The 70,737-nt window shown below is 43.5% G+C and overlaps 3 protein-coding genes across 5 annotated transcripts; 2 read left to right on the forward strand and 1 right to left on the reverse strand.

Moving 5' to 3' along the window:
- Positions 1–8,558: 8,558 nt before the first annotated feature.
- DNAJB11 (DnaJ heat shock protein family (Hsp40) member B11) lies at positions 8,559–25,513 on the reverse strand. Of its 2 annotated transcripts, none has more exons than XM_008705211.2 (9): positions 25,338–25,513; positions 22,417–22,573; positions 17,715–17,812; positions 15,819–15,951; positions 12,202–12,344; positions 11,349–11,431; positions 10,627–10,684; positions 9,406–9,517; positions 8,559–9,148 (listed from the first exon to the last, which is right to left on the reverse strand). In XM_008705211.2, the coding sequence occupies exons 1-9, from the start codon at positions 25,496–25,498 to the stop codon at positions 8,840–8,842; spliced, it is 1,254 nt and encodes a 417-aa protein (XP_008703433.1). In that variant the 5' UTR covers positions 25,499–25,513; the 3' UTR covers positions 8,559–8,839. The 2 variants fall into 2 exon arrangements, with proteins under 2 accessions (XP_008703433.1, XP_008703434.1); XM_008705212.2 differs by having other exon boundaries at positions 25,191–25,474.
- A 2,695-nt stretch (positions 25,514–28,208) lies between these two features.
- Positions 28,209–45,504, forward strand: TBCCD1 (TBCC domain containing 1). The gene is made up of 8 exons (XM_040621477.1): positions 28,209–28,275; positions 30,987–31,365; positions 34,512–34,667; positions 38,007–38,373; positions 40,228–40,414; positions 40,555–41,052; positions 42,078–42,227; positions 44,731–45,504. Exons 2-7 carry the CDS (start codon positions 31,030–31,032, stop codon positions 42,205–42,207), a joined length of 1,674 nt encoding a protein of 557 aa, XP_040477411.1. The 5' UTR covers positions 28,209–28,275; positions 30,987–31,029; the 3' UTR covers positions 42,208–42,227; positions 44,731–45,504.
- Positions 45,505–46,258: 754 nt separating this feature from the next.
- CRYGS (crystallin gamma S) lies at positions 46,259–54,069 on the forward strand. 2 transcript variants are annotated; one of them, XM_008705216.2, is made up of 4 exons: positions 46,259–47,512; positions 49,370–49,469; positions 53,021–53,263; positions 53,702–54,069. In XM_008705216.2, the coding sequence occupies exons 3-4, from the start codon at positions 53,093–53,095 to the stop codon at positions 53,972–53,974; spliced, it is 444 nt and encodes a 147-aa protein (XP_008703438.1). In that variant the 5' UTR covers positions 46,259–47,512; positions 49,370–49,469; positions 53,021–53,092; the 3' UTR covers positions 53,975–54,069. The 2 variants fall into 2 exon arrangements, with proteins under 2 accessions (XP_008703438.1, XP_008703437.1); XM_008705215.2 differs by lacking the exon at positions 49,370–49,469 and having other exon boundaries at positions 46,259–47,177; positions 47,448–47,512.
- The last annotated feature ends 16,668 nt before the right edge of the window (positions 54,070–70,737 follow it).

Consider the following 70,737-nt stretch of genomic DNA (forward strand, 5'->3'; position numbering starts at 1 on the left):
AGAAATGAGAGTATGGCTGTCTGGTTGGAAGTATACTGGCCAAGTCAAGAGGTGGAGACGGATGGGCTGTGTGCAGGGAATGGTAAGAACCCTTGTAAATGCGGAGCGCCTCTTCCTAGGGGCAGTGCCACGCTCAGCTGGTCTTTCAGGGGCAGCCTTTTCCCCGAGGCCTTTCTTAGTATTTCCTCCAAACGCCATTCTGCTATCTAGCAGGATGTCCAACCAGTAAACGAAATCTAGCCATGTTATTCGTAGGAACCAGAAAGCAAGGGAGAGGCAGGAATGGGGAGAGGCAGATATAACAAATAATCAAATAGAAACTAGTAATTGAAAAGTATGGTTATAGAAATAAAAATACTTAAGTAAAATAATAGATCAAATACAGACCAAGAGAAAATCCAATCTGGAATCCCCGCTGTCTAACTTGTCTTCCGTCTTTTATAATGCAAATTCTGCGGGGGCATTTGCACAGCAGGCTAATGGTGGAGGAGGAATTCTGACCAGGGTCCATGTCTTGTCCTCTGCCCACTACCCCACACGGCCATGGCCCCCATTTCATTCCATAGCAACGGGTTGCCCCAACGAGAAGCCTGGAGTGGTCCAGAAACAATGCAGGTGTTGGCATGTATAAAATCACCTAGAGTCCTGCCGCGACACAGATAAGGGACAACACGAAAGGAAAAACGTGTTTTCTTTTAAACTTCTGTCTCGTCCTCAACCTTACTACCCTAAAATTGGCATTTATTTAAAATTTCATTTCTGTTAACATATGGATCATGAATGACATGCCAATATACATTTTGCAGTATTCCAGTGTGATTTGCATACAGACTAAAGTTTGCCCCTTGATCAACATGCTTTGATTTTTTGTTTATTGATTGATTGATTTTTGATTTTTCTTTGCCCATGGTTTCTAAAAGTTGGAGGTTTCTCTCTCAAGTTCAATGGGAAAGAGTTCCATAGATAGCTCGTGGGTTCCGTGTGGCCCCAAAGCCTCAGCCTTCTCCCAGGCTGTCCGAAGACTGGTGGGACAGACAACAGGACACCATCTGTAGGAGGGGTGGGGGGCCTTCTGGGGCCAACTGAGCCCACCTCCCTGGAACAGAGCCAGGACTGAAAGGCCTGCCTGGTACTGAAGATTCCTCCCTGGTCAAAGGGAACAACAAAATATTGTCTGTCAGTCAGCTCTGTCTTCCACCTGGTCCTGCTTTGAACTCATTGTCTGAGCCCTATTATGAGAAAGAACTGAAGAGGGGCTGTCCCCAGAAGACCTCAGGAAGTTCAAGCATTTCTGTTTTGATGCCTGTTGACAGCCTGTAACACAGAAGAGCAAAGAGATCTTCCTACCCTGTCCAGAACTCACTGGGGCCCTGGATGCTCCCAGAACAGAGCTGAGAGCAGGAAAGGCTGGTGTCTAGCAGTTGGGGTGCCCCGAAAGAGGGCCAGTGGTGCCTGGGGGCCAGCGGTGCTGGGGGGGGTGTCTTGCAGAAGAGTGTTGCTCTCTCAGAGCCCGTGTCATTGGATCACTGTCAGAAAACAATGTCCACTCACTCCAAATCACTATCAGACGGTATGTTTTGAGAAGTGGACAAACAATATGATATTTAACAAAAGACATGTGGGAGTATCACATTCCTTTAAAAAGGAATAGGAATAGGAAGTGGTTACCCAGGGCAGTTTAAACCAACAGAGAGCATGTCACCAGGACACTGGAGAGAGGGGGGGTGGCTGCATTATCTCTCTGTATAAAATCCAAAACTAACAGTTCAAGGCTGATTTACTTTCTGATGTAATAAAATGTAGGTCGGAAGTCAGTTTGTTATTCATACGTCTTCTGTCCATGGGCTCAGAGACGAGTGCGGGGGAAAGTTACTGACCAGAGAGCCTGAGACAGGGAGGGTGGGGGGCAGAGCCTGACCTCCCTCAGCGACCCCCTTCCTTTGATAGGCCTGACTGCGGTCTCCTCTGTAGGCCATCAAATGCGACGTGAGTTCCACTTCGTGACATGTCAGCCGCCTTCCGTCTCGCCTCAGTCAGGCCCCCCTGAGCCCCACTGCTGAGGGGCAGTGTGACCCCGCAGGGCCTGCGAGCCTCCGTCCCGCCTCGCTCTGCCCCTCTGATGGTGTCAGGAACGCCCCGGAGCCCATGTCCCCACTGGGGTGAAGAGAACAGCCGTACCCCCAGGGAGGCTTTTTTGTGCCGTGAAAGGCAGTGGCAGGGTCTAGCTCTGAGCCACACACAGGAGAGGCACGCAATACCATTTTCAAAGAAGGAGGAGGGACCGGGTGATGGAGGCCATGGTCCAGGAGCGGACTCAGTGTGTCATTAGGCACAGTCTTCCCCAGAAGCTGAATGGTCTTCAGCAAACACTGGCCCAAGGTGCCTCCTTGTGTGCCCATGCCCTTGGGGACTGGCACGCCCCCTCCCTTCCCGGGGAAGCTCTGTGTTGGCGGGGAGTCTGAGCTGAGGCTCAGTGGGGAGGCTGTGGAGGGAACAAGCCTGCACCCCCACCCTCCATGGCTGGGTCTCCTCCTCCAGGGGCTGGCCCCTGACCGTGCCTGCGCCCCAAGGCCTCCAAAGGTCCTCATGTATACAGTAGCTCCTTAATAACTGTAATGAATCAATATTGTTTTCCTCTCCTGTTTCCCTCGGACAAAGCCTGCAATTAGTCCTAATTGTTTTTATACCAAATGAGGTCTGTGAAGTCTTCCGCGATCCAGCTCGCTCTCTCCCTTGCATGTAATTTTGCCCACTCCTTCTCGCCACCAGACACCAGTGGGCTTGTCTCGGGCTTGACGAGAGCACACACAGCCCCTGCTGGGGTCTCACGGGGCGGGGCAGGAGAGCTAAAATGACCTAGAACAAACTGGAAACAATGGCAGCCAGTCAGTCTGAATTTCCAGGCCTGACTCCTTAGTCCTCCGGTGGTACCACAGCCCCATCCCCCCGCGGTAGACAGCGCCCTCCCGTGGAAATGAAGAAACCTTGCGGGTGCTGGGCTCTCCCCTCTGGAGGGTTTTTGTAACAGGTGCCCGCAAGCTCAGACGGCCACCGGGCCTCTAAGACCAACCCGCAAGCCCGGTGCTTGCGTTAGCAATCAGAGCGGGCTGCTGTTCTAAACACAATAACACTGTTCCCAGCAACAGCTACTGTATTTCATTACATGAAATTAAAACCCTTAATATGTGTCTTAAGCAGATGCCTGGATCAAGACTCACAAAACAAATAACCACACAACAAACAAAAAAGAGAATAAAACAAGCGAAAGTGGGAGAACTGCACCAACATACAATCAGAAAAAATATTTTAAAAAGATATTTTTAGAGGACTTTAAGCCCAGCACCACGTAAGAGGCCTATATTCTTGGCATAAACGGATAAAGTTATTGATTAAAAGAAATGGAAAACTGGGAAATGAAAGACAATGACGTTTACAATTTATTCCTTTATCGTCAATGTAATAGACCAGGTGAATATATAACTTTTATGAAAGAAAGTCACTTTCTCCGTTTCCTATATAATCATCCAAAGTGGAATGTAGTTTTCAAGGCATGCCTATCTTTGAACAGGCCCGGGAGGGGCACGCCACTGGCCGGCCCCTGCACACACCCGCCCCGTACTAGTTGACCTTGGCCCTGCTTCCCTGGGCCTCCGTGCACTTTTCTCAGGGACTGCGCCTTCAGGGAGCATTCTCCGGACTCAGCCTGGCTCTAGTCCCTCCGGTCCCTTCAGCCGTCCCTCTGTACCGGCCCACGACATAAATGACATGAGCTGCAGAGGCTTCTGTGCCAGCTGCCCCTTCAGTGCTGGACCTTAGCATGACCGACCATCCTGGTTTGCCTGAGACTAAGGGGTTTCTGGGATGTGGGACTTCCAGTGCCCAGGCAAATAGGGAGGAGTTGGTCACCCCAGTGCTGATGGGAGTCACACCACGTACTTTGGGGCTTGCCTGTCACAGCTGCGGGAGCGAAGGCCCAAGAGACCCGAGGCTTCCTGCTGTGTAAATGCCCTGCCGGTCGGCACTTGTCCAGGTGGGTTCTGGAGACACCTGCTTTTATCTCCTGTAAGGCTCTGGGGGTGTTCTGCTTTTTCCACCGTTTACTACTTAGTACATGTCCCTCCTAGCACCTTCCTCTGTGCGCCGGGAGCTGACTGAGAATGTAGTGCCAGTTCCAGTTGGTTCTCTGCAGAAATCCTTCAGCGATGCTCCTGTTTGTTTTCCAAAGTGAGGGGGGGGGGAGGGGGTTGTCACAAGGCCAGAAAGCCGCACATGTGCAGGTCAATGTATGTTTTACACTATTCGACAGTGGGGAAAGCCAACCTGTTAGGGTTTCAAAAATATGTTTTACCAGAAACGCAAATCGCTTCAAAAACAGTTTAGTCACATTTATTACATAACAGCAATAACTCTTAGTCAGCTCAGGCTGCTGTAACAAATTACCATGACTGACACTTTATCTTTTATTTTTTATTTTGTTATGTTATGTTAGTCACCATACAGTACATCCTTAGTTATGACTGATGTTTTACACAATAAACATGTATTTCTCACAGTTCTAGAGGTTGGGAAGATAAGATCAAGGTGCTGGGGGCCCAGTGTCTGGTGAGGGCTCGCTTTCTGGTTCACAGACAGCTGTCTTCCTGTTGTGTCCTCACATGGTGGAGGGATCCTCTCTCAGGTCTCTTCTTGTAAGGACACTAATCCCATTCATGAGAGTTCCACCTTCATGCCCTAATTACCTCCTAAGGGCCCTCTGAATACACCTCTCAATGCCATCATGCTAGGGATTAGGTCTTCAAGCTATGAAGTTTTGGAGGGGGGCACATTCAGTCCATAGCAATAACTAATATTTAAAGAGTGCTTATGGGGCGCCTGGGTGGCTCAGTGGGTTAAGCGTTTGCCTTCAGCTCAGGTCATGATCTGAGGGGCGTGAGATGAAGCCCTGTGTCAGGCTCCAATCTGAGCATGGAGCCTGCTTAAAATCGTCTCTGCCTCTCCCTCTGCCCCCCCCCTCTAAAAAAATAAAGAGTGCTTGCTACACACCGAGTACTGTGGTAAGTTTCAAATACATCATGTTTGATTGTCAGAATATGAGGTAGGGGAGGAGACTGAAGCTCAGAGAGGTTAAATTCTTTATCAGGGGACACAGAGCTGTAATTGGCAGAGCCAGGATTTGAATCCAGACAGTCTCACTGCACAGTCAACACTTGGACTCAGAACTGCAGACTTGAGGGTGTCTGGGTGGCTCAGAAAGTAAGCATCTGCCTCTGGCTCAGGGCATGATCCCTGGGTCCTGGGAGCGAACCCTGCATCAGGCTCCCCTCTGCTTCTCCCTCTCCCTCTCCCTCTGCCGCTCCCCCTGCTTGTGCTCTCTGTCTCAAATGAATAAATAAAATCTTAAAAAAAAAAAAAAAACAAAACAAACGCAGACTTGGGACTGAGCACGATCACGCTTGAGCAAACTGCTGAGAACCCTGCAGATTCACAGAGTGCCTTCTGGGCAACTGTGGGGCACATCAGTCAGGGGATCGTCTTCCTGGACCTGTGTCCAGATCACTGATGGGGCTCTCAGTTTCTACAGAGAAAGTTAGATCGAATGTATCTGTGTATTCTAGGAATTACCCAGAGTTTGGCCAGATAGTCTGAAATTCCATGATCATTCTGGATTCATATGCGGCCACCAAAATTCCAGGGATAACACGCCCATGGCTAGGAGCCCATAGCTACTTCACAGCTCAGCCAGTTCCTCTTGAAAATGAGCCACAGTGATAAGGTCTCAGCTTGAAACTTCAGATTCACCCAAAGGTTCATGCTTCAAAGGCCACCGAAGAAATAAAAACCTCATCGTGTGGTATTCTGTGGCAGTTTGGGTTTGTATCCCCTTTGATCAAATTCTCTGCATGCTGGAAATGACTGCCTGGCTTCAAGTGCTGGTCCCACCACTTGTAAGCTGTGAGATGGGACTTAATTTCCTCATCCGTACACCGAGGGTAACAGTCTCCCTTCCACATAAATGAGCTCATCTGTATAAAGTACTTGAACAGAACCTGGCCCATAGTAAGCACTCAATAAATATTTTTTATTCAGTAAGAGGACAACTTTTCACTGTTCCTCACTTGACAACTCTGTAATACATAGAACCTTCCGGCTTGAAGAGAACATACATATGACTGCTACAACCTTCAGAGCTGGGAACCCTCTCCGCAATGTCCCTGGACAGATGCTTACCTTCAGTCTACTTGGTAGGGAGCTGGCTGTGTCAGGGACCAGCACTCCAATTGTGGATGGCACTAACTTCTGGGAAAACAGTATGATCATAGTGCAAAAAGCTTGGGCTCTAGAGCCTGCTTTTAAGATCTCCCCATCATCTCCACCACCACCATTCTGTCCTAATGGTTCATAACGAGAAAAATCTACAGACCTTTGATACAAATCTTTCCATATTACAGTGTGCTTCAGATAAAGCTGAAAGTGAACTGACGCTCAAACGATCAAAGAATATTCATTTTTAACTTCTCAAATCATGGTCATCTGGACCATGAATTAACAGCAGTGACAAAGCCCCATTAATACTCTTACTTGTAGCAAGAACATTATCTCTATGGGGTTACTAGCCAGGACTGGTACCTCAAGCTGTTAGTATGTGACTGACTCTTGCAAAAAATCTTAGAAAGAGGGGGACGAGCAAGTGCAGAGAACAATCAAGAGTTCTCTTGGGCTAAGAAATGTACGGGAAATGCTGATTATTTCTACAAAATGTTCAACTAGGTAGGTAACTCAGCACATAATGAACATCAAATGTACAAAAAGTCCCCTGAACTCAAATATGGATTTACATGGTTTCATTTGAATTCCAAAATAGATTCCCAGCATTTCAAATAAGCCTTTTAGTTTTGTTCTTTTCCTTCACAAGGGAACACACAGTTGTACTCAAGTCCAAATAGTATCTGACTGAGGTTGCAAGTGTGCTGCTGTTTTTCATCTTGTTCTTAACTGTTCTAAATCGACGACGTTTTCATTTTTTCCCCCTATTCCACTCATTTTTGTAAATCGGGGGTGAAACGCAACAAAATGGCAAACAGTAGCACTGGCTGCCTGAACAAAGGTGGGAATGCTGCTGGAAGCCCACGGATGACGGGAGGGCAGCTCCACACACCCTGTGACGGAAATCGTCCACCACTGTCGAGTGGCTCACTAGCTGAGGCAGGTAGCCCAAAAGTACACAAAGAGTGGTGTGACGGGCCTACAGAAGAGCGCGGGAGGTTCGAAAGTCAGATAGACTCAAGTCACGTGCTCTCTGGCTCAGGGGCCACTAGGGGAGCCAAAAGTAATCTGCAGGTCTGCCTCACATTCATTTTCTAGAGCGAGTGGTAATGCTAGTTCCTAACACAAATCAAAGGCTTTTTAATCGTGAGGACAACTGGATTGTATATGTGAATAGTGCTTTCTAAACAGCAAAGTATCCATATCAGCTTATTCTCATATCAGAGGAAATAAACTTTCTCGGGGACTGTTAGATCTTTGTGTAACCTTGACTCATGTACCCCAATCTCTAATCTACTCAGTTTCTTCAAGCTCTTTTCTAGAAGATACTATGTGTGTTTAATTGGGCATAGGGACTGGATCATTACCACCTTTTCCAGGTTTGTGTCCATCTTGCCTGATGGGAGGACAACCCAACTAGTTCACAGGAAGTCAGGGGGACACTGGGCGCACCGAGGGAAAGTGACCAGATGGAGACGGAAGGACAACAGGGTAGCTAAACCAACAAGAAACAGGAGTCAAGAAAAAAATAGCAACAAAATGTATTTAAAAACAGACTTCTCCAGTTGGCATTTTGAATGAAATAGCCAACAATGAACTCCAACCCTTTATGTTGTGTTTCTTTTGCTCCTGGAGTCCTCTTGCGGCTTTAATTCTTGAAACTCAGGCAGCAGCACCAGACATTAAATCCCCAAAGGGAGAGGTATTATTAAACCTTCTGCTGGCCATTCTTTTCTGAACACAAATGGACAAATTCTTAAGCCCTCTTATTCATCTCATGATGATCATTAGGAGAAAAAAATTAAGCCAAACTTGCATATTGAAAATAAGAACAAAAACACACACAAAAAAAACCCCTGTAGATAATAAATATCGCTGATTCACTTATTTTAAACAAAGTCCAATTTTATTCACTCTTAATATCCTTGCAGTCCATTGTATACCTTCTGCACTGACCTAAAGGAAGAGGGAACAAGTGATTCCATCAACAAAAATGTGATTTCTCTAGAGTTTAAAGAGCAGGTTCCATTGCGAGGCTCACAAAAGGCCATGTGACAATCGTGGATCCCAATTAAACAAAGAACTACCCATGTTCGAGTTCAGTGCGTGGGGGTCACCTCCACCCCCCACAGGCACATGCATGTCCAAGATGGCCCCTGGTCTCTTTCTGTCTCTCAGGCACCAGATCACACACCTCCCACAAAACCCTATCAAATGAGAAATGAGAAGAGGCCATCAAAATGGAAATAAAGCTCTTCAGTTGTCTTCCATTCCTTCTTCTTTGTCCTCTTTTCAGTTTTGACCTCTTTCACCGTTCTCCTTCTTCTTCCTATTTAGGACGCACCAACTGGGCCCTTGCCTCAAGCAGCCATGGCTGACGCCACCCCTCTCAGCCTCTAGCCCTTCTAATGTATACCTCATCCTTCCCTTTATGGTTTGGTCCAGCTAATTTGTTTTATGTGATTCCATTTCACACTCACACCCACACACCCTTGGTTCCAAAGCCCAGCTCACACAGCCTTTTATAAAATAGTGACAGAAGAATTTTGAATATCTCCTTTACAGAAAGTCAAATTCATTTCCTGGTCCTGTGTTTGATGTCTGATGTCCCTGGAGGGTTTTGTTTGTATTGCCCGTCCTCTTTAACCGCTGTTCTCATACTCACATACCACAGACACATAGGCACGCACGCTAATTCTCTCTCTCTCTCATTCGACTGCTCACCTTCTCTTGCTTCCTCTGTTAACTGTTCTTTTGGAAAATCCACATCGAAAGTGATTATCAAAGAGCCCTTGATGTTGTTGTTGTCAAAGTTGGGGAGCCCTTCTCCTTTTTTCCATAGCTTGGCTCCTGGTCTGGTGATCTTATCCCGGGAGATATGTACCTAGAAAGCAAAAGGGTATGGAACTGAACTAGGACTAGGACTGATACTCTTTGAAATTCTAGTGAGCACTGGTGTCCAGAGCTCCTGTCACAGCTCAGCACAGCAGCAAGGATGAAGGGACAAGGGAAACACCATTAGGACATTGCAAGCCAAAGAAGTACGTTTTCAAAAGAAAAAGAAAAACCAAACATGTAATCTCCAAATCACCCGCGTGAAGGCTTTAAAAGGGCAGGAGGCAGGAAAATGGGTCTGTTTACCTTGTGGCCGTCCAAGTGAGGAATATCCATATCAAAGCCCACCAGAGACTCGACTAGTGAGATTGTCACATTTGTATATAAATCATCTCCTCTCCTTTCGAATATTGGGTGTCTAAAAACAGAACAAGGTAAAAATCATTAACTTCCATCTTCCTTTGGAAAGTGTTCAAAAGGGTTTTAGAAAAATCTTGCAAAAGGATGACTACCACTCCTTCAAACCATTAGCATTTATTAGATACTCCTTTCTGTGTAGTACTAATTGAAACTATGAAATTGTGTAAGATTTATTAAATCCTATGCTTAAGAAGCTAATAAATCAGGAGAAGGCAAAGCACATAAGTAAAACTATGAGTAATTAAGTTATAGAAAAGAGAAAGACAACTTCTGGCAGTGAGGGCTGGGTGATGGGCATCGGGAATGCGTTTGGGAAGGTCTCCAGAGCTGGGCTCAAGGCCAGGTCAGCTCTAGAGATGCAGGTAAGGTGGAAATGGGGGAGGCGGGGGTTGGGGTATGAGGGAATTCTGGCAAAGACCAAGACCCGAGAAGGTACCAGGTTTAATAGCATGTGTTCCAGTTTCTCTGGGAAGATGTGAGAAACATCAAGTAGGTAAGGAAAGCTGGGGAGAGTCCTAGAGGAAAGCAGAAGGGGAAAGTCCTAGGCAGTGAGGGCTCATTTCTCCATATTTATGTAAGAAACTTGTTCCAAGGAATCCTTAGAAGCAGAGGTATCACTGCTTTCCAAGGTGGTAACGAGAGAAATAATAAACCAGAAGCCCGAGTCCCGGGGAAAATTCTTGTAAAAGCAGCACTTCATGCTGAAGAGAAGCTGTATATTATGTAATAGAAGGTTCTTTCTATGTAAAGTCTTCCATCCCTGAAGGGTGCCATGCTTCCTCAGTCGAAATCTCAGGTCTCCTTGAGTCCCATTCGTGTTTGCCTCTCTTTTACAACTCCTTACTTGTCTTGTCGATGCTTTCCTTCCAACACCTTTTGGATTTGTAGATCCCGAGTAAATATGTTAACAGCTCAATCCTCAGCCCCAATCCCAAATTTTCGGTATTGATGCAGAGTTACAAATGATCATTTAGGGTATGAAGGGCACAAAAGGGCACAAAAGACGGAAAAGTTTAGCAGTGTCCTGGTGGCTATCCATCTGTCTCTAACCCAACTCATCTGAAAAGCGGGGGCTAATGAGAAGGCCTCCAGCATCCGATCACTTACTTGACAACTTTGATTCGGAACCGCAGGTCCCCTGGCTCTCCATCCACGTGAGGCTCACCTAGTCAGAAGACATGATGGCATGTGGTACGTCATACAAGACGCACACCGCAAATCTATCTGCAGTTCACGAGAATTTTTTAAAGCCACTACCTTAGGTGTGGCCTATCAAGTCTACCTGTGAGAGCAGTGTCTCTAACTGGTTATATCAAGTTTCAGACTATTAGTGAAGATCACCTGTGTCTCAGGCACAGCAATAAATAACTTGACCTGTTGCCTAAACAAAGAAAGATTCATTGATTTCTTGACCCTAAAGTCTTAAAGCTTCTTTTCTTTCAGAAACCTTAAAGGTGAGGTCTGAGAGCATCTTATTAATGCCAACCAGAGCTACATATCTTCTCTCATTGCTGAGTTAAAATTAATCCATTAGGGTCTGAATAACCTAAATTTTGATATAACTTAGTCTACTAGATAAAGAGTTACTACGTTGTAACTTTTGGCCGTGATATTCTAAAGATAAACTGTAGTGCTACGGTTTAAGGAGAACATCCACGAAGGCCATGAAAGGCTCTCTGTGCCCTAAAACTGATCGAAGAGTGTTGGAAATGATACACGCATTTACTTGGTGGCCGTTAGGATATGGTGTGAGGTGGGGGTGGCCGGTATTCACAAGCACACAGAGAACAGAGAATTATGACAGTAAAACATCAGTATCAGTATTTCACCTTCTCCAATAAAGGGGTACTCCATGCCATCTCTCACCCCGGGTTCTATTTCTACCTCCAGTGTTCGTTCTTCATTCACTAGTCTGAGACAAAGAGAATTTAGAAAGAAAAAAATGAAAATACAAACTAAACCCCACATACACATAACTGATTTTTTCTGTTCTATCAGAGTTTTTCTTAAAAGACTATTCCGTATCTCTAGTTGACACAGCCATCTGAGATCTATTTACATCTCCTACATGCCAAAAGCCAGGGCAAAACTACTATATATTATATAAACTTGTAACTGTTGCCTCCAAAGAAGCCTGCAGTAGACTGATTACTCTGAGCTGAGTGATCAATAACAGAGAAAACTACTCACACTTATGTAAATTTGCACCTGGAAGGACAGGAATCAGAAGCAAAGTTTATCTCATCTTTTTCCTGATCCCACAAATAACTGATCTAGTTTTGACATATATATAATGTACAGTTCAATTAAATAGTTACGTTGATAACATAATCAGCAAATAGTACTTCTCTAATCTGAAATGTTAGCTGGATATGTATGACTGCTCTGCTATTCCAAGCAGGAAAAATGAAACATTAACACTTGCTAAGTATATTCAGAAATAAAGGGCACAGCTTACTAGTTCAGAAACACAGAAGGAGATATTTAGAAGAAATACTTCTGGGAAAAATAAAAAGGTACATGTCTTTGCTCTATCCTTTGGTGGAATGTGAAAGAGAGAGAGAGAGAGAGGAGGGTGTGAGGAGATGGGGGGGAAATCTCGGTATGGACCATTAGCACTTTATTAGACAAGTGAGAGGATGCAAGTGTCTCTTGGTAGAACAGAGAAGGTGCTCCACTTACTTGACATTAGGGCACTCGTCACAGACCACCTCCTGGGTCATCTGGAAGCGCCCTGGGCCCAGCTGGGTAGTCCTCATCTCTTGCCGGCAGTTGCATTTTCGTTTGCCCGGAGCCTGCCTTGCCACGGGTTTGTTCCTAACTACCTAAGAAGTACATAGACAACATTAGCTTTTCTGTAAAAGAGCCTTTGGTTTCCTTAACTGATGAGGGCTGCACTCGTGCTGGAGCTGGAACGTTCCTTTCTCTGGCAAGCTATCCCCCAGGGAGACCTAATGCTGACAGAAGCCTTTGTACAGGAATGAAGCAAACGGATACTTAAATGACTCAACATCTGAAGCTGGAGAAGAGAGAGGCGATTAAGAAAGAAGAGAACCGAAAAATAACGTGTATATCAGCATTTCTAAGGCACAACCAAACACCACTGAGTTAAAGCAGTTCACAGAACTGCTATCTTTTAAGAAATCTGAGCTGTGCAAAGCACAACCCCTGGAGAACAACCACAGCCTTGAAAAGCTGGTATTAGCTGCTGCCATATCATCAGCTATGATAAATCTAATGAAAACACTTCCTGGTTTCAGGCAACTCCATCTAGGACTGTTTCCCACTGCGATCTTGATTCAGATACTTAACAGGTGAGGGACACAACGATCAGCTCTCTGTAGCTGTGTGCAATGATCCCTCAAGGTTTGTGGGAACCAATACACATGAAGAAATGTATTCCTGGCTTTGCCTGTTTCATCAGTCAAACATCTAATCACAAGGCACGGGTTCATGCCGCAGGATGACACAAACGCTTGAGAGAAAAGCCCCTGACAGCCTACAAACACATGAAAGCCTAGGCCAACGGAATAAATGACAACAACAGTAATTAGAGTAGACACTCTATACCACTTACTCCGTGCCGAGCAATGCTCTGATCTTTTACATATATGAACTTGTTTGAGCCTTGCAACAACCTCATGAAGTAGATGCTGGTATGGTCTCCATTTTACAGGGGAAGTAATGAAGGCACAGAAAGGTTCAGGAACATGACCAAGGTCACGTAACCAATACACAGCAGAGTCAGCATTCGAAATCAGGCAGTCTAGCTCCAAAGTCTGTGTTTTTAACTACTATGCTCTCTCAAGGTCATTTTTCCTTGAAAAAGAATTTTCCATGGGGCCATTTAAATGGCAAGGTCACTGACATCCTTTACAACAACTGGATTTTTGTTTAGGGACACACTAACTGCGAAGAGTGATGTACACAGTGTATTAGTGATGACTGCAGACAACAGCTCCGGAGGGAACATGGGAGCTCATTAGGCTCACCTCCTTCTCCCACCTCAGCAACCTATCTTGCTCTTGAAGAAGAAACGGCCCAAATACTTTCAGTGCCCTTTCCCCCACCCTTCAGTCTGAACCACAGTATTAGAAGCCAGTGCATCCTCTGTAACCATCCAGTCCTCTTCTTTCAACTATTAACAGCAAAAGCACAGCTAAAGAAAATGTTTCTTGTCAAACTGGTACATATGCATGGACTACTGGCTATCTCTTCCAAAATCCTCAAAAAACTAAAAGAAAACATGGATTCCAGGAAATAATAAACACACAACTAGTTAGAAAACTTGAGAGATGGAATGCGGTTTTGAACTGGCATGCGTACTGGCGGCTATACCTCGGCAGCTAGCAGGGCCGCTGCGGACACCCTAGAGAAGAGTATTTGAAGTTCTGCTTCCATCTCTCTCCTAAACTGCCTTGGGACAAGCACTGTTTGGCCCCCCTCCTCCAAAACAACAGACCCCAGACACTAAACAAAACCAAAAAAACCTCCAAGAATACAAATAGAACACAGTTAAAACCACTACTCAAAGGCTTGCCCCAAGACGCTTTCCCAGGGAAAGAGAGTTGCTGATACCCATAGAGGAAATACAAGCCCAAAGGCCAAAGAAACATCTAGACACCCGAGGAGTCCAACTATACGTCCCCCACTCCCCAGAAAAGACAACAAACTGAACAAAACATATATTTTAAGCAAATGTATTAGAGAAGACAACCGAGAATTTAAAATAAGCATGGTAATATTTAAGGAGATAAGGGAAGACATTAGCAATAAGATAAGAAATAATGTAAGGATCCAGGAGAGATATTATGTATAAAAACATGAATTGAAATAAAAACCAGACAATGGGGTATTATTTAGGATGGACACAGCTGAAGAATATAGTGAGCCGAAAGTCCAAAATAAGGCACTCTCCTAGAAGGAAGCAGGGAAGGCTGAAGAACTAGAATTGTTTTTGTTTTGTTTTGTTTAACATTTAAAAGAAAGTTAAGATCAGATAGAAGGAGAAATGCCAACAAAGAGGATTATATATTCGAAAAAATAACAGAGATAAATTTTCCAGAACTAGAAAGAGATGAATAACCTCAAATGAAAAGATCCCAAAATTTTAGTAGAAAATACAGGTGACTTGATTTCCGATTTTAGGGTAGAAAAGAATTTCTTAAGACACAAAAACTAACCCTAAAAGAAAAGACTGATAAATTTGGCCACCTTAAAATTAATGACTTCTGTTCATTTTAAATAAATCTTCAATATAATGAAAACAAAGTTACAAGCTGATTGGCTATATTTAGCCAACAAATGTTAATAGTAAGAATAAGCTATTCTTAGAAATCACTAAGAAAAGGGCAAAAAAATATGGGCAAAATATGGACAGACATTTCACAAGAGAGTAAACAAATATGGCCACTAAATATATGAAAGTGTGTATCCTAATTTTGAACTGAGAAAATGCAAATCAAGACCACAATGAGATAAATTCTGCCCACTTGATAGGCAAAAATGGAGAAGTCTAACAATTCAGTTTGAGAGAGGGGGCAGATCCACAGGAGCTCTCACAAACTGGCGGTGGAAGTGCTGGCAGTATTCAACTGAGAAAAAAATATGGAGTTACCTTGTACGAATGAACATTGGTTCATATTACCCAGCAATTCCACTCTCCCGTATATGCACCCAAGAGAAATTTTTGCTCACATGTACTTGGATATATGTACAAGAATGTTCGTAAAAGCACTGTTAGCAAGTGAAACAAAACCCGGAAATAACCTACATGCCTGATACAATGTTGTCATGATAAAATTCTGTTCAGCAGAATTACAGCGACAGCAAGAGGCACCAATCTTGGTAACGTAATAGTGAGTGAAAAAAGCCAGTCCCAGAAGATAAGGTATGGTATGATAGCATTTTTACAAAGTCAAAAACAATAAAAACACAACATTATTCAGGTATTCATACAGATATAATACAACAAACAAACAAGAGTGACAAGGGAACAATAAAGACAAAACGCAGGATAGTAGCTAGCTAGCTCTGAAGGGAGGCAGAGGAATAGAAGAGGGAAGCAGCATGTAGTAGATACAAGTGGTGGTCTTCTTGTCGTTCGTTCTTGGGCTGGGCGATGAGTTCATGAAACAATAACTGTGCATCATGAACTGAGGATTATGACGAAGACAACTCAGTACATCTGGTCACTCTCCCGACCCCCAAAAGAGAGAAGGTACTCAGAAATTTGTTGTGTTTAGTCAAAAGAACAAGTTCTGGGAGTTAATATAAATAGCCGCATTGTTTGAACTTACTTCCACAAAATTTCCTGCATATACTTCTTCCAAAGTGACTTCTAGATCTACGATAATATCACTGCCTCTTGGAATATTTCTGTCTTGCTGACGAGGGGTTCCTCCAAACATGAAACCAAAATCTCCAAAAAAGCTGTGGATAAGTGTAAAATCATCAGGAAAAGAAAGCAGAGTTCACGTCTTCAATGATTTAGTTTTCTTCACATGGATACGATATTGTGTCCTACCAACATATTGTATAAAACCTGACATTTTTAATACATCAAAGTCATACATCATACACAATTTTTAATTTATACAATATCAACTATATTGCCCCCACCACAAAAAAATTTTTCCTTTTAATAAATATCGTCCAGACATATAGCACAGTGCATAGAGTGTGCTGATGAATTCAAAGTTGGGCTTTGTCAATGAAATAGTAATCTGTTTTAATATCAAGGAATATCAGGATATAATGGACTTATGGAGAAAGGGCAGAGTATATAGAAGCTCAGGCAATGCTGACTCTAATGGTAATTTTGAACATTTGTAGTGTTCACTTTGTATATTTAGAAACAAGTTTTAAAGAAGCTACTGTTCTGTATAAAACTCTTGGGTACATAATTAAATAGGCTAAAAAAGCATCAGCCTTAGTAGAATTCTGGGCCTTAAGGAAGTTCTATTCTCTACAAAACCAAAATCAATTTTTGTCAATAACAAAAGCAACACTTTGAATTAATACAAACAATGACTTTCAAATGTGCAGGTATTCAATCTTAACGTTAATTTTTGATGTTAAGAAGCCTCAGATGTTAGCATAGTGATGACAACTAGGTAACTCCCTCCCACCCCACTAACTAACCAAACTTGGCGAATAGATTCCCTGAATCTTAAACAAAAACAAAGAGGGAAGATTTGCCGGGGTGGAGGTGGAGGTGGAGGGGAGGGGGTGGCTGGTGCAGATGGGAGCTTTCTCTTTCTGGTATCACTTCTAATAGCCAAGGGGAACAGGACACTTTCCTAGTAGGCTACAACAATCAAATCAATCCTGGGGAAAAGAAGGATTTCCTAATCATATTACTCATACATCTCCACAAGTCCTGAGAAATCTACTGTCACCCCCAAATACTAAATGGGGGAAACTACTGTATGCAACAGGGACTTAATTCTTTTGGGAAAGGGTTCACAAAACACTTTAAGAATCTGAAGAAAGCCATAAACCCTCTCCCCATAGGAAAGTATACTCAAACATTTTTTTGTTTACAACTTGATTTGAAACCCCAGATGATCTTCTATAGCTCATCCGGGCATACAGAAATTCACTAAGAGGGGTTCAAAGAGCGTGAGGGAAAGCGTGTATTATTCCAGCCATTTAGCACTCCCAGAATGTCATGTGCAACAGGAGATAAAGGGCCGCTACCCTAATTCCTTCCACCAATGCCGATTACCATAACTGTCCCTCTCTTGTTGATATATGAAAAAGAGGCAGTTCTCTTGTTGATAGAATGAAAAAGAGGCAGAGGGAGTAGGAATTTCTCTCTCTCTCTCTGTTTAGAATAATTTTGTGCAATAACAGTTTGCAGATTCTAAGACAGAAAAGAGACAACATATAGTGGTTTTCCAACATATAGGGAAACAGCATATAGGGACCCCCCAACATTGTCAGGGTCAATTTGGTTGACACAGTAAGCTGGATGGACAGCACTTTCAGTGCTACCTGTCTTTTTTGGAGCTTTACGAAAATAGAAGAGTGCATTCCCACGGGGAGGAGGATGATTGACCTTTTGGTCAAGAATCGGTTGAGTTTTATTCTCATCAAAAGCTCCTGACCAAGGGAGCAAGGATAAATCTTTCATAATCATCCAATGATCCATTCTCAGACACTAACACTTTGCAGATGGGCAAGTTACTTACTGTGAAAAAATGTCTCCATGGGAGCTCTGATGACCATCTTTTAATCCCTCTTCACCATAAGTATCATATTGTTTCCGTTTCTCGCTATCTGACAGAACCTGGGGACAAAAGCCCGTGGAGGAAAAGATCATGAGTTGGTAATATGCGATGAAGGTACATTCATATTTATGCCTTTTTTTAGAACTCTGATACTGTGTCTAAGATTTTTGTGGAATGCAGTTCTCATCATGTATGGTATTAAGACACGTACGTATTTTCTTCAGCAGACTACATTCTTTGACGCACTGTCCATTTTGGAGCTTCCACAGTGCTCAATTCATGTCTTTACCAAAATTGGCCCAGTCACATAAAAATGCCATGAGATTCGCAATGTGGCCGTGAAGGGGAGGGCAGCAACAGGAAAGACAGGAGATGAATTCCTCAGGTTCCTTCCCATGCAGTTTGGTTCTTGTGCTCGTGTTGTTCACCTGTACGCTACAGTAGCTCTCTGAACCATAGATTAGGATAGGACTGTGACAGATTGTCATTAGTGACAAAAGCAATAAAATGGGACAGCCTTCAAATCCGTTCAGGCCTACACGTCCACACCATATAGGTGCCTCCCCTCATACACATTAGGAGACTGACAGGTCAAGGGAATCCAATGATAGGCCCTTCAGAAAGGTCTATACTGCTATATCTTCATATTCCCTTTTCCATTTGGGGGGTATGTAGAAATCCTTTTGCAGAAGAATGCTGTCTGCCATATAAGTTTAAGTTTGTAACCTTCTGAGTCTGAATTAGAGAGAGTAAAACAAACAAACAAACAAAAACCACTGCTCTATGAAGACTGCTCAAGGACTATTTCACAGCTTGAAAAGATTGGGCCCATTCCATTTATAATACTGAAGAATATAAAAACAAAATAAGCTTCCATACTCTTTAAAATCTGCTTTCAACATGCCAAAAAAAGTGAAAGTTTCCCATCTATTTAGAGAAATCTGAAGTATACCCACACATATAGTTTTGACAACTAAATAATTTTATACCTTTGTTATTTTAAATCTCCTATTTGGACAGCAGATTGAAGGGGAAGGTTATTTCAAACCCACACTTGCACTGGCTCAGGAAAAGAGAGGCTGGAAGGAGATGGGGCCTTGTTGACTCAGCAAAAGAAAGGGAAGACCTGCCTGGCATATATAAACAGGATACACTTTTGGCTCCAGGCTGAATGATGTGTAAGAAGCCACTGCAAAAATTTTCTTTTTCTAAATTTATCTTAAATGTTATAAGAAATTGAGTGTATGAGAGACAGCAATTCTTTTTTTTTTTTTTTAAAGATTTTATTTATTTGTCAGAGAGAGAGAGAACGAGAGTGCACAAGCAAGGGGAATGGTAGGCAGAGGTAGAAGCAGGCTCCTTGCTCGATCCCAGGACCCTAGGATCATGCCCTGAGCCAAAGGCAGATGTTTAACTGACTGAGCCAACCAGGCGTCCTGAGAGAGAGAGAGCATTCTTAAAAGCAGAGACAAATGGGTTAGTTCAAAAGTGGCTAAAGTACTTGACTAAAGGCACTATGATAGTTCACGTGAAAAAAATATTTTGGTAAATATCCTTAAAAAAAATTAGCTACTTCAGGTAAGTAGAAATGGGCAGAGTTAACTTAAAAAAAAAAAACAACACCCAAAACTATTATCATGTGATCTGGACTTCCAATATGTTTACTTTCAAGTCTCCTGTGGTCTTGTCTTGACAAAGAAATGGACCCCACATTTGGGTCTATAAGAAACACCACTCCAAAACCCCCAAACAGGGACACCTGTGTGGCTCAATCAGTTAAGCGTCTGCGTTTCGGCTCAGGTCACAACCCAGGGTCCTGGGATTGAGTTCCGCACCAGGCTCCTTGCTCAGCGGGGAGCCTGCTTCTCCCTCTGCCTGCTGCTCCCCCTACTTGTGCTTTTCCTCTCTGACAAATAAGTAAATAAAATCTTTAAAACACACACACACACACACACACACACACACAACCCCCAAAGACTATTTTAAAGCCTCTTTATGGAGAGCAGAGGATCCTGGAATAACCCCCCCAAAACTATCCTTAAAGTTATCTGTTACAATTCACTTCCTCCTCAATTTTTTTTTGTTTTGTTTTTTGTGTGTGTCCTTTTTTTTTTTGTCCAAGGAATGTGATTTTATCCCATGGTCTTGGAAACTATTTTATTTTCAAAGGAAAATAAAGGTTCTTGGATGACTGTCCAATCAACCCTGAGTCTCAACTAATTAAAATGCAGCAGTAATCCTAGTTCAGTAGAGAAGACGGATCTGTATTCACAAAAGACTCTTCTACTTAACTGGGATTTTGATTTGTGAACACTAATTTATTTAAGGACCAAAGGCAATGAAGTGAGTGATACAAAGAAAAAAGAAAATTTGAACTAGTGACTAGAAAGGTTCTTAGAGTTAAATAAACTGCAATCTCATGAATGATTTATGTAGAGCTTGCTTAGGTCACAGCTAAAGAACATGGCAGACTCTTTAAATTTTTTTTCTTTTTTTTTTTTTTTTTAGAGACACACAGAGAGAATGAGTGAACATGAGAATGGTGGCTGAGCGGCTGAGGGCGAGGGAGAGAGAGAATCCCAAGCAGGCTCCACACTCAGCATGAAGCCCGATGCAGGGCTCGATCCCATGACCCTGAGATCATAACCTGAGCTGAAATCAAGAGCTGGATGCTCAACAAACTAAGCCACCCAGGCGCCCCAACATGGTAGACGCTTTAAAGAACATGACAAATTCTTAGCAACAGTTCCCTAAAAAACATTTTGGACTATAGGGTTCTTAGCAAAAAAATGGGAATATTTATGGGAAAAATAATGCAAAATATGGAAATAATATTATCAACAAGAACCAAAATGTTACATATAATTCAAGAGAGTCCACCAACGCTCTCAAATTTATTTGTGGGCCCTAGGTTAGGAATTTCGGTCCTATAGGATCCCTGAAGGTGTCAATAGAAGAAAGTGGGACCCATTAGCTCTAGATTTCTCCTGGGTATAAATCACTGCTTTAGTTCAGTGGATTCTTTAATCTAGGCTTTGGGATCCCTTCCTTTGGGGTTTTTCCCACTACTAAAATATTTTTCAGATTTGGTTCCAGCCTTCTCACTATCCAGGGATTTAACTTGAATTCAGAAGTTTAGCTCCATAACTTTCAGAGTTAAATTATTTTTTCCTGTGTCCTTTTAGAAAATGGGAATCACTAGAGTGATTATCACTAGAGTGATAATGCTGCAGTGTGTAACTGAAATCTGCTAAAAAAGCAGAACTTAAATGTTCTCACCATAAAAAGAAACAAATAAGTGAGATGCTGGATGTGTTAGTTATTTACATGGGCAGAGTCCTTTCACAATGTATACATATATCAAATCATCATGATGGACACTTTAAACATCTTATAATTTTGTCAATTATACCTCAATAAGGCTGAAACTCCTCCCCGACCAGGATCTCTTATTCTATTTCTAGAGGAAAAGTGAATTGCAACATATGAAAAATAGCTACCTCTTAATTTAATAGATGAAAGATTATTAGAACTTATTTATAAAACTTTTTCACCATAATGTTAAAAGAGTCTCTGTACAAGTTTTCCAAATAGTAAGTAATTTATTAAGCATTCAAAGAATATTCCTCGGTGTAATTAAAACTGAAAAAAAAAGAAAAGAAAATGGGAATAAGAATATGCCCAGCTCTACTATATTTCATGGTATCCTAGTGCAGATTAAATGAGATGATACTGATGAAAAAGTATCTTCATCTCCTGATTAGAGGCTGCAAATTACAAACTGTAGTTGTGTTTTGTTTGATCTGCACAAAAAAGAAATTTTTAAATTGAATTCGTTACCAACATTTTCCAATCAAAAGAATTACATAAAAATCTGGATTTCCACTTCTCTTGAAAAACTACATGATCTGGCAACACTGTGTTTCCATTTGCACATGGCAAAAACTGGCTGGGGTTGAGTAATAGCTGTCCCCTTGAAAATGGGCAAGAAGGCTTCAGTTTGTCACAGTCCTCCTCAATCCCTGTTGATTCCCAACATGGAGGTAGAATATTCACTGTCATGTTCTCTTATAACTGCCCTGCATGTTATGTGTCTGGTCCATGCGGGCATGTGGATTTGTAATCCTCACTTAGATTTTGTTTCTATTTCTGGCTCTAGCTCCCACACTGATTGAATGATGAGCCATCTACTCATTAATCTATCAATATTTCTTTCTTTCTTTTTTTCATCTTTTTCACCTTACTCTCCTTAATCAAACAAAAACTAATATGAAAAAATTAGGAAATAGCATATACTAATGTTAATTTTCAATACAGCACCCAGCACTACTTTTAATCTATTGCCTATTTTTAAAAAGAAGTGACCTGGGGCGCATGGGTGGCTCAGTCGTTAAGCGTCTGCCTTCGGCTCAGGGTGTGATCCCGCAGTTCTGGGATCGAGCCCCCCGTCAGGCTCTTCCACTGGGAGCCTGCTTCTTCCTCTCCCACTCCCCCTGCCTGTGTTCCCTCTCTCGCTGGCTGTCTCTCTCTCTGTCAAATAAATAAATAAAATCTTAAAAAAAAAAAAAAAAGTGACCTGAAAGAAGGGAGTGTTACTTTGTGTTACACTGTCTTTTCTCTATCTGTAGGTTTTATTCATACTTCATCCTTTTTCCTGACTCACCTCATAAGCAGCACCTAGATCCTGGAATTTCTCCTGAGCTCGAGGATCATCAGGGTTCCGGTCAGGATGAAGCTGTAGGGCTAGTTTCCTGTAGGCCTTTTTAATGTCTTTTATAGAGGCACTGCGAGGCACCCCTAAGATCTTATAGAAATCTCGCCTGGGGAATAGGGAGGGAGAGAGGGTACTTCATTAAAGAGTTATACATCACATTTTTAAAAGTGAAATTTGTTCCTTTATATTTAGGTTTGTGTATGATCAAAAAGGTAGGAAAATGAAAGTATACATGTGACACACAAAAAAGAATGACTAAAAAGAGAACACATCAGAATTTGTCATGAGTCATATATTTAAGTAGTCACAATGAGAGGCTATGCACTTTTCGAACTTTGTTAGAATTATTCAAAACATCTGTGGTAGACTTCTCTTAGAACTATCTTCAGGCAGAAAACTATTTTATTTATGGTCACACATTATTTTCAACCAATAACCGTATGATCAAATTAACTCTCTCTTTTTTCCTTCCCTCGATTAGTGACTTCCAATGACTTCTGGCTGTTTCTAAAGGTCAAATAAAAACCAAAGGATGATTTTCTTTATTCAAAAAGATTACATCACACAAATGTTCGAATAGTAGCTTTGTTTGGAATGTTAAACATGAAGCGACCGAAATTAACTTTAGAGGTTAACATAGAGGTTAAGCCAAAATCCAGTAAGAACCCTGAAGAAAGAATAACATCCGTTTGGATGTATGAGTTGTGGTGTTTTTTTGCTAAAAGTTAGAGAAAGTATCAATCCTGCATTGCTAGTGGTTATACTGGTTTGTCTTGGTCAAGTCTTAATTATAGCCAGCTGCTGAAGCCCATATGCAGAAGCCTAAAAATCTCAGCAGCTACAAATACACATATGGCATGAGCTGGGAGATAAGGTACAGATTCACTGACCTCCTTGCAAGGGACTATGTTGGAACCAAATTAATTATAAAAGGACTCGTTGCAAGAAGGGCCAATGGATGGAACAGACTATAATAAACTTTCAGGGCAGAGACTGTACAGCCCATAGAAGACACCAAAAAGTAATCGTTGAATGAAATGAATAAATAAGCATGCTCACAAAAACCTACTCCTATTGCCAGCGTCACTTTAGCCATCAAAAATTATTCTGAAAATGCATTTCTCAACACAGGGGATGGGAAAGTTGTTCACAGTGGACGTGCTAGTGTAGTAGTGATGGTGATTTTAAAATGCAGTGGGGATAAAATGCATTGGGGTCCCAGGTGATACAAGACAGAACATTCAAAAAATTATTTCAAGAGCTCTTAGTCTCATTTTGGAAAGTCATTTAATCATTTCAGGTATAAGTTTGTAAAAGTATCACCTCCAAGGGATTTCACAAGAATTAATTAGATGCTTTATCCTCCCCCCAAAAATCTGCAAACACCCCTGAGATCTCGAGACAAGGGCTAAATAAATCAAAAGGTTCACTAAAATTAATAACAAAAGAGCTGTTTAAAGAATGAGGCTTACTTAGAATATGCTTAATATAAAAATGGCTAAGTAACAGCCCAGAAAAATCAGGGAAAAGATGACTGGCATAGTTCAGCATCAATATTACAGTTCCCCAAAGACTTCTTTATAAAAAGGCTTGTGTTTAAAGCTACAGAATTAACAATATTCATAATGACATTTTGTTTAAACATCTTTGGATATGTGTTGCTTTAAGTGAAGTACTAACAAAAACATACTAAGAAAAACAATAAAGCATTACCTAGAAGAAATTAATTTTTTTTAGTAATTTAAAATGTTTCACAAGGAAAAAAATGACAAAGTTCAAGCATATATGTACAGGGAAAAAAACTTTTAAGAAATAACAAGCACTTTAAAGTTTAAAGCTTTGCTAAGCAGCATCTCCTCCAGTTACAGAAACTTACAAACTGTTAGAAGCTAAGACTACAATTTCCCCACATTCTAAAATATGAGCCTGGCATATCATATCCTGTGGTCACCAGACTTTAGGATCACAGATCTAAAGGCTGGAAGGATCCTTAAGAGTTCAGGTGGCCCTACTCCCTTCATACAGGGGGCACCTTATTATCTTCACGTTACAGATGAGAATTTAGGTGGCTTTTTCGGAGGCACAGAATTTGTAAGTGGGGTGGGGATGGGTGGTGTTGAATGCTAGTTCACTACCTGTTGGCGAAATGCTCTTCGCGTTCATAAGATCATAAAGCTTCTCAAGAATATACCATGGAGAGAGACAGTGAAGCATGATGAGGCTTAGGCTGAATTACCTCAAGAAGCTGAGAAGTACAAGAACTCTCCAAAGAGTCTGCCTTGCTCCCTCAATCCAATTTCTTTCAGTCCCAGCATGGCTTCCCTACCTTTTCTCACTTCCTCACCCAGCCTCCCATCATAACCCACCCACTTTAATGTCAACCCCCCCCCCCCAGTGGCTTGTTGCAGGCTCAACATTGTATGGTCTTCTTCTGCAGCTCAGCAGCAACCCCACCCCCACGGGGTGTCTGGCACTGCATCCAAATCCCACTCCTTTGGGCAAATCTAGCTCTAAGGGCCTCTGGACCTAAGCCCCTCTCACTCATGCCACCCACTGCTCTCCTCTCCACCCCGCCAGCCTGGCCCACACGACCCATTCTTCTGCCCCTACCGCCTCACCTCAGCAACTCCCCTCTCCACTCACTCAGTCTGGCAATGCTCCCTCATCCCCAGCCAAGACTGACAGACTCACGGGCCCCGTGCCCGTGGGTGCCTGTTCCTCACCCGGCGATCACGGCCCCAAGGAGGTACAGCAGCAACAGGCAGAAGGTGCCCAGGTTCTGCGGGGCCATGGTTTCTCGGTGCCGGCCTCTGTGCCGGTCCCTAGCCCACACGCTCCTCACAGCCTCCGCCGCCGCCGCGTCGGCTCACCAGCCCACCCGGCGCTGAGAGGCCGCCTCACACCGGGGTCTCCTCCTTGGTCCGGAGCGACAGCTAGCTCGCCCCCTCCTCTGCCAGTCCACTTCCCGGGAGTCCCGAGTCCCCGTGAGAGAAGCCCCCAGCAGGCGAGAGCCAATCGCTGGTCGGGACATCACACGCGGCCGGCGCCTCGCAGCCAATCAGCGCAGTACACTTCACCTCCGAGGCGGTGCGGGCGGCCAGTTAGGCCTCCGAATTGCAGCCGCAGCTCCGGACCAATTAGAGGAGGAAACGTCAGACAGTCGCGCCGCCGCAGGAATCCGCTCAGCCCCGGTAGCCGCGAGTCGTAGAAAATTACGTAAAAAGGCGGTGGGCGCGAACCGGTGCCAAGAGAGGGCACCCGAGGTACATGAATTCCCTCCCGCCCTCCACCTCGGACTCTCCACCAATCACAAGGCTCCTCCTCCAGCACTGACCAATTACGGGAGGGAGGGTTTATCTTGTTACAAGTCTGGGAATTTCATTCATGTTGAGCTTTACGCTGGATGCGGGAGCGGAGGGACACGGGAGAAATGGGCGGAGACAATTACACGACGGCGACCGGAGGGCGGACGCATTGCTTAAGGGATCTTATTTTACCCTCTTGGAACAAGGCCGGAAGAAAATTGCCTCAGTTTCACCAAGAGGCCGTGGAGGCAGACAGATTAGATTCGGATTCAGCTTCCATCACTTAACGTTGAGAACATCCCCCTTCCCTTGCCCTCCAGTCTAGCCTTAGCTTTCTTTACAAACCCGAGGCAGAACATTTTACTGGCAGTGTTGTGAAATTTTAATGGGAGAAAAGCTGTAAACCGTCTAGCACAGCGTCTGACACAGTAAACACACAGTGAATAACTATTATCACACTTAGGAGAACTCTTTGATTCCCCGCACCTACTGTTCATGACAAAATTCTAGGTGTCTTCCTTCATTCCGCCCCCGTATTCCCGATCCACATCTTTGCATTTAAAATATATCTTGAATCTGTCCATTACTGTACATCTCCAGTACCTCTCTAGGCCAAGTCACACCATCACTTACCTAGCAAGATCTCCTAAGTGGTCTCCCTGCCTCCACTCTTAATATTTTACTATCTCTTGTTAACTCCTGACCCCCAGCCCCATGATTTTTTGCAAACAAGTCAGAGCATGTCATTCCCCTGCTCAAAACCCCGAATGGCTTTTCATTGCACTTAAAATAAAACCCCAACTCTTTAGACTAGCTTACAGAACTCTGTGTGTCTTAATAAAGCTGGAAAAAAAAAATCTTAAAGCCTAGTATGATCTGTGCCCTCACCTAATATACTCCTTACCATGTTCCAGCAAAACTGGTTTTCTTTTTCTTTTTTTAATACATCAAACTTGTACCTCCCTAAGGCCTTTGTTCTAGCTGTTCTCTCTGCCTCAAGCACTCATCCCTTAGTTTCTAAACATGGGTGACTCATTTTTACACTCAGATCAGTTGAAATGTCACTACTTCAGAGAAGACTTCCCTGACCAATGAAAAATAGCCCCTGCTGAGTCCCTTATTCTTACACCATCCTATTTTGTTTCCATCCCTACCCCCTACACTCACACAACTGTATGCCAGTTTCAAGAGAGCATGAATCTAAACTGTTCTGTTCACGCCTGAAGAGAACAGCATCTTAGAACGGAGCCGGGCATAGAGTAAAAGTTGTTTCAACTGTGATCTTCCTATGCTGGCTTCTTATACTTAAGTCCTCAGATCGAATTCCACATTGACTCCCTCCTCCCCCCTCCAAATTTATAGCATTTATTAAATTCTGAAACTGTCCAGTTTTTTCCTTAATATGTATTATCCATTCTCCCTACTAAAATATGCACTCCAGGAAGGCAGAGATCAATTTTGTTCACTGCTGTGATCCTAGTGCCTAGCACTGTGACAGACACAGTTGTGCTCAATAGTAATTGCTGTTGCAGAAAACAAAGGCATAGAGGTGACAGAATCTGTCCAAGGTCACTGAACTATTTGGTGGTGCAGCTTGAATTCTCACCCAGCTCTCTTTGAATCCAAGGTCCCTATCTGCTCTTGGCTTATACAGAGGTAAGGGAAAGACAAGGTTACTGCTTTCAGGAAGATGCCTACTGGAGGAAAGAGGCCACATAAAAGAGGAACTAAATTGCACTTTATGGTCTTATTTACCTTTGTAACTCCCACACCTTATACAAGCCATAAACGAACTAAGAAAACAGGAAATGGCTAAAAATCGTTAAGTGGAGGCTTCGAGGAAGGAGTGGTCTTCTGCAAGGTGGAATCCAAAAAAGCTTCAAGAAAGCGGTAACGTGGCGGGAAAGCTAATAAAGCTAGCCTGCGGGTTCTTTTGTTAAGGAGCTAATAACCCCGGGGGCTCTCGCTTCAGACCGCCTGGGTTTTTATGCTGGCAGCTCTCTTGCTGTGACCTTAGGAGTGTGTTACTTCTACCTCTCTACGTCCTAGTTTAGTTGTCGGTAAAACAACCGCACTTAACTTAAAGGGCTCTTGGGAAGACTGAGATAATGCACATAAAGGTGCTTTACACAGGGCCGGCCCGCGATGAACACTATAAATGTAAACTGTCATTGTCATTACATTACTGATTAAAGCGTGCTGACCTTACCAGCAGCTATTGGCTGACCATAGATGTGTAGAGCAATAGAAAACGTCCTACTTCTCTGATTTGAAAGGCACGCCGGGTCTGGCTCCAGGTCTCAGCACCGAGGACCCTTGGCCTCAGCCACGTATTTCTCAGCCCGCGGGAGAAGCGGGAGGCCGCTCTAGCAACGTGGGCCTCCAGTTCTCGGTGGTGCGAGGCCTGGCGCTTGCGCAGTGGGTGAGGCGGGCGAGGGGCGGGCCGCGCGAGCGGGGCGCGGCGGCGCGCGGAGGGTGCGGCGGAGCGGCCCTGCCTTCGCAGGTAACCGCGCGCGGGCCGGCGCCAGGGAGGGTCGGCGGGCTGGGGAGGCTGCCCTTTGGATCGCCAGGTCTCGGGTCCGCTACGGAGCCTGCCGGCTGGGGCTTACCGGTTCCCAGAGCCCGGCCTGGGAGCTCATGCGGCCCGGACTAAGACAGCGTCGGAAGTGGCGGCAAAGCCCTCGGAGGAGGGCTGTGGGTCTCACGCCCATCTCCCTGCCTGAAAAACCCCCAACCCAGCTCTCTCAGGGGCTGCTTTTGAGAGGGAAAAAGGCCTTGTTTGTTTAGGAATTTAGCCTTCTCGAGTCTGAGTTCATTCCCCAGGATCTGGCTTTCGATTGCACACTTCAGGAATTCAGGATCTCACAGAGCAGCCTCTTTCTATCTTGGGGCGAACTAAGATCTTCCTCTCATAACTTTCATCTCTTGTCCTCAGAGCAGCGCTAAGCCATTCCCGTATACGAAGACAGTTGCCCTTTACCCTCTCACACCTTTCTTTTGGGTTTCATGCTCCCACGTTCCTTTACCTGGCCCTTATGGGGCCTCACATCTAAGGCCCCTCGTTCTGGTAATCCTTTTCTGGATCCACTCCCATTTTCCAGAGATTTTCCCAAAACCATGTTCCAAAAGTACATTTGTAAGTAACACAGTTCTCAAGTCAGACAGACTTGAATTCTAATCCAGGGTCGTGCCAATCTAAGTATGTGACTTTGGGTAAGTCCCTTAACTTCTCCAAGCCTCAGTGTGCTCATCTGGAAATGGGGACAATCATATTATCTCTAGGTGGTTGAGAGGACGAAAGGAGGTGAAGAATGAAAATTATTTAGTGTGCTATCTGGAACACAGTAAGCACCCAGTTGATGTCAGTTATTTTTGAACAGATAATTACCCCCAAAAGCATGACAGTCTTGGAATCAAATGGAAAGTATAATAATAGCAATAAATAAATAAATAAAAATAGCATTTTCCATCGGTCATATAAGAAAGGTTTTTTAAGTGATGTTACTTAATGCTGAGGAGTGCTCAATGGTCAAATGGTACTTGATGGTACCCTGGTCAAGTGGTAGTACAGTTTGATACAGTCATCTTGGAAAGTGATGGAAATACATGTCGGGAGCTTTAGAAATGTCATTTACTTCATTTCACCAATGCATATCTGAAAATTTTCTCAGAAATAATCATAGTGCAGAAAACATGCAGAAACATGGTAATTATAGCACTATTTATAATTGTGAAACATTTAAACTTTTTGTTTTATTATTTTAATTGAAGTATGGTTGATATACATTATATTAGTTTCAGTTGTATACCATAGTGATTTAACAATTATATACATTACAAAATACCACAGGGGCGCCTGGATGGCTGAGTTGGTTAAGCCTGGGACTCAGTCTCAGCTCAGGTCTTGATCTCAGTTGTGAGTTCAGGCTTGGTGTTAGGCTACACACTTAGTGTGGAGCTTACTTAAATAGAACAAAACAAAACGAAAAAACACACGCAATAAGTGTAGTTGCCATCTGTTACCACACAAAGTTATTATAATATTATTGACTATATTCCCCGTGCTGTACTTTTCTTCCCTGTGACTTACTTATTTTATAACTGGAATTTTATACTTCTTAATCCCCTTCAACCTTCACCTACATTTAAATTTTCTACAGTGGAAAAATTTAACATATACAAAAGTAGAATAGGTAAATAAACCACCGTGTGCTCATCACCTCACTTCAACAATAATTAGTATTTTGCCTATGTTGTTTTTGTGAAAAATTTTAAACCTACTTAATGTCCAAAAATAGGAGAACAGGTGAATAAACTAGGGCACCTTTATTTAGAGTGCAATGAAGCTTTTAAAATAACAGAATTGTATATATGCTGTTATCACAAGTTTGAAAATGCAAAAGCTAACATCCAATCTGTGTAGAAAAAGAGATGGAAAGGAAGTACAATTGACTAGTAACTAGTTTCCCTTTGATGGTGGGACAGTGGATGATTTCCTCCCCTTCTATTTTTAGATATGGTATAAGTATTCCATAAAAATTATGTATTGTTGTTATAACAAAGAAACAACAAGCGAAATCTGAAAGCATTGCACCTGAACTAAGCACAAGAAGATGCCAGCGCAGGCTCACTGTTACAGAGACTAAGGGTGATCTATTTCCGCAGCCCACGCTTGTGTGAGCATTCGTCCGCCACATCATGTTAGTGCTTCCTAGTGAACTCTACGTCCGCTAACATGTCTGAATCTTTAACCCCCATCCTCTATGTGTAAGTGATTTGACTCTGACATTTTCTTCCCCTTATTTAGACTAGCATCACCCTCAGGGTAGGCAGAGATTTCCTGTGAAGAGATGACTCTCTCATTTCTTCTTTTCTTCCTTTCCTGAGCAGGATTCCAACTCATACTTCATGCATTTATACACTCTCCTTAAAACAACCACTTGGAACAATTCAAGTAAGATAATTTTGTTTTATCACAAAATTTTTCTTGTTCAAATCCATTATAGTGACATCTGACCAAAAATTTATTCTGCACTTGGTTGATAAACTAGATCTGCTTTTTAAACTGACATGGTACATCTTAAAACAGTGAAGGGAGGGGGTCACCTTAAAGAAAACGTATAAATGGAAAAAACAAACAAAACAACAACAAAAAGAACATGTATAAATGAGTTTTGTTTCAAATCAATGTGTGAAAAAACTTTTGTTTACTAGGTATGCCAAGAAGCCTTATCACACAGATGTCCTTCGAGATAATATGGATAAGTCCGGAGTTCTCCTCTGGGTGAAAGCAGAACCCTTTATAGTGGGTGCCTTGCAGGTGCCCCCTCCGTCCAAGTTCAGTCTTCACTATCTCAGGAAGATATCCACGTATGTGCGAACCCGGGCCACAGAAGGAGCTTACCCACGCCTGTACTGGTCTACATGGAGGCACATTGCATGTGGGAAGCTGCAGTTGGCTAAGGATCTGGCGTGGCTTTACTTTGAAATATTTGATAGCCTTGCAGTAAAGACACCAGAGGAGCGCCTGGAATGGTCTGAGATTCTGTCCAACTGCATGTCTGAGGATGAAGTTGAAAAGCAAAGAAATCAGGTATGGATTTATATGTATGTATATGTGTATTTAACTCTTTTTATAATAAACAGAAAATAAGCTATCTTTACTTTTTGTACTAGCTGTACAGTGTGTGGTTTTAGGTAAATGACTATTGTGATCCCAAAGTGCCATTTTTTTTTAACCATTCCAGTTGCAGTATTTAATGAATTACCCCTTACTTAGCAATCCCTATTCACCTACTTCCAAAGCAATAATGTTACAAGAACGCTGTAACCCTGACTTTGAAAATATTTTAAGGTGAGTGCGTGGTGATGAATCATTGATATATTACAGTCAGCGAACCTCACTATTTTTAAGTGAGCATCTTCCATGTGCTGGGATTCAAAGATGCTTGGAACAGCATCTCTGCCCTCATGGAGCTCATGGACTAGTAGGGGAAGTTGGTGTGTAAAAAAAGTGCTATTTGATAGTGTGGAATGTATAATAGTAAAAGCGTGCATAAAGTACAGAAATAAGGAGGAGGGGCGCCTGGGTGGCACAGCGGTTAAGCATCTGCCTTCGGCTCAGGGCGTGATCCCGGCGTTCTGGGATCGAGTCCCACATCAGGCTCCTCCGCTATGAGCCTGCTTCTTCCTCTCCCACTCCCCCTGCTTGTGTTCCCTCTCTCGCTGGCTGTCTCTATCTCTGTCAAATAAATAAATAAAATCTTTAAAAAAAAAAAAAAAAAAGAAATAAGGAGGAGAACGGTTAGTTCTGGTGATCAGGAAAGACTTCACAGAGAAAGTATATTAATCAGAGTAAGCTCGTTATAGTAACAAGCAATCCTGCCATTTCAGTGGCTTAGCACAGTAACATTCACGCAGCAGTGTAACAACAAGGCATCTGGTTGGATGAGTCTCTAGACTGCTGTTGTCCAAGCAGTGACTCTCAGGGATCTAGTCGTCTTCTATCTTTTGGAGCCACAATGTTATTAGCTTTGCTGCAGTTAAAAACAAACCAAAATGAAATTCCAATGGTCTACAGTAACAAAGGTTTGTTTCTTGCTTATTTTACGTGCAGCCTGCACTTTAGCTAGGGCTAAAGGTTATGGCTTGGCTCTATGTGTGTACTCATTTGGGGACCCAGGCTGAAGAAACATATTCTGTATAGGTCATGCCTACTCCATGACAGAAGAGAAGAGCAGCTGAGCAGGAGAAAACTCATGATGCCTCTTAAAACGTTTGCTCTGATGGGACATAGACTATAATTAGTTCAATTCCATTGGCTGAAGTTTTGTTATATGTCCGTGTCTAAAATCAGGACGATGGGGAGGTAAACTACCTCGCAGGAGGTAGGGAAATCCCATGGCCATGGATCAGGCTGTATTCCTAGAGGATGTGGAAGTGAGTAATTGTGGGTATAATACAGTTTGCCCCAGCCATGCCCACTAGGGCCTCAGAGTCCTTCACTTCCATTTTTTGCTGGAGCCTTTTTGGGAGACTTGAAAGTGACATATGTCAATCCACTTACATTCCATTGACTGCAACCCAGTTATACCATGTTTAACTTCACGGGAGGCTGAGAAATGCCATCTAAAAGTGTGCCCAGGAAAACAAGAAAAGGTATTTATTTAGTATCTAGCCACGCTCTGCCGCATGGGGTAATATCTAAACAAGGTTTGGAAATTGAAAAGTTTGGCAAGAGAGGAAGGACATTATTGTTACTCATTAATTAAACATTGAGTGCCTACTGTGTGTGAGGTACAGTAGTGGGTGCTGGATACAGAGATGAGTAAAACCTTCAAGAAGCTCCAGAGTTTTTGAGTGCTTATTATGTGCTAGATTCTATGCTAGTTACTAGGAATATAAAAATGAAAAAGATGAGGATCTTATAGTTTCACGAAGAGAAAGGTAGATGAATAATGATAATATAATAAATTGTTAAATGGAAGTATGTATAAAATCAAGGAATTTTGCTGAGTAAAAAAAAGCCAATTCCAGAAGGTTATGTATTGTATGATTCCATTTATATAACATTCTTGAAATGACAAAATTATAGAGATAGAGAACAAATACGTGATTGTCAGGAATTAAGGAAGGGGTGAGGGTGGGAGGGAAGTAAGAAGTAGGTGTGGCTATAAGAGGGCAACATGAGAGATCCTTGTGTGGATGGAAATGTTCTATAACTTGGCTGCATCAGTGTCAACCCCCTGATTGTGCTACTGTATTATAGCTTTGCAAGATGGGAAACTGGCTTCAGTGTACACGGGATCTCTCCATTAGTTCTTACAACTGCATCTGAATTTACAGTTATCTCAAAAAATTTAATTAAGAAAGTAAGCATTAAAAAATTATGTAGGCTCATGGGGTTCTGATTGCTGGTTGATTAAATAGGTTTAGGTGGTCCTGAGAATCTGTATTTTTCAATTCCTTACTTATAGCAATTTTGAGTCAGGTTGGGAAGCGTGGTGAATAGAGCTGTAGTAGCAGATGTATGACGTTTTTGTGTCTCTGTCTGGGTATGGAAACGGGTACATGAGGATAATCAGGAGCTTCAAACCGTACCCTTCTTCAAATAAGAAACGACTTATAAACATCTATCAGACCAGTAGTATTTTTTTAAGTCAAACACTCTTTTAAGAACTTGACGAAAACCTGAGTCCTCCTACCCCCCAAAATGTACATACACCAAAGACTTACATACAATTTCAGGTGTTGCATTGATACCCTAAACTTTATTGATAAGTCTGTGAGCCTTATGTTAGACTAAACTGCATATTTTTGAAATTTCCATCTTCTTTTCTTCCATTTATTTATGCAAATGACTAAAGTTTGTCTTTTTTTTAACTGCGATTTTAAACTTCTGAAATACTATACTTTTAAAAAGTACGTACTTCATCCTCTCCTCTCATCGATTTTGGGGAGAGAATGCCTATGCCATAGGTGCTACATAGCTTTCCGAGAAGGTGAGTGACTCTAGTTTAATTAGTTTTATAAACTCCTGTATCTGGGTAGCAGAAACATACATATCAGATGCTAGCAAGTTTCCTTTTTTCTTTTCTTTCTTTTTTTTTTTTTTTTTTTTTTTTTTTTTTTAGGATTGGCAAACTGTTGTGAATTTATTTTACTGTATCTAATTAGTTGTAGACGAGGGACTGATGTGGTTTAGGACATGTGTTCATCATTTCTTTTCTTTTTGGCCAGCTTTCAGTGGACACCCTACAGTTCCTGCTCTTCTTATATGTACAGCAGTTAAACAAGGTCTCCCTGAGGACATCTTTGATTGGAGAAGAGTGGCCTAGTCCCAGAAATAGATCTCAGTCTCCTGACTTGACTGAAAAATCCAGTTGCCATAATAAGGTACTGTTTAAATTTTGGCCTCCTTCTTTGAAAGGGACAATTTATGAGGGAGATGATTTGCCTTCATTAAAAATTGTGCTGGGATTACTTATATAAGCCAGTCATTTGCTGGCGTGTTTTGTTTTGTTTTGCTTTTTCGTTTCTTTTCCTTATTATAAAACAAAATAAATATTTGCAGCTAGTCCAAATAGAGAAGTAATTTCCATTCATTTCTTCAATGACACAACAATCACATGATTTGGGGGCAAATTATTCACTGTACTCTCATTAGCATTCTCATTTTTGCCAATGTTAATGAATTTGAATCTACTTATTTGACTCAGTTAGGATACATGAGAAGATGTAGTGTCTGCAAAGTCTGTTGAAATTTATTGAAAAAGTTTCGAGAAGAATATCTTCTCATGTGTTTAAGTGCTGTGCTTTGGTATACCGGAGCTCAGCATGCTTATGTCATATTATATGATGCAACAACCTAGAGGTTAAACTTAACTGCCTCACATTGTGAGTTCTAGAAATTGTGTTATTTCTTCTTTCTGTTTTTATAAAGAAAACGGAAACGTTTTACCTGTTTATGTAAAAGTATTCCAAAAAGCTTTAAGTAAAGCATAGATCTAGTGTTACTGCCGTGTGCAGGTTCTGTAAAAATGGTCTGAGGCAAACAGCGACAGCAAAATCTTCTCTGATATTTGGCACTTTTATAATCTCCTTTTTCAAGTAAACCTGTCCACCCTTATGTTCCATGGTACGATTCCCTCCTGGTTTTGCTTCTCATTTTTCCTTCTCACTCTTCTTCATGAGCCTCCGCACTGGTCCGTACAGGCCGCTACTCCCCCAGGATTCTGTCTGCGGCAATGTTGTCTTCTTGCTGGACGTATTCTTTAAACATAATTCTTCTCTTCCCATGACTTCACATTTCTCAATGACTCCTGAGTTTGTCTCCATCCTAGAGTTCCCTCCTCATGTAGATGCCCTATCTATACCTTAAATTCAGAATGTCCAAGTCCAGATGTATTAGGCCAATCATTGTCTGTCCTCTCCGTGTTGAATGGGCACCATGTCAAGATGGTGTTTGGAATTAAGGTAGTCTGCATTCAAATTGACTCTGCCACATATTATTATGATTTTAGGCAAGTCAGTTTACTTTCCTAGGCCTTTGCTTCTGTTTTGTGAATGGGGATGATAATGCCTATTTCTGAGTGGCTGTGAAATTTCAGTAATACATCAGCATGAGACTTGTTGCGTGGTAACCATCAGTATATGGTGACTCTTAGTTTGTGCTACAGCATGACCTCTCCCAACAACTGATTAGACCAGAGATGGACACTTGACTAGAGTAACCCATTCATAGATATGTATTTGAAATTGGTCTGATTTGGATTGATCACCTGGCCCAATCAGTGCCACCAGGAACTGAAGAAATTACCAGTTTGTGCTGGGTGCTTGAGCTGGACGCTCAGGTAGCACTGGTACGAGAATAGCCACCATGTTCACGAGTGACCTGGAGTTATGAGGGATTAGAAACCCTGAGGTAATCAGAGAAAAAGAATAGAATGGAACAGACATGGAGAGACACTGGCGTCTGAGAGAGAACCAGGCTCCTGATGGCCTTCCAGTTCCAGTTCTGATGAGGCCTACCTGTACTTCAGTTTGGGAGATGACTGTGCGTCACTACGGTAAAATCTCCCTTTATCTGAATTGACTTATATTCCCAAAGCCAGAGGAAGTTACCACCAGCTACCCATGCTCGTTCTCTCAGCACCCATACCTACTTTTTTGTCAAGTCTTGCTTATTCTGCCTCCAAAATAACTCTGATTTAAAAATCTGTCCCTCTTTGGGTGGCTGGCTTGGTTGGTAGAGCACGCAACTCTTGATCTCAGGGTTGTGAGTTGAAGCGCCCCACATTAGAGATTACTTAAAAATAAGATCTTTAAAAATAAGGTCTGTCTCTTTTCTTCCTCTTATATAGGCCATACTGACATTGGTGGGGGGCTTGATTTCTATAATTAGGTCCTACCTGGTCACCCTGCTTTTAGTCTACACTCCACCTACTACACTGGACTTTCTAAATGCAGAAGGATTGTATCTGTTTCCTGTCAAAACTCCCATCAGTAATTATCGTTGTCACTGTTGTTTTCACCTTGCGGTCCATGGAGCCGCCTCAGGACCTACTATGGGTGAGGGGATGCAGTAAGAGAGATGAAGAGCGACAGCTCTGCTTCGACATGTTCTATGGTATCCAAATGAGTGTTTACTAAAAAGAAAAAAGGTATAGCTATTTAGAAAATAGTTTTAAAGTCCCCGGCACATGAAATAAAGCCCAGATGCTTTAGTGTTTCATGCAGGCCTTTCATGATTGGTCCCTACCTGCCAGTTTTCTGAACACGGCAGGTAATTTTACTGCTGTGGATCTTTGCATATGCTATTCCCTAGGCCTAGAATGCCTTTTTTCCTTGTCTGTTTGCATAACTACCAACATGAATCAAGAATTTGTTCTAATAGCACTCCATGATGGTATTTTTTCCCCAAGAGGGGTTCCTTATTCCTCTCAGGCTCATAGCATGTCTTTACAGATCTCTGCTGTAGTTCTTATCTCATTGTGTAATAGTTGCTTGCTTGTATTGTCTTATCACTACATAGGCTTTGAGTTTCTTGAGGACAAGAACTGTGTCCTATTCAATTTGCATAATTCATCACTTAACACTGTTCATACTGCATAAGAGATATTCAAGAAATATCTCTCGAATGAGTGAGCCAAGTCATTGAGACATCTGCCAACTCAAAGCTTATTCCAAAAGTGATAACTTCTCTTAAATCTAGCTACTGTAAGGTCAGTTGCATTGTTTCATCCAGTGGAATTTGAAACTCCTCCTGTAATATGAGAAGGTAACTAGAGAAACCCAGTGTTTCATGGAATGAATGTCCAAGGTGGCTATTTTTATGTTAGATCTGAAACTTTGAGTATTTACTAGTTGTGGGATCTTGGGCAAGTTTCTTAACCTTTCTGTATCTCCAATTCCTCATTTGTAAAATGGGCATGGTAACGGCATCTTATGCAAGATGGTTGCTAGGATTAAATATGGTAAAGTTTATACAACGCTTTGTGGTTGGCATGCACTAAGGGTTAGCTGTAGTATTACTTTTGAATTAGCTAAGGAAGGGAGAGAATCTGTTTATGCCTATCACATAATATTAAAAAATCTTTATAAGGTTTATAGTGTGGCCTTAAATGCTTTTTTAGGAGGTGAGGCAAAATAGAAATACAAAAAAATTAAAATATAAAATTTTCAGGTCTTGTAAAATCTGTTCTGTTAAGAGTGCTTCATTTTGATATTTTTTAGAACTGGAATGATTACAGTCACCAAGCCTTTGTCTGTGATCATCTGTCAGATCTCCTTGAGCTGCTTTTAGATCCAGAACAACTCACTGCATCATTTCATTCGACCCACAGTAGCCTAGTCTCTCGCGAAGCTGTTGTGGCCCTCAGCTTTCTTATTGAGGGTACAGTGAGTAGAGCCAGGAAGATATATCCCCTTCATGAACTCGCTCTGTGGCAACCACTGCATGCAGACAGCGGCTTCTCAAGGATCTCTAAGACCTTTTCTTTCTACAAGCTGGAAGCCTGGTTGAGAGCCTGTTTGACTGGGAATCCATTTGGTACATCTGCTTGCCTCAAGTCTGGAAAGAAATTGGCTTGGGCTCACCAAGGTATTTTTTCAGTATTTTAATCTATAGTAAATTGAATGACAACTTAAGGAACCTAGTGTTTTCTGGTGCATTAGTAATCACACATCTTCTGTAGAAGACCTAAAAATATTGCCACTATAAGAGAGAAGAAGGGAACTGCTCTCTTTCGTCTATGACTTTTTCCATCAAGGCAGCAATAGTCTGAGAGAGTCGATTTCAGAGTCCAGGTCGTTCTGGTCGCAGTTAATGGATCTCCACGTTCAGTCAACCGTCTCTTTGCTCTGCTTTTCTCTATCTGACTCTTTCTCCCTCACCCTCTCACGTGCTCATGTGTTGAGGGCCTTCCTGTTTTCTCTGCACCACAGCCAAATTTGGCCATTCCACAGTGACAACCTCAGAGAGTTGGTGTAAAGATGGGGTCCTTTTTAGGTACATAGACACAAACAGATTAGACTTTTCTGGATTGGAAATGTCAAGTTACAGTAGAGAAAATCTGTCCTTGGTTGTATCAGATACCTATTCCTGACTGTCCAGCGATGGCTAACAGGATAGTTTCAGGGGCTGTATGACTTCTGGGGCCCAGGTATAAGTTTAAAGAGAAGTAGATGCCTACATTGAGACAAATGCCAGGCAAAATTAATGAAAAAAACAAACAAACCTAGACTATACTTCCACAATCTCTGAATTTCAAGGATAAAGAAAAAATAGGTTCTGTGTAATTAAAAAATCAGTTTTGTGTCAAACTTCTATAATTTGACATATTTTTATAATTTGACGATCATGAAAAATGATTCAGCAATGTCTACAGAATCTCAAGCAAAAAGATTGTGATCCAAGAATTCTAAATCCAGCCAAGCTATTGCTCTAGTAAGAGGTCACAGACTTCCAGGTATCTAAGGGTCCCATAAATATAGAGGATATGCTACATAATTCTTGATGGTGCTTAAAGAGTATAGGCTTAAGCAAGCTTTTAAATGTCATTACAGTAGTCACTAGTAGGTAAAAGGGGATATCTAAACTCTTAGGATTATATCAAAATGTCAGCAGAGGTGGATAATAGGATCACAAAAAATTCTATCTTCTTTTACCACTCGTATTTAAAAATTGTCTCCAATAACCATGTATTACTTACTTAATAAAAGGAAACATTAAGAATTGTTTTTTTTAAAAAAAGTAATAATATACTTATGTGACCTCCTCATATTTGGCCAGTATTCTTTACAGGGGTGTCCTACTGGCTCTCAGAGAGGTGCCGTTTGAGAAGCTAGTCCCATCACGGTGAGACTGTATTAGGAGGGCAACCCCTGCACAGAGTTTTTGAGTGTCAGTTTGCGCAAGGGACTGTGCGTGAAAGGAAGATGTGCTCTCAGTTACTAGCGATGCAGGGATTAAAGGCATGAATCCAAGTAGAATTCATGGAACAATGTGGTAAGTAGCTTAGGAAGGGTTTGAAATTAGTATTACGGCAATTTAAAGAGATTATTTAAGGATTGGGATGATAAATTAAGGCAATTTGGGAAAGATACTTGAGTTATTTGAGTTGGGCCAGCTCTGTCCCTAGCCATATGGCCTTAGGCACATTACCTGAAAGATACACAGGGAAAAAAATCTTAGATCTGTAGGCAATCTTGAATGGACTAGAGGTTTTAAAAAATTTTTATGACAAAAAATTATGAAATATTGCAAACATACAGAAAAACACAAGGAACAGTATAGCAAACACTTCTTTACCCAATGCCCAGATCTAATGTTTTCCCAAACCTTACACGTATCTAATTTTAGACACTTATACACGTAGACATATGTAACCTCATATGGTTGGTTGTTTTTCTTTGATTTGAAACGATCTCATTTATTTATGTTTTTCTTAAATAGTTGAAGGGACGACCAAAAGAGCTAAGATTGCTTGTAATACGCACGTGGCCCCTAGGATGCATCGCATGGTGGTGATGAGCCAGGTTTACAAGCAGACCTTGGCCAAGAGCTCAGATACTCTGGTGGGGGCACATGTAAAGATTCATCGTTGCAACGAATCTTTTATATATCTGCTCTCTCCCTTACGGTAAGCACAATTCTGATATTTTGATCTTTTCTGTGGACTCGGATTGATCCTTTTTTGCCATCAGAGAATGATTTTGTAGTCAAATATTCTTTTATCTTACTCTCATTCAGCGGAATTTACCTCATTTCTTCATTTTTCAGATCTGTGACCATTGAGAAATGCAGGAATAGCACCTTTGTCTTGGGCCCTGTACAGACTGCTCTTCACGTCCACAGCTGTGATAATGTTAAAGTCATTGCTGTTTGCCATCGTTTGTCCATCTCTTCTACAACAGGCTGCGTCTTTCACGTTCTGACGCCTACACGCCCACTTATTCTCTCTGGAAACCGGGCAGTAACTTTTGCCCCTTTCCATACCCATTACCCAATGCTGGAGGATCACATGGCCCGGACCGGCCTCGCTACGGTGCCTAACTATTGGGATAAGCCAATGATTGTGTGCAGAGAGAACTGCAACGCAAGTGTCTTCCGACTCTTACCACCTTGTGAATTCTATGTATTTATTATCCCCTTTGAAATGGAAGGGGACACTACAGAGATACCTGGGGGCCTTCCATCTGCATATCAGAAGGCACTGGGTCAAAGAGAACAGAAGATACAGATCTGGCAGAAAACTGTGAAGGAGGCTCGTTTGACAAAGTGAGTGTTTTCTAGAGAATTTGTCTTATGTACAACTCTATGGGAAAACAAATTAATCTGTACATGTTTACAGCTGTACTAAAGTAATAAAAAAGATATAACGTGTCTTTTGTTAAGGTCAGTATTCCAGGCTGTTTGGTTGGGGGATGGGAGCAAGTAGGTGCTCAAGAATTAGACTCCCTACTTTCCAGAAGCTTTAAGTTGATAGAGAAACAACTTGTATGCATGAAAGATTATATATAGAACATGCCACATGATCTAATACTTAAATGAATTGGTTTTAGTTTTTAGCTCTCTAAATTGTATTGGTGGTTCTCACCCTCGGTTGTACACCAGTCATCCAAGGAGCTTGTTGGAAATACAAATTTCCTGACTCCACCATATCACAGACAAACTCTCCAAGGGTGGATTCCTAATGCTGCTCCGTAGACTAGTGCTAGTTTTTGTCCAGGTTTTCCCTAATCCATGGTAAAATGTGAAAAATAAGTACAGTAGTACAGTGTTTTAAAACAAAGCTAAATTTAGTCCACTTAAAATAAAGTTTTTCCTGAAATTATATCCTTCCTAAACTTGGGGTGCTAAAATATCTTATTTTTAAATTACGTGTTTGTGGTAGTAGATGATTGTGGTTTATTATGTTTGCCACAAGATTTTATTTCAAGGGTACTGGTCTTTGAACTCTAGAAGCCAGGGACACGCTATATGGTTAATAGAGCTTCAGAAAACATCAGTGTGGGTAGTCAGGGAAGATTTATGGGGGAAGTAGAATTTGTGTTGGATCTGGAGGAATTAGCAGTGTTTGGATAGGAGCTGAGGACTGGGCAGAATACTTTTGTATCTGACCAATCGGGGTGATGGTGGGCTCCAATGTACAGAACTGAACAGAGCAGTTATTTGGAGGGAATAAATGGATAACTAGAAATAATTTAATGTCTATCCCATTAAAGTACTTTATAATCACCTGGAGTAAAATGAACATGAATTTAGTGTTCTTACATTTTTTCTGCTCTTGATGGCACTTTTAGGGATCAAAGGAAGCAGTTCCAGGTACTTGTGGAGAATAAGTTTTATGAGTGGTTGATTAATACGGGACATCGCCAACAGCTGGACAGTCTTGTGCCCCCTGCCGCAGGCTCCAAACAAGCAGCGGGATAGACTCGCACATGGAGACACTGGTGGGCATTTATAACATAGACCGCTTCCAAGAAATTATCTTGGCAAAACCTTACAGACATGCAGAAAAGCTGTGCAGAATATTATGTTACTGGCCACTGCCTCTTTTTCTCTGCCAAACCCACTTGTATGTATAGGCTTTACATACCTATTTTTACCACACTTTACAGAGAAGACCAGCCAAACTGTTCCATAGGTGGAGTCTATGGAATAATGGGCAAATATAATGGCAAAGTTTTGTCTTTTTTCTTCTTGCCTAGTACAGGTTTCTACTGTCCAAAGATTCTACTTTCCCCATACATAGCTTTCAGTTGTATTTCCGCTTTCTAACACATCTCTCATCTTTCCCATCACCCACACACGAATCCATTAAGTTAACTGATCTTTGTTAATTGCCCATATGACTATTCATAAATTACCAGAATTAATCCAAATGAATTTGGATTTGAATACTGATTTGAATACTGAACTCCGGAAGATCACAGATCCAATAGAAGAGAACATGGATACAGACAGATTTTCTAGAAGTCATTTAATCCAAATATAAAATATTATTTTTTTAAAAATAGAAATTACTTTTCTATTTTGAAGTCTTTTTAAAGACTAATAATAGAAACACAAAGGATATCAAATAGTTCACAGAAAAATACTTACATACACAAAGATAACTTTACAATTAAAGAAATGTAAGATACTATTTTTCCTCTGTCAGATTAGCAAGGATCAAAAGCTGGTAGACAACACTGGTAAGGCATTTTATTTACCACTGGGGAAAGTGTATACATTTGTACAACATCTTTGGAGGATAGTTTGACAAAATACAAATTGTAAATGCACACGGTTCTTTGACTTAGCAATTTCACTTAGCATGTATCTTATAGATACACTCATGTAGGTAAAAATCTCTTTAAAAAATATGTTCATTGCAGCATTGTTTGAAATAGGTGTAGACTAGAAACAATCCCAGTGCTTCCCAGTAGAGGGCTGATGCCTAATGCATTGGTTCACCCATGTTAAAGAATGCATCTTTAAAAAAAGAATGTGGTCTGTCTATAGGTGCTGATACTGAATCTCTAAGCTGAGGGTTTGGAAGGGTGAAGGCAGAAGAGGCGGAGTAAAATATTGCCTTGTGTGTTTGAAAAAAGAGGGATAGTTATCACACATAGTTATATGCTTATTATATGCCTTAAAAACTTCTGAAAGAAAATAAAGAAATTATTTTTATTTTTATTTTTTTAAGATTTTATATATTTATTTATTTGAAACAGAGTGAGAGCAAGAGAGAGAGCACACAAGCCAGGGGAGCAGGAGAGGGAGAAGTGGACTCCCCACCGAGTAGGGAGCCCGACATGGGGCTCGATGCCAGGACCCTGGGATCATGACCTGAGCCAAAGGCAGACACTTAGCCAACTGAACCACCCAGGCGCCCTGGACATAAAGAAATTATTGAAAGTGTTTGTCTTTGAGGAATGAGATTAGATGTCTAGGGTGATTGAAAACTTATTCTTAATTTTTGTTGATATAGAATTCACATACCATGAAATTCACCTTTTTAAAGTAAAGGATTCAGTGGCTTTTGTTAATACAGTCACAGTACAACCTTCACTACTAACTAATCCAGAACATTTTCATCACCCTAAAAACAAACCCCATACACACGGACAGTCACCCCTTATTCCTCCACCCCCTCTTTCTCCAGTCCCTGGCAACCACTAATCTACTTTTTGTCCCTTGATTTGTCAACTCTGGACATTTCCTATAAATGGAATCATTGGACATGTGGCCTTTGTGCCTGGCTTCTTTCACTTAACGTCATGGTCTTAGTGTCATCTCTGTTGTAGCATGTGTCAGTATGCCATTCCTTTTTATGGCTGGATAATATTCCATTATATGAATATACCACACTTTGTTCATCAGTTGATCTGAGATTTGAATTGTTTCCCCTTTTCAGTTGTTTTTACTTTTATTGTGAATAATATTGCTATGTACTTTAGTGTACAAGTTTTTTTGTAGACATATATTTTCAATTCTCTGGGTATATACCTAGGAGTAGAATTGTAAGGTTATAGGTTTAACTTTTTGAGGAAATGCTGAACTGTTTCCCAAAATTGCAAAAACTTTATTGTTTATACATTGTTTGCATTTTCAAATGTGTATTCCTTTTTACAAAAAGGAATTTTATAATACTTATTTAATAAATGCTGAGATTAAGAATCAGGAATCTGATGAAGATTATCCAAAGGAAGTGGGAACTATGAGAAGGTGAAATTTTAGTTGGGGCTAATCCTGATAGCCTGCCACTTTTTCATGCCTTTTCTTCTATTATGAACTAATGTGACCCTCAGAAAAAAGGAATAGAATTAACCTTAAATCTTATGTATTTAATATTCTAAACTCTCACCTGACCTTGATTTATATGATTTTGTAAATACAAGTTTTTTCTTATTATTTGCATGAAAGCAATAGAAAATTAAGTTATTGATATTTTTCTCTTGTTATCTACAGGGCCCTGGAAGCAGGAGGATGCATGCAAGATGGTACACATCTTGAAACTAAATGGGGAACATGCTCTTGCTGCTTAAGAAGCAATGCGGCTTTTTCCTTCTTATTTAAGACCGTTCCTTGATTTCCATTCCATGCTGATGTATTACTGCTTAGGTCGAATTTTAGATGAACTTCTGACTATCATATAAACATATTGTTTATAGAAAATCAGAAAGCTCATCTTTGTGTTGCCAAAATGAAGAAGTTGAGGAAGACGGTTTCATTGTAGGTTAATATTAAAGTGACTGAATGTAGATTTACAAGTAAATTTCACATTTTAATTTCTATGATGAAAGGATCTCATCCTTCCTAGAGTTGAATAAGAGTTTCATAGTTCTTTGAAACTATTTAAAAGGAAATTGCTACTCCTTTTAAAAAATAATTGGAATGAAAATATAGTTTGTTGGTGTATAAATATAACAGAAATAGTTTTATACAAAGATATCTTAGTCCTTAAAACTGTGAAGCAATGAAATTGTGTTAAAATCTTTATTTTTCATTTTCTGCTTCAAATTTTCAATAAGCGAACTCTAAACGGTAATTTTCTCCTTTTGATAAAAAGATAAAGCTTACTTTTAATTTTAGAAAAGGTTTTATGAGGGAGGAAAGAATTTTTCCTCTATCCTTCTAGGTTCTTTTGGCTTTAGTCTATTAATTAAATGGACATAAGACAGATTAACAGGAAGAAAACAATTTTAATTACATATCTATGGGAGACTCATAAGAATATGAGTCCCAGGAACAAGTCAGGCAGTTGGTTTATATGCCACCCTGAGCTAAGGAAGGGGGTATGGGCCTTGGGCTTCGAGGGGAGGAAGGTAATTCACAGGATGTTAGGAAGAGCAGATGTGTGGCAGTTAGATGTTTGCCTTGTCATACAGATGGGCCATTCAGATTAAAAGTTCCCTCTGGTAATAGCTCTTCTGGGCCAGGCCCCCTATCTGAATTATTTTAGGTAAGTTAAGTTTTTCTTGAATCTGCGGGGTCTTCGTCACCTTTAGCTCAAAATAGTCCACATGCTACAGTAGCACGTTTTGGGGTCATGTTTTCTCCCTCTCAGTTACCAATGTCACTTTGTGATGTTATCAAAATAAAGTTTACATTTGATTGGGAAAGCTGTATTCTTTAAGATAAAGGAAAAAGAATTATTAAATTATTAAATAATTATTAAATTATTAAATGAATCCACTGATAAACATTGTTTTCTATGCTCACTGGTCAGTGAATTAGTAATTATATCAAAAAAGGGCTTGATCTCAAGTGAAAAATTAACTCTCAGAATGGGTGTTAATTCTTACTGAGGTTTTCATAGTTTTTATTTTAAGATGAAATTCAAGAGAGAATTCAATAAAGAAACACTGGAATAACTGAAGTGTGTTCTGGAAATTGCTGTTGGTTAATGAAATTAATGGTATTACTTACTTTCTTTCCAGTTTACCAAATTTAAAAAGCTAAGCACATAACTTACTAATTTGTTTCTCAGTAATCTTCCTATCAAGGCACATTTACCGTTTTCTGAATTGACTATAATGTATCTTGGCGGCATCCCATTTATTGGAGAGCTTAATTAATGAAACCATGAGGAAGATGGACTTTTAGAAAGAATATACTTGACCAAGAAAAAGAAAATGGAGAAGGATTGATTTGTTGTTTCTTTGAATTTACATAAAATGTAATCTCATTCCAAAAGTCAGAGGTGTAATAGGTGCCAAGAAGTGTCCTCTGAACAGGTTCCCATAGGATATCATGGCAGAAAAATGCCACCAAGCAGGCGGCACGTTGGGCTTAGCTCAACCTTGGCAGGACCGTAATTCTCACGGTAGCTTTCTGTCTCTCAGGCTACGTTCTGTATAGCCCTTTCTTGTGGATTGTGTGTCCTGCATGTGTGTCCTGAAAAATTTTCAAACTTAAAGAACAGTTTCAAGAATCCGAATCCCCACACACCCCTTGTCTAGATTTACCGCTTGCTACCATGTCGTCACATTCACTTTACCGCTCTGGACAGTAGAAGTATTTTCGCTCAACAATTTGAGTGTAGGTTGCAGACATCTTAAAACTTTACTCCGAAAGACATTAGCATGTATTTCCTAAAAAATAACGACATTCTCCTATGTAGTCAGAGTATAAATTACTAAATTGATTAAATTCAGGAAATTTCACAATGGCACCATATACAGTCTGGATTAAAATTTTTGCTAATCCTCCCGAAAATGTCCTTTGTAGTGACATTTTCCAAACATAAGATCATGCATTGTGTTTAGTAGTCATTAAATTTTGTTGCTTTGGAAATGTCACTTCTGTTCAGAATTAGAGGGTGGTCTTCTGACTCTCCAGCAAGCTCTATTGAAGTAAAAAGAAGACCGGGGGGATTTCAAGGTGGCGGCTTGCTAGAAAACCAAATTGCCCAGGTAAGGGGACTTTTTTGTTTTTAACTTTGAAAACTTTGGCTGGGTTTTGGTGCCTTGACTCAGCAAAGTCTATAATGCAGCAAGGCTTGGTAAGCATTAGAAGGGGTACTGAAGCTTTCCTTTATTTCATAATCCCAATTGTTTTTCTAGAAACCATCAATAGCCTCTAAATGACTGACTCAATTTTTGGATCCTATTCTCATGACTAAGCAAATGTTTGATTTGAAACCAGCCCAGTATAAATGTCTCTGTGCCTCTAACTCTCTGTAGCCATTCTGGATTCCAGCACTGGGGAAACCAACCTATGCACCAAGATGTCTAAATCCGGAACCAAGGTAAGAAAGCGGCCATACTGATTTGTAGCCTACCACTTTCTTGTCCTTCGTACCTTTCCTTTCCCGTTTTTCCTTTCTTTTGGAATGTTTCTTCTTTTCCAACGTACCTAAAGATACATTGAAAGAAATGTGGAGAAAAGCTTTTGCTTCTTTGCCTGGAGGTGAGTATGATAGTGGTTTGCAGGCTGGGATTGGGAGAGAAGATTAAGAAATGCTCATTATATTTTCTACTCTAACAGAATTCTCCAAAAGTTTATTTTTCTCCAAATTTAATTTTCTCCAAATAAATTCTCCAAAAGGGTTTATCTTTGTGTGGGGGGGCGATGTTTAATACTGTGCAGGTATACAACGTGTAAATATCATCATGATTTCTGCCTTCCAGCAACCAATATTCTATGAATTTTCCCAGGAGTAGAACTTGCTGATAAAAGGAGTACATGGAGTAGAAAACTTTTAGTATTTAGTTAAAAACTCTGCTCTGTGCAGGGCACCTGGCTGGTTCAGTCAGTAGAGCATGTGACTCTTGATCTTAGGGTTTTAAGTTTGAGCCCCATGTTAGGTGTAGAGATTACTTAAAGATAAATTCTTTTTTTTTTTTTTTAAGATTTTATTTATTCACTTGACAGAGAGAGAGACAGCCAGCGAGAGAGTGAACACAAGCAGGGGGAGTGGGAGAGGAAGAAGCAGGCTCCCAGCAGAGTAGGGAGCCCGATACGGGGCTCGATCCCAGGACCCTGGGATCACACCCTGAGCCAAAGGCAGACGCTTAACGACTGAGCCACTCACGCACCCCTTAAAGATAAATTCTTTTTTTTTTTAAAGATTTTATTTATTTATTCGACAGAGATAGAGACAGCCAGTGAGAGAGGGAACACAGCAGGGGGAGTGGGAGAGGAAGAAGCAGGCTCATAGCGGAGGAGCCTGATGTGGGGCTCGATCCCAGAACGCCAGGATCACGCCCTGAGCCGAAGGCAGACGCTTAACCGCTGTGCCACCCAGGTGCCCCCTAAAGATAAATTCTTAAAAAAAAAAAAAAATCTGCTCTGTGAAAGTTAGCCTCAACCAGTAATGGTCTAAAAGACCATCAAATGAATTAAATCCTACATATCCACTTCATTCAAGCAGTTACTGTTACCCATTTCCTGAAATAAGGTGCTTACTTACATTAGGAAAATTGCCTCTAAAGTATTTGATTCACAGTTAGACTGGAAATTGATTCTTAGGCAGGGCTTTAGGAATGAGGGCAACTACCTTCATTCTCTATTTGAGCTCTTCCACTGACCAGGGAGTGTAGGCAAAGCCATCTGTGCCTGATTTCCGCCCCGCCCCCCAACTCTTTACTTTGAAAAGTCTTGAACCCATTGAACCTTAAAAGAATAAGAAAGAAATGTTGAACGAATGCTTGTATATCACTCACTTCTATTCTCCAGTTGTCAGCCTTTTGCTATATTGGGTCTCTGTCTCTCTCTCTGTACATTTGACAATAAATAGACTTAATTATTTTGCCATTTTTAAGCATGTATCTCCAAAAATAAACATACTAGCGTTATCTTGTCCCCAAAATTTACGACAAATATGATACATAATATTCAGACTATAATTGAATTTCCCCCAGTTGCATCTCCAAATGTGCCTCACGGCTGGCTTTTCCCCTGATACAGGATCCAGTCAAGCATCACGCACTGCATTTGGTTGCCGTGTTTCTTTAACCATTTTCTCCTTTAGCGTCTTTTATATGGAACAGTCACCCTACCTTTTTGTTGTTGTTTGAGTCATTAACATTTTTCAAAGTCCAGACCAAGTGTCTTGTAGGAAGTCCTGAAATCTGCATTTGTCTGTTTGTTTCCTCATGTTTAGATTCAGACCAACCATCTTTGGCCAGAAAGTTACATAGGCAACATCAAGTACTTCCCATCATATCATGTCAGGAGGCACCTGTTAACTTGTTCCAGAACTGGTTAGTGCCTGTTTTTTTTTTTTCCACTTGGAAAATAAAACTAATAATCATACTCATCATCTTAAAGATTACAGGAGACAAATGAGACAGTGTCTTTAGTGCTCTGAGGTTCTTGAAAGTAGGCCGTGCAAATCCCACTGAAAGGAATTGTAAGTCCTTAGAGGAATATCCATAGGCCTCGAGGGAAGTCTGTTACAGAAACCTTTTAGGGGCGCCCGGGGGGCTCAGTCGATTAAGTGTCTGCCTTCGACTCAGGTCATGATTCCAGGGTCCTGGGATTGAGCCTTGTGCCAGACTCCCTGCTCAGCGGGGAGTCTCCTTGTCCCTTTCCCTCTGCCCCCCTGCTTGTGTGCTCTTTCTCTTTTCCTTTTTCTTAAATAAATAAAAAATAAAATCTTGAAAAAGAACCCTCTCAGACGAAAATACCCCTGCTGCTGCCATAGATTTCCACAGTAGTAATAGTGTGCTCTCTTATTTCTTGTAGATGCGCTGTTTACGTGGCTAGCTAATTTGCATGCTAGGCCAAAAGAGCAAGTTAATCTCTTTCTCTATTGCTTCTCCCTGTCCCTCTATCTTACTAGCAATTTAATCAGAGTTATGGGCTTGGCGAAAACAATGCATTTTACTAAAATTGTTTGTGTTACCTCTGGAATACTCAGCGTTTTTATTTCTGCTATATTGGATTAGTAGGCTATTTTTCAAAAACTAAATGAAAATGAGAGGAATTTTGTAACAATTTTAGGGAAATCTCCAGCACTATTTCTTAGTCTTCTCTAAAAATTTTTTTGCCCAAGATTCTCAGCTCACCATAGATTAGATTTCATGGTTCTTCTGCAAATGGAAATTGAGTAGAAGTACAACATCCTCTGGGCTCTGAGATTTGGAAGGTCTCCTGCTGAAAGGAAAGCTTGGTTCTGGAGCTCAGTAATGCTCCATAGCAATACTGTACTTCGTTTCAGCCTTGGGGTGGTTGGCTAGTCTGACAGAAGGGTGGACAGCAAGGTGACCTTATAGAACATGGTGTATATTTCCACTTCTGAAATATAGATGTTAGCCAGGCAAATGTGCAGAGGGCACTAAGTGTGAGAAACATTCAAGTAAAAAAGGTATTAACTTTATTTCCTATAACAGATCCCTTGCAAAGCCTCTTTTTTGGTGACTAGTTGTCCAAAAACCAAAGGTAAACTGAATTAAAGTTACATTAAGGAGTTTAGAATCTATTAATTCTTAGTGAAGTTACCTTAGTTTTCCTTACGATCTTTCCACAGGCCTTGGGGAAAGCTGCTCAGACTCCATTGTTCCATTACTAAGAGAGTAAATGGTGTTTGTTGAACAGAGCTAGCTGTGCAGGCGGGAAGACAGCAAAGGGAGATAAGATAAAATGAATCACAGGTCACTAACCAGGAGTTTTGCTCGGCAGTCCATTCACTTGCCTGCAACAAACTGGTAACTAGCTATTGACCTTGGGCAAGTCATGTAACTTCTTTATCTGTAAACCGTAGCAAAGGTTTATTGGCAATTGTGAACCAGATTAAACTAAGCGCTTTATTGGCATTATCCCTCCTCAGAACAACCCTCTGCCCTGGATATTGTCATCCAGTCTTACAAAGGAAGAGCCTGAGCTTTAGCGAGAGGTTCAGTGGCCTAGCCAAGGTCCCAGAGCTAGTAACTAGTGGTCTGCAATTTCGTCTTCATCTATAACCTGGGACCCCATGTATCTCTCAGTCTGCTGTGCTGAAGTGGGAAATGGAGCTGGAAGAGAAATTTGGGAGGGGAAGAAAGGAAATGAAGGAGATGATGTAGGGGTGGGAAGGGGTAAGGAAGCTCGTAGGGAACAGGAAACAGGAGAGGGGAGAGAGACAGGAAGGGGAGATTAAGGTGGAAGGAAATCACCATCAGTAGGCTATAATCTAGAAAGCTACCCCTGGGGTAGAAAACATTGAGGTTTTGTGGCCTTCTGTGAGTCATTCTTGGTTTCTGCCTCTCCATCATTCCTTACGTCTGAGCAGTCACCAAATCCTCCATTCCTTTCGACTGTGTGTTCCCTCCGTGTCATTCAGCTAGCAGTTGCCGTTTGCTGGCCCGCACCAGCTCTCACCGCACCCACAGCAACCATCTGCTTCCATGCACAGACCAGCCCACCGCACCGCGCATGGCGTCACCAAAGGGATTCTAGCACGGCGTCCGTGGCAGGCTGCCGGCTTTATTTCCCAGCACTTCACCATATACTCTGTATGCACCAGGCTCGAGGAACTGCTTGTCGCTAGAGTGGGCCATGTTCGTTTATTCCTTTACGCCTTTGAACAGGCAATCCTTTTCCATTTGCCTCCGGAAACCCCCGTTATCCTTCAGTCTTCACCTCAGAGATCCTCTCAAGACTACCTGGCCCTACTTTCCTATGAACATAGTGCTTGACATGGTTTTTCTTCTTTTAAACCGATAATGCAAATTAGCCACAAGGTGGCGGCATAACGCTAGGGAATTAACTGCCTGACTCCCTGACACTTGTGCTTTCAACGATAAACTAGCATTTATCTTGGATTGTAGAGTTCTAGAACGAGAAGGGGCAAACTCTACAGTCCATTTGGGCTGGTGGTTTTCAGAAACTGCGTTACGAATCCCCAGGAGTGCCTGGGAACTCTATCTCCTGTTGCAAACGGGAACGTTTTATTTTTACAGCCAGGGCTTCAATCTAGTCTAGTCCTTCATCTGACAAGTGGGAAGCAGGAGTCCACCGAGGCAGCTTGCCTGAAGCAGTGAGTCTGACCTTAGAGATGCAGCTCCAGAGCCCAGGTTTATCATTTCCCGGTTCTCAGGGCTGTATGCTGCCATGCCAATCAGAGGTCTCAAGTTTACCCCAAAGATTGTGGGAGAAACTTGGTGAGAGTTTGAGGCAAAGAACACTCATGACTTGTCATTTTGTTACTTTGTAACTACTCTGTTGGCAATACAATAAAAATACAGAGCATGAGATATTGTCATGTGTATGCTCTATATCCATCTAAAATAAGCTCTCTAAAGCTAAGGTCTGCTTTATTTTTCTCTATGTATCTTCCATATCACCTAGAGTGAACGTCTGCATTTGGAACTCACTCATCTTCAACCAACATTTATTGAGGGTTTGTCCAGTGCTGGATACAGGGGTCCATAGCTTAAATAAGGTTGGGCCTTTGCTGCTGGAACAAGTCTAGAAGGAGTCTGATGGGAGAGAGATATATAAGTGGATAATTTGTTTTCTTATGCGTTAAGTACCGTGAGTTATGGGATCAGAAAGGAGGAAGCCATGAACTTGGGTCTGGCTTATCTTAGTGGCACTCTTTTGTTTTGCTTCGTTTTAAGCCTTCAGAAAGTTCTCATTCCTGTTGTTGACAACTAAAGTTGTCTGCCAGAAGAAGGTGGGTGTTGTGAGGTGAGGTAGAACTCTATACTTCCTCCTCAGAATTGAAGAGGAAGGAATTTCCAAAGTGGGGAATATGTCCTTGGTCTTTATTTTTTCATGAATAACGCCGCCCAACTCCCCAGTTCTTGTCTTTGTTCGCCCCACGCTTCAGATCACTTTCTATGAGGACAAGCACTTTCAAGGCCGCCACTATGAGTGTGACTGCGACTGCGCAGATTTCCACATGTACCTGAGTCGCTGCAACTCCATTCGAGTGGAAGGAGGCACCTGGGCCGTGTACGAAAGGCCCAACTTCGCGGGCTACATGTACATCCTACCTCGGGGCGAGTACCCCGAGTACCAGCACTGGATGGGCCTCAACGACCGCCTCAGCTCCTGCCGAGCTGTTCACCTGGTGAGTCCAGGGCCCCTCCGATCCCGCTCCTTCACTCGCTCGCTCGCCTGCTCCAGCTCTCTCTGTCTCTTTCCCCTACTTCCCCCCTCCTTTTTCTTCTTACTTTTATGTGAAAGCATTTTCTTAACATTTTCCTACCCTTTAATGGGGTGTTTTCTTCTGTCAGCTGCTGAGGCTTACATAAAACCTAAGGTCAGTTCATCACAAGACTGAATACACAAATTATTTCCAGAGCACTCTCTCTACCTCCTGAGTACTTTAAGGCATTAAGTTTTTCTTACCGAAAGTCGGCTGTTTCAGTCAGTACACAGTGGGGATGGGAGATCAGATCGCCTAGCTTTCAAGGTGGTGGGTTCTGAACCACACCATTCTCAGAGTTCTTGACCTGTTGGTGGTTTTCATAATCATCGTGGTTTATTTCCTCCTGTGTTTTTCCAGTCTAGCGGAGGCCAGTATAAGATTCAGATCTTTGAGAAAGGAGATTTTAACGGTCAGATGTACGAAACCACTGAAGATTGCCCTTCCATCATGGAGCAATTTCACATGCGAGAGGTCCACTCCAGTAAGGTGCTGGACGGAGTTTGGATTTTCTACGAGCTACCCAACTACCGTGGCAGGCAGTACCTCCTGGACAAGAAGGAGTACCGGAAGCCCATCGACTGGGGTGCAGCTTCCCCAGCTGTGCAGTCTTTCCGCCGCATCGTGGAGTAATGATGTCGATGGGGCCACGAGTTTCTTCCTGGGGGCTACATGCTGGCTGGCTTTGTCATCCAAATGGGCATCCTAAATAAAACAACTGGCACGCATTCCACTGTTGACTGTGATGCCTCTCCTTAAACACTCTGAGGGACCAGTACCGTAGTGCCCACCACAGTGGGCAGTTACACAAAGCAACTCATCCTTCAGATTGCCAACCGATAACTGTGCCGAACAGACGGGACTGCATTAAAGGCTAGAAAATCACACTGCCATGTGGTGGTTCTGCTTGCTTAAGTTCGGTATTGATTCAGCAGGTGCAATAGTAATAGCCACTGCTAATTGAGTGCCTTCATTATTCTATTTTCTCTTCCCAACAACCCTGTAGCAGAGGTAGTTTATTTGCGTTCTACAAATAAGAAAACAGAGGCTTAGAGAAACTAAAAACTTGCCCAAGTTTACCAGCTGGTGATCAGAGGAACCGGGGTTTGGTCCAGGATATTTGTTTCCGCAGCCCCTGTTCTTTTCTCTTCATCTCCAACTCATTCATTCAACACCTGCCAGCTGGGGGTCCGCGTGCATAATGGAAATACAAAACGCTGAGAAATGTAAGAGGCGGAAAGGGCAGGGTCCCCTTAAGTTCTCATGGAGGAGACAGAATACCTATCAAGAATGGACAGTGAAAACAGAGCCATCACTTGAAAATTTTGGAGCCATAAGTCACCTGAAGGCCTTGGTTTAAGATTCAGAGGTTGCTGGGTCAGTTACTTCTCAACTTTAAGCTCAGTCTTTCTGTCAAAAGCACATCTCAAATAATTTGTCCTGACTTTACAGTAGTCGAAATGGAGTTTTACTGAGTTTTACTCACTTTGAGTAACCCCTGAGATTTTCTGTTTAATCTTGATGAAGAGGAGAATGGTGAAGGAAACCCGGCATCACTGGGAATACTTAGTGAGCATCTGAGGCAACCTGGGGACGTTCTGGATGCACCTGTCTTTAAAAGAGAGGGCAGAGCCCAGGTCTCCTAGGAGCTGTTCCAGAAAAGGACATATTAGAACTGCTACTGATACTCCCTTTGTGTGCACTTCCGTCTACTCTTGTGTGTAGTGCATTCTCTCCCCCAAATATTTTTTTTTTCATTTTGTTAACTTCCCCAGCCCTTTGTCATTTTCTCTGTTTTGAGTGAGGGACCTTGAGAGACTTGGGTAAACATAAGGGAGGGAGGCAAGATGAACCATAGACGAAGAATGGGAGGCCACCCACTGAGCCACAGAGAGCTCTGGGCCTCGTCACCCTACCAGGAAGGGAACTTGCTTTATCTCCAAAATGAGGGAGTTGAACCAAGTGCTCACTCAAGTCCCACTGAACGTAAACATCCTAATTCCTTGGAGGTCAGGAAGAGGGTGCAGAAAGGCTAGCTGATGACCAAAGACCACTGACACTTCCAGCGGCACAATTTCTGGAAATGACCTCAGAGGTCTTGCCCCTCCTTTTCTGCAGAAGAAACTGAGGCTGTGGTAACCGTGCATTAGGGCCAGCCTCTGCTCTCCTATCAACTGCCGCCATGTTCCAGGCCCTGGGGAGTCGGTCACAGTCTGTTCAAAACAACCAGGGGCGCCTGGGTGGCACAGCGGTTAAGCGTCTGCCTTCGGCTCAGGGCGTGATCCCGGCGATCTGGGATCGAGCCCCACATCAGGCTCTTCTGCTATGAGCCTGCTTCTTCCTCTCCCACTCCCCCTGCTTGTGTTCCCTCTCTCGCTGGCTGTCTCTATCTCTGTCAAATAAATAAATAAAATCTTAAAAAAAAAAAAAAAAAAAACAACCAGAAACGCACTTCTGGCAGCAGGATAGGAAAACAAGTGTCAGGATGACTTACCTCAGTCTCAGGGAAGTAGAAGATGGCTTTTGACAGATAAAGCAGAATCATCATTTCGGGATGTTGGATGCCTCTTGGTTCATGCCCTGATCCAGAAAGGGATTGCCGCCATTCTCCCCGGCGGTAGACATGTCAATCAACTTGCACTTAACAAGCATTTTACTAGCAATTGACTAGTAGAGGTCAAAAACCTTTTATGTCCTTATCTATCAATCAATCCCACTTCCGGTAGAACATTCTGCTGTTCCATCCAGCACAAGCCAGCATCCACCTGTCACGCACACCAGAGTAGCACCCAGGGTTGTTATTTAGAATGATTACCTCCCTCTAGCTTTTATTGTTTTGTCTCTCTGAAATGGGGGATCTCAAGAAAGGAAGACAAGGGCCTATTTAGACCATTTCAGCCCTGTTTCCATCCCTAGCATTCCTCTGAGGCAAGTCGTTGAATATTTCCGAGATGTAGACCCACTTCCTCAAAATGCAGCATCTGGGGCTCCTAGTTCAGGGCTCCAGGGTAGGGCTGCCAGACTGAATATGGGACAGTATTAGTAAATCACAAGTACTGGGATATAACTAACTATAGAGACAGTATAAGTATATCCCGAGTATTGCATGGGACATAGTTACACGAAAAAGGATTTGTCATTTGTCTGAAATTCAGATTTAACTGTGCATCCTGTATTTTTATTTTCTGAATCAGTCACCCCTGTACCTGAAGAGCATGTCAAGTTACACATGAGTGACGGAGGACTCGAAGCACAGGGAGCGGCACAAGCTCCGGAAACCGGAGACGCACGTCCCACAGCAGGGCAATGACATACAATTTTTCAGAAACGCTGTGAAGCAACATAGTGTGTCTGCAGCCGGATTTAGCCTATGGACCACCAGTCCCCAATCCTGGCCTGTTGGAGAGCTCTGAGTATCAGAAAATGGTGTTTACACTGAGTCACAACCTGCTTCCTGTAACTCTGAACCTGCTTTCCTTCTAGTTCTCATTCCCAAGATAGCCCTCCCGTAGGTCTCCACACTCTCATTTCTAGGCTGAACAATTCCTGTTCCTTCCATTGCTTCTCCCTTGGTGTGGTCAGCACCCACGCTCCTCATTCTGGTGCCTCTCTTCTGAGCTGTTCGTGATGATCTTTTCCCCACTGCTCAGCCAGAGGCTGACCAGACGACACCTGGAGGATCGTGTCCAGATCTTTCCCCTTCCTTTCTCAGATAGGCCCCGTTCTTGACGACGCTCGGCTCTCCCGGTGCCCTCCCACCAGCCCTGATATAGGCCTGGTCAGCCTTTTCTAAGAACTGGCATTCCGGCTCCCAGTCCAGAGAGTTCCCTTCCTCTCTGGAGGGTGAGAGGGAAATGGATTCAAATCCTCCCACTTCCACACGGGAGCTCTAAGTCACGTTAATAGAGATAACCTCAACTTCCTTACCTGGAGCACAAAGATAACTCCTACTTTGTGGGTGTTTGAATGAGACCATACATTAAAAACACAGAGCACGTATGGCCAGTGCTCATGCTTATGGTAGTCGCGGCCTGTAAAGGCTTGAGCGCTGGAGAGCAGAGAGCAGTTCCTGGAGAAAATGCCGGGTGAGGTGCCTGGGAACTTCTGGTCACAGCATTTTTGTCAGCTGATCAATACCGAACCTTTTTTCGTGTGTGTTTTGGTTGGAAGACACCTTGTGGAATGTAGACTGTTGATGCGTTCACACTGCAGGCCTGAATGAAGACCGACAAACGGATGCTCTCTGTAGGGCACATGGCCGCTCTCTGAGGAAAGCTTCCTCAGGAACACCAGACAGCACTTCAACGCTACATCCAGGGGTGCTTTTATGTAGCGGAGTCACCAACCAAGAGGGAAACGAGGCAGAAAACACAGCACTACATAGACAGCAACAAAACAAACAAAACACGTGTTTACAGTAGGAGAGCTGAAACCAGAAGGCCGAGCCTTCGTCTGACCTCAGCTGGGAACACGAGCACGGGGTGACTCAAATTTTTTGCTGCTCTGCTCATGTCCTTGAATGCCCTTGAAAGTACCATGAGGAGTGATTTTGGAATTAACAGTAAATTTTAGTGAGTGGGCGAATTCATAAATACAGAACTTGTGCTTCACCACTATGGCTGGCGTGTTAGTACCATTTTCCTAGGATTTAAGTACCTCTGTTACCAAATTGTTTGGGGTTTTTTGCTTTGTTTTTTACTTGTCTCGCTTTTTTTCATACCTCTTTCTATCCTCCAGTTGTTTTCAGAAAAGCACCTCTGCATTTTTGGCACATGCTTCGGCGTTGGGAAGGCATACATCAGAACCGTCCAACCCATCCCACTGCCTTAAAAAAGAGCTACAATTCTATAGGAGTCTGGCCTCCTCTCCGCTCTCTCATTTGTCTTACTCCCACCGGTTTCCAAGGGCGGCAGGGCTGTCCCTAGAGCTCACACAAATCCCCCGTCTTCTAACTTCTACCTTATCTCTCTTATGTGGGGACGTGATGGGGGCAGTGAGTCCCCAAAGCCCCCTTCCAGCCCTCCGGCTGACCAGCCTGTGGTCCACGCAGGAGAGAAGGATCCCTCGTGGGCGTATGTGACTTCAACTCAAGGCGAACCTCTCTGTCCACAGACAGACACCACCCACCTCTTCCTCTTCACTCAAGCCTCACACTTCAAAATCAGGGCATGTTAGAACTGGAGGGGCGGGGGGCTTTCCTGTACACGGCAACAACTTGGTAAGGCATAGGGGCGCTTACTAACCCCAGTTTACAGACAGGGAACCAGAGCTGAGACAGGCTAAACAAGTTGTCCAAGGTCACTGATTCCAAAGCTCTTGCTCTTTCCACGGCCCCACGCAGCCTCTGCTTCTCAGTCTTCACAAGCCAAAACCAGCACGGGACATACGAGAGCCTAAGAGAGTCATGCTATGCCAGTCATAGCATGGACGATTTTCTCTTGAATGGCTCTATAAAGACATATCCACATGCCCTACAAGGCGCTTTTTAAAGTGTACGACTCACGGGATCTTAGTATCTTCACAGATCTGTGCAACCATCACCGCAGAAAGAAACCCTATACCCTTGAGGGATTGCCACCTTAGCCCCCCATTTGCCCCCAGTCCTGAGCACTCACGAATCTGCTTTCTGTATCTTGTAATTAGGTATCATATACTAATTCACTTATTGTACATAATCACATATAATTACTTCTATATCAGTATTTAATATAGATACTTAATCTAGACATTTCATATAAGCGAAATCCTATATTATGTGGTCTTTTGTGGCTGGCTTCTTTTATTTAGTAAAATGTTTCCAAGGATCACCCACGATGTAGCATGTATGAGTGCTTCATTCCTTCCCGTGGCCAAATCTTCTTCCCCCGTATGGATGCTTCACATCTGGTTTGCCCAGTCGTCAGTGGATGGACATGTGAGTTGTTTCTACCGTTTGACTATTGCTATAAACAGTTATGGACAAGTTTGCATGTAGACACATAGGTCCTTTTTCTTGAGCGTATAGCTAGGAGTACAATTGCTGGGGGCACGAGCTCCTTCTTAAATGCTGGCAGCCTGTGGGGTCTTGAAGCCACACAGACCTAGTGTCGCTTCTGATTCTCCTGTTTTCTAGCTGTAGTCTTTCAGCAAATGCACCTCTTCTAGAGTGAGCCTCCTCATATGTCACATAGAGATTTGATTATACCTCCTTCCCCGTGGTTTTGTTGGCATTGGACGAGATAACAAGGAAGAATTCTCAGGCCAGTCAACAACCCAAAGGAGCAGGTGTTCCTTAAAGGCAGCTGTTTTAAAGTCTCCCAAAGGTGGGATCCCTGTAGAAAGGGGCCTCAGAAGAGCTGGGAGGGGTGAAAAGTTAGGGCACCCGCGGGCCGGTGGTGTCTCCAGCCCCTTCTTGCTCTAAGGATCAAGGACTTAGGTGCCCCCGAGTAACTGTGAGGTCCCGCTTGGCCAGCAGGTGGAGTGGGGGGAGGCCATGGTGGGAGCTACGGGNCTGCCCGGGCTTGGGCTGTCCCGTCGGTCCTCTCTTATCTCTGCTAAACAATCTCATTTCCTTTCCCTTCGGTGCAATGGTTTCTCATTTCCCCAGCACCAGTGTGGCCCTTTGTGAGTCAGCGATCTCGGAGGCTCAGCACCCTGGTTGAGTGGTTCTGGAATTGATTAGCTCGGGGGAAATCCTGCCAGCACTTCGCCTCTTGGGAGCACGGCCCGCAGAGATTTGTTCCCATTGTTCGTGCCCCACCTCCCTGAACGGGCCCCATTAGCCTGTTCGCTGACCCGTGGGGCCGGACAATGGAGGGCCCGGCTGTAGTGCTGACCCCCACGGTTTCTCAGTGCGCACTGGTGGTGGAGCGAGCTCAGGGTAAGCTGAGGGACCCCGACTGGCCTGGTGCTCCAGGATCCCATATTCAGGACAGACGCTGAATCTCTAGACGGTGTTCCTGTGAGCAGGAGGAGGGGAAAGGGGGCTGCCTGCCGGCTGGTTATAAACCAGAAAGAAAAATATCGCCACCACAAACAAGTTTGGGGGGCCTCCTCTAAAGGCTAGGGGGCCTTGGCGTTGGGAGGGAGTCACATTGTCGTGCCTGGCTGCCTGTGACTCAGAGCCATCCAGCAGCAGCTCTCACTGGCTCGTGCCGTTGCGGAGTTCATAAAGCCCTTTCCCCTATGCCTCGGACCCTCACCGCGGTCACGCGAGAAAAAGGAAGAGAGTTCTTGTTATTCCCATTTGACATGGGAGTAAATTGAGTCACTGAAAGGCTATGCGACTTCAGGGGGGATTACAGACTTCCTAGACCCCCAGAGTCAAGAGCAGCCCTTTGGTGTGACAGGTGCCGAAAGTCGTACCCATGGCATGACAATTTTTAAAAAGCCATTGCTCTCATTTTTATTCTAAGTATAAGGCATACTTTCAAAGGAAGTGGCTCCTATGATTTCATGTAACGTAGTGAGATATAAGACTGGGAAGGATGTGCGAGCATCTGCGAGCCCACATCAGAGAGATAAACAGAAATGCACTGTGTTTATCGGGTGTTTTCTATCATCTTCTACCCTTCTGCCCTCTGTTTTTCTGGTTTTCAGTTGGGCCCCACCACAGGGGAAACACACTCATGGCATATCCGTCAAACAAAATGGAGGCACGATGGCTTATCTGTCAGGTATACTCCCTTATAAGCAAATCCAACCCATGAAAAACTTCAAATTTGCCAAGCGAGTAAATTAGGGGGAAAATAGTCATTTAAAAACAACGACCTATGGAACTCCTTAAATACACACATTCAAAATTTCAAGAAAGACTCTGCATTCATAGAAGGGTTACTATTAAAGAGTTGTGTGGGGGTGCCCGGCTGGCTCAGTGGGAAGAGCGTGTGACTCTTGATCTGGGGTTATGATTTGGAGCCCCACGTTGGCTGTAGAGATAACTAAAAATAGGCAAGCAAACAAACTTAAAATAAAAAGAGTTGTGTGATGAGAGAATTTATTGGGTGGTAGAAGTTGAGGCATATCCAGATTCATCAAAGGAGGTGTTTTCGGTCTGTGACGTTCTCCTGCTGTTCTTCAGCCCTGGATAGATGACCCACACTTTCCCTGCCTTGGGCCTGCCCTTAAGAGGAGCCTACATCTCACTGACTGCAAAATACAAGAGTGTTTTCTATCTAAATCTCTGTCTGTCTGTCTGTCTGAGTGAAGGGTAATTACAGGAGAGGGTCACTTGGGTTGAAATGGACCCCACAGACCAAGGAAGAAGGAGAAAATCACAGCCTCTGTCCTGGGAAACCAGAGAAAGATGGTCTGAATGAATTACTTATTTACTTATTTGGGGAGTTAGCTTTATTAAGGTATCATTTATAAACTATAAAACTCGCCCTTTTTAAAGTGTTAGGTTTGGTGAGTTTTGACAAATGTATACAGTTGTGTAACCACCAACACCATCAATACATAGAACATTTATATGCCCAAATTCCCTTCTGTCCCTTTGCAGTTAATCCCCTCCCACCATCCCACTCTGGCAGCCACCGGTCCGCCTTCTCTCCCTGCAGCTTGCCTTTTCCAGAATGTCATATAGGTGGAATCATGCAGCATGCAGCCCTCTGTGCGCCTGGCTTCTCTCACTTAACATAATGCTTTGGGTGCTTCGTGGGTTGCTTTTTACACGTCGTTGCAGATATTCAGTTTATTCTCATTACCGAGTAGTAGTCTATTGTCTGGATGTAGCACGTTTTGTTTTACCATTTGTCAGTGGAAAGAGATTGGGTTGTTTCCAGAAGGACTGCTTTGTTTATAATTGCTTCAAATTATGCAAGGTGGGGATCTAGCCAGAGAAATTTCCACAGGATAACTTTGTTCTTTGCCTTCTCTCTCCTCGGGTGATGGAGTATTGGGAGGTGCTTCGAACTGCCTGGAAATCCTGAGTTGGCAAAATGACACTGAGGGAGCAGTACACGCCTGCCTAGGCTTCCTGGGGACCTTGATTGTGTCAGTCCCGGTCCTGAGTTCAGAGGGTCTGGTCAGAGCTGGCCTGGCCTGAGCCAGCAGACCTGTCAGGCCCAGGCTCACAGGTGGTGGGCCGACCGGGGAAAGGGCTTGCTCCTTTAGCCTCTGGGATACAAGGGTGAAGATTGCGAAGACGTTTCAAGGCCCTGGCTGGAAATACAGGCCAGCTATGGGAAAAGCTTAATTTATAGTTTCTAAATATTTAGACATCTGGCATATGCACCTCCATTTATACCCTTGCTCAGGCCTTCCAAGGTGATGGAGGCCAGGTTCCTGGTTGTAACTGGGACGGGCATCTGGGAGCTTCCTCCTGAACTGCTGTAAGCAAAGGACCGCGTTGGCCCCAGTGGCCCTCTAGTGGTTCAGGGAATAAATTCTGTGTCTAAAAGCACCTGCCTTGCTCCCAGAGGGTAGCTTCTGTGCTGGGAGAATCTTACCTCATTATTCCATCTGGTTCCCTGACTGACAGCAGCTGTCAGGCCAGGAGAAAACGATCCGTGCCTGGCAGTTCTTCTCGGTGTCCCCAGCCTACAACCTCACACAGCCACCCCCACGGCAGCTGTTTCCTTCTCTTGGTCCCCCAACGCCCCCCACCCCCACCCCCACTCAGCACCCTGGTCACTACAGATACCTCCGCCTCAGACTGAGTGGGGGCAAGAAGGACCAGAGGGCCAGCGTGTACTCAGCCTCCACCCTGCTCCCAGCACACTTCTTTCTGTCTCAGAAATATCAGGGTTCGCTGACATCTTGTTCCAGGTCCTCTTTACTGCCGATTCTTGGATGGATTCAATTTCTTCTCCCTCCCTCTGTGTGAGTCTCACATCTATGTCCCCTAAGCCTGAGAACCAAGCCACCATCCTGTCCTCACCCACCCTCTCTTCTCTCATGTCCGCTTGAATTTTGTAACCAGTCTGCCCTCCAAGCACTTCTCAAAGCCTTCCTTCTGCTCCCCTCCCTGCCTTGTGCCTTTGCCCCAGTCTCCATGTACTGCCCGTGCCCCAGATCCTTCGGCCTTCTCTTCGACTCCTCACCAATGGGTCAGCCTCTTTGCTTCCCGAGTATTCTCTCCAAAACCAGTTGTGCTTGTGTCACTTCCTTGATTTAAACCCTTCTAATGGGGGGTGCCTGGGTGGCTCAGTCAGTTAAGTGTCTGACTTTGGCTCTGGTGTGATCTCAGGGTCCTGGGATCGAGCCCCACAGTAGGCTCCCTGCTCAGCGGGGAGTCTGCTTCTCCTTCTGCCCCTCACCCCACTCGTGCTCTCTCGCTCGCTGGCACACTCTCTCTCAAATAAACAAAATCATTAAAAAAAATAAACCCCTCTCATTAATCTTTCAGGTTCTGGCTGTTCTGAACCAACTCCAGACATCTAGAACCATGGCACATGTCCCTGGTGATAGAGTACACTGCGCCAACGGCCTCAGTGTACAGTTGCTCAGTGTGTGCACAGACCATCCAGCCAAGGGGAGGTGCTCAAGTGCAGCTGGAGAAAGGGGCACCTTCTTTCTAACTGGGACAAAGCCTTATCTCTTTCTATTCCCACAGATCCCTCACACACACACTGTCCGTCCCTCCCCCTTAATATACTGCACTCCTGGTGAATTGCTGGGAATTCTTCAAAGGTGCCATGCTGTTGCCTGCCGCCAATAACCCTCCCTGCCTTTTTGCCCGTGAGTCTTCTCCTCATCCTTTATAACAGATGTCCCCTCGGAGGAGTCTTCTCTGGCATCTCCCCTCCCAGGATGGTGACACATGCTCTTCCTTGCTCTTATAACACTCCACCCTCTTGCCTCTGTCTCAGTTCTAGCATCCCGGGTCATAGTTACCTATTCACCTTTGCCTTCTTCTTTGGACTGTGAAATTGCCCGAGGTCAAGGACTGTGTCTTGTCCAATATGTCGCCAGGGTAGGTGTTTGTCATTAGGTGGGCATTTATCATGCACCTACTATGTGTGGGGGCTTTGTGGTCTGTTGCTAGAACTGGTGGGCTAGGAATGATGAGAAAGATTTCTCTTAAAGATTTCTCTTAAATATTTCAATTTGAGCATAACTGGGGCACCTGGGTGGCTCAATCAGTTAAGTGTCCGACTCTTGATTTCTGCTCAGGTCATGATCTCAGAGTCCTGGGATCAAGCCCTGCATTGGGCTCCATGCTCAGCAGGGAGTCTGCTTGAGGATTCTCTCTCTCTCCCTCTCCCTCTGCCCCTTGCCCCACTTGCATGCTCTCTTTCTCAAAGAAATAGATAAATCTTTAAAAAAATAATGGAAAAATAGAAAAATAAATTTGAGCCTCATTTATTAAGAATTACAGCAGAGATCTTCAAAGTCATCGCGGGGAGATAAAAAGGCTCCCCATCCTCCAAGTTCTATATACCTTGTAGAAAACAAAAAGACTCTTATGTGAAGAAATGAGTTAATAAGCAGGAGTGGATTGGTCAGCCATGGGATCTTAGAAAAGTCAAGTCCCAGGGACAAATGTTGGGCGAGAAGGGGGGTGGTCGGTCCATATGCTGTCCCAAAGAGGAAGCCTTGGAGGACCTTCAGATTTCACTGTCCCACAGGTGAAGCAGGTAGGAGACACACGTGTAGAGCCTGGGTTCACCAGCCGGCAGCTGCCAGCCACTGAAATTCTTGAACGCCCCTCCTTCTGAGCCCAGGTTTTGCAGATAAGCTTCTGATTCTGACTTGGCTTCTACGTATAACGTGACCGCCATTGGTCATGACAGCTCGAGGGTTCTGGTTCCTGTGGTGGTCAGTACTCACTGGAAACTACTGACTCAGAGGGGCCCGTCTTTACCATGTGCACAGAGGCTAGCCTCTGGACTTGCAAGGCTGGAGGCCAGATCTGGGACCGGGACAAACTTACCAAAGCCAGGAGAGATGCTCTGTGAAAATCTGGGGATGCAGACATCATCCCCGTTGGGTGACATGCCAGTGTAACTGCATAACTACGAATGAGAACCTTGTTCTATTTGGACAGGCAGCCGAGTGTACTGGTCGACCACTCAGGCTCTGGGGCTGGATGACACGGGTTCACGTTCTGGAAAGTTACTTCATCTTCCTGGGCCTCAGTTTCCTCATTTACTTGACGCGAATAGTAAATAGACTACTTAGCTAGTGTCATTTTCTCCACACCTTAAGCTCATTCCATCCTCAAAACAAATCTCAGCCAGAAATGCCAGGAAGTTACTGGCCAGGAAAAGAAAGCTGGGAGAGGCCCACCATCACAGGGCCTCAAGTGACAGAGCCCAGACTCAAACTTGGGTGCCGAGTCTCTTTCTGCTCTACTGGCTACCTTAATGTGCAAGATATCCCGGCTCCCCGCTCCAGTTCTGGGCCTTAGACCTGGCAGCGCCCCCTATCGAGGGGAAGCCCCCATGGGCAGCCGGCCGGCCTCCTCAGATGTTTCCACAGGCTCAGGGGAGGCGGGGCACATGTGGGCTGGCTTATTTCTGGTGCACGCAGTGCTTTCCCCCTGTAAAAACACTGGCATAGACCTCTCTGTTTCGAAAGCAAAAAAGGTTGGCATTTTAATAAACTTAAATATGATAAAAAAAAATCATTTCAGGCGATGGTAGCAGGAGGCGCAGAGCCCCCAGGGTGCTATTAGCAATTTGGCATTTCCATTTCCGATGGGAATGTTAATGGCACTCTAGAAGCAGTGCCATTATGATTAAGACATTGTAACTGTAGAAACTTGAAAGTGTGAACTTCAGCATAGGAACAAATGCAAATATCTCGCCAGAGCCTGTTGTGTACCTAAGTTTCTGATGGCTTCCCTTTGCAACTAAAGTTCTGATCTCATTGCCAGGAACACCTAGACGTTTCCTAGGATCACAGAGTCTTTGAGCTCCTGGGGACATGAGACCATTTAGTCCATAACCACACCTCGCAGAGAAAACTGTCTGCCAGAAAGGAGGCATGACGTGCCCAAGTTCACAAAGGTCATTGGGAGGGGTAAAGCCAGGGGTAAAAGTCAGGCCTTTCTGCTCCCAGACTGGTGCTTTCTCTCTTACACCACGCTGCCTCCATGTGCCCATCTCTGAGCCTCTGTTTCCCCCTTACAATGGTGTCTTAGTCGCTCCGGCTGCTCTAACGCATTATTATAGACTGGGAGGCTTAAACAGCATTTACTTCCCAGTTCTGGAGGCTGACAAGTCCAGGATCCAGTTTCCGGTGAGAGCCCACCTCTGGTTTGCCAATGGCCATCTGCTCGTTATCTTCCCGCTGCAGAGAACCGAGGAGAGGAGGTCTCCAATGCCCTTCAGGAGGGCTCCCCCTCACCACCCAGTCACTTTCCAAAGCACCCCCCCCCAAAGCCATCACATTGTGGATTAAGCTTCAACATACTAATGGTTTGGGGGAACACAGACATTCAGTCCTCTGCAAATGGGAATGAAAAATAATTCCTGGATTTCAGGGTTGCAAGGACGAAAGGGGGTGGTTCGCGTGAGTTGTTTATGCGCTGCAGAGAGCATACCCTCGCAGGGAGGCAGAGAATAGGGTGGAAAGAGTATGTGTTTTATAGACAGGCCTGGGGAGGCGGGTGTCCTTGCTGTCCGCCTGCTTTCTCTGAGTCCCGATCTCTATAAAATGGGATGATCCCATCTCCGGCCTAAAGCTGTTATGGCACTTCAGTGAGATATTTTATGTAAAATTCTAATTCTCTGTCAAAGCTAGAAAATGCTAAAATCTCTGCCTTTCCTCAGCTCCCCACCTTTTGAAAGGAGCACTGAAATGGGACATGTGGAAATACTGCTAGAGCTGGAAGAGTGTTGTAACAGGAATTGGCTCTGATGAAACACACAGGGCTTTTCCTTTCCGAAGGGTGCCTACCATTTCCAGAGGCGTCCGTGAAACCAGCTTCGTGGAGAACAGGCAGAAATGACTTCAGTATTCAAAGCAAGCAGGCTGTGCTATTTATGGGAGCCTTATTTGCCTATGTCAGGAACGGCTCGGAGTTTGCCATATTTACAACCAGGATCAGTCGAGCCCCCCAGGGAGGCCAAGCAAAGGGGGAGTGGGGGGAGGGGGCTGCTAGTCCTACACGTCACCCTTTTCTCCTCCCCGGCAATGGCGTATGGTATCAGTAGGAGACTCTTGACCAGATCTTATGTTTTTTTTACCTGTTTTTAGGCCCAAAGTGTCCTGCTTTTTTTCTTTCTACTCCTTATTTTCTTTTTAGAGGTGGTACAAGTGTAAAAACTGCACTCGATACACAGAGGTGTTTGGTCTCCCGGTCCCTCCTCTACCCTGATGCCCTCCCCTCTCCCCGCCAACAGGCTCCCGCCCATACCATGTTCCCACGCAACTCTTCAGGAATATTCTTTCATTCTGTTCTCTTAATAAAGACTTACTGAGTGCCTACTGTAGGCTTTGGGAATAGAGCAGTGATAAAACGGTGGGACGTTCCTGCCCCCAAGGAGCTCCCATTCAAACGGTCCCTCCCTCCTTCCCTTTCGTGTATGTGTTCTATGCTTTCTCAACCTCGTCTGCTTCCTCTTCGGCGCACCAGTCACTACTCACTATACACACTTCTCCGTGCTTTTTCTTTTTGCTTTTTCCACTTCATACTGTACCTGGGAGGTTAATAACGGCCACGTGTAAACCTAGCCCAGAAGCTTTTCTGTTTGAATCGCCTGGGATCCAGACATGAGCCTCGGCCGGAAGGAAGGTAAAGGCCTCAAATGACTCCTGAACAGACAGAGGTGAGAAGGAAGGGCGAGCAAGACAAGGCTGTTTTGGGGGATAGGCCTTGGTGATCAAGTCTAGATTCCTGCAGGAGGTTTCGTGTTGAATTAATCATGGTTCTTTATGTTTTCAGTGTCAGAAGCCCAAACCAGCTTATCTCTACTTTCTGTCCTCCTGCAGGAACATGGTGTGGGGGAGGAGGGTGGGGTGGAGGTGACACTGAATGAGAGAACAGAATGGAGAGCCAGACAAAGGCTGATGGAAGAGCCCAGCATTCCAACCTGAGAACTCCTGCATGAGGACCAGACTTCATGGAAGCCAGGCCATAGCAGTCTTCCCAGGAAGCAGAATGAGGCCAACTGGCCACACACGGCGGCCTGTCACCGCCAAGGGAGGGCCAGTTATTTCTGAAGGAGCAGGAAGGGAAATATGGCTGACCTCAAAAGAGGAGGCGGATTCCCACCCGAGGCAGAAAAGTCCCAGAGAGCTCTGGGAGGAAGGCTGAGTCAGGGCGACCAGAGGAGCAGAAGGCTTGAAACCCTCTACAGGGCGTCCTCTGTACAGGCCAGGGAGTCTCGCTCTGAGGGAAGTGCAACAGAAAAAAGAAAGTCCTTGCAGTATGAATTGTACACCCACAGAGCCTGTTTTCCCGGAAGCCCAGGCCTCGTGGGCTCTGGGGTCAAAGATTAATGGGAAGAGTTTCCTCAGCAGTCCCAAGAGCTGCCCCTGCGGGAGGGAGCTCGCCAATTACAGTCCCTGCTCCCAAGGGGCAGAAAACTGTGTGCACGGCAGTGCTTAGTGACAGATAAGTGAACTTAACTTTCCTCTGGATTCGCTAAGCGCGTGGCCTGGAGAAAGCTATGAGGGGAGGTCCCTTCCATGGGGTTGTCACCCACACCTCGATTTGTTTATTTGTGGCCTGGATTCCAAAATCAGTAATGCTACTAACATCACTAACATCACATGTATATGCACACAGAGAAACACCACACACACACACACACACACACACACCGACAATGTATTGTATTTTCTCCTTACAAATAGCTCCTCTCCTCTAGGCTCCGAGTGCTTTATGAGTCGGGACTCCGTCTTACTCACATCTCACCTCCCGTGCTACTTAGTCCCTGGTACATGTAGGTCCTCGGGAGGAGTTTGATGAATGAAGCACCAATGACCATCTTCTGGAGCTGTTTGAACCACACTGGAAAATCCCCAGTTCGTCGGACACTTCCCACAGGCTTGAAGCCCCGTGTGGGTTGTTCCTCAGTTTTCTCCAGGTGATGAGTGTGGGAGGTGTCAAGATAAAGTCATCTGTAATAGCACCGACTGAAGAAAGCAGATGCCCTTCCTGGATGATGGTCCGCACTTGGGCAGAGCAAAGCCACATGCTCACGAAGTTAGGAATCCTCCCAGTGGCCACTGCGGCTACCTGGTCTACCCGAATACTGGAGCAGGGAGAATGGTCATCCACTTTCTAGATTATTCCAACCTCAAAGGCAGAGGGGTCAACTGGGTGTTCACACTTTATTTTATCTATACACTAAGCGTTTTTGTATTTCTTTGCAAAAATTCTTCCCACCTCTATTGGACTGGAGCAAGGATCAGGTGGCATGGGGCAGAAGGAGGTGGAATGTAAGACCACACGTTTCAAAAGGCTCTGAAACTATCCCACTCTCCTTTGGGGTGTGTCCTTGGGTAGGTGATCTCATTTCATTTCTTTTAAATATTCCACTCGCTTTCCTCATCCCACCTCACCCCCTTGCCTGGGACAGCCATGTTTCTGAGAATAGAGAGGAGGTGATACATCCAAAAGCAGAAGACTGGGAAGCTGGGCTTTAAAATGAAATGTGCTCAGTGTGTGTGTTTGGTTATTACTTTCCTCAAGCTGGGGCTTTGGAGGGCATTGCTGGCCCATGGAGCCCAGCACCCCAGAGGCCCACATGCAGGGGCAAAGCAGATAAACCCAACATGTTGAGAAGGCCATTTTTGAGTGCCCAGAAGAGGGATCTGGGTTCAGCTCCAGCTAAAAACGATAACATGCATTTATAGAGTACAGACTGTGCTAAGCATTTTCATGGATGATGTCCTTTAATCCTCATACATCAATCCTGACAAATAAGGATTATTACCCCATTTAATAGAAGAGCAAGCAGATGTTCAGAGATTAATAACTCACCCAAAGTCACACACTTGTATGTGGCAGAGCCAGAATTCAAATCCAGACAGTTGGAACTGAGAGCCAACACTTCACATTGTCTTACCACTTTGCCGTGTGTTTGAGAGAAATTATTTTACTTGCCTACGCTTCCATTTCCTCACCTACAAACATGATCATAGTAACAGTACCTACATCCAGGTTGCTGAGAACATCACATGGGGTAAGGGGTCCGGAGCAGTCAGCACACAGAAAGCAAAGGGTAGCAGCAATTATGATTATTGTAAAGGACAAGCATTCCAGATCCACACCCAATGGAGTTTCTTCCCACTCTGTGCTGACGGCCAGGGCTGTGCAGTCTTCAGCCCTCGGAGCTCTCCAGAGAGGCCCGGGCTGGACTTGACCCCTAAAGTCTCTAACAGTGAGAAGGAAGTCCTTATTGGTTGCCGTGTGGGGCCCTTCGTCCAGCCATGACTGATGCTCCTGCCTCTTGCTCCCTGGAACCAAGGCTGCCAGGCTCAGAGGGGACACCCTGTCCAGCACCCGGGGGACAGCAGTG

This window comes from Ursus maritimus, unplaced genomic scaffold (genome assembly GCF_017311325.1).
Source record: "Ursus maritimus isolate PB19 unplaced genomic scaffold, ASM1731132v1 scaffold_4, whole genome shotgun sequence".
In the NCBI taxonomy this organism is placed as follows: domain Eukaryota; kingdom Metazoa; phylum Chordata; class Mammalia; order Carnivora; family Ursidae; genus Ursus; species Ursus maritimus.

Excerpts from the sequence above, each read along its gene's own strand:
- DNAJB11 (XM_008705211.2), bottom strand. The coding sequence starts at position 25,498 with ATGTCCCGACCAGCGATTGGCTCTCGCCTGCTGGGGGCTTCTCTCACG. Across the intron at positions 17,813-22,416 it reads ATCTAGGTGCTGCTTATGAG|GTTCTGTCAGATAGCGAGAA; the intron begins GTGAGTCAGGAA and ends TTTTGTCCCCAG. Across the intron at positions 9,149-9,405 it reads CTCACTTGGACGGCCACAAG|GTACATATCTCCCGGGATAA; the intron begins GTAAACAGACCC and ends TTTGCTTTCTAG.
- TBCCD1 (XM_040621477.1), top strand. The coding sequence starts at position 31,030 with ATGGATAAGTCCGGAGTTCTCCTCTGGGTGAAAGCAGAACCCTTTATA. Across the intron at positions 34,668-38,006 it reads AATCCAGTTGCCATAATAAG|AACTGGAATGATTACAGTCA; the intron begins GTACTGTTTAAA and ends GATATTTTTTAG. Across the intron at positions 40,415-40,554 it reads TATCTGCTCTCTCCCTTACG|ATCTGTGACCATTGAGAAAT; the intron begins GTAAGCACAATT and ends TTCATTTTTCAG.
- CRYGS (XM_008705215.2), top strand. The coding sequence starts at position 47,492 with ATGTCTAAATCCGGAACCAAG. Across the intron at positions 47,513-53,020 it reads TGTCTAAATCCGGAACCAAG|ATCACTTTCTATGAGGACAA; the intron begins GTAAGAAAGCGG and ends CCCACGCTTCAG. Across the intron at positions 53,264-53,701 it reads CCTGCCGAGCTGTTCACCTG|TCTAGCGGAGGCCAGTATAA; the intron begins GTGAGTCCAGGG and ends GTGTTTTTCCAG.